Source organism: Bubalus kerabau, chromosome 19, assembly GCF_029407905.1.
Source record: "Bubalus kerabau isolate K-KA32 ecotype Philippines breed swamp buffalo chromosome 19, PCC_UOA_SB_1v2, whole genome shotgun sequence".
NCBI lineage: Eukaryota > Metazoa > Chordata > Mammalia > Artiodactyla > Bovidae > Bubalus > Bubalus kerabau.
In genome coordinates, this window is record NC_073642.1 from 28,262,714 (window position 1) to 28,326,733 (window position 64,020).

The 64,020-nt window shown below is 53.7% G+C and overlaps 1 protein-coding gene across 1 annotated transcript; it reads left to right on the top strand.

Moving 5' to 3' along the window:
- The first annotated feature begins 357 nt into the window (after positions 1 to 357).
- On the top strand, positions 358 to 43,298 carry KLF13 (KLF transcription factor 13). Its single transcript, XM_055556782.1, has 2 exons — positions 358 to 1,464; positions 37,571 to 43,298. Exons 1-2 carry the CDS (start codon positions 864 to 866, stop codon positions 37,858 to 37,860), a joined length of 891 nt encoding a protein of 296 aa, XP_055412757.1. The 5' UTR covers positions 358 to 863; the 3' UTR covers positions 37,861 to 43,298.
- Positions 43,299 to 64,020: the final 20,722 nt, after the last annotated feature.

Genomic DNA, 64,020 nt, shown 5'->3' on the forward strand with positions numbered 1-64,020 from the left:
CCGGGGTTCAAGGCTGTCACCGTACAAAAGCTCCAGCAGGAAAATACCCCACGGGGTCCCAGCCGCTGAGGGGTGGGGGAGCGACCGCGCGGCCACGCCCCGGCCTGCCGCCCTCGGACGTGGTGCGTCAGCGTGCCCGGCTCACAGCTCTAATTTCCGCCCCTCCTCCCGCCGCCAAGGGGGCACGCCCATTGGCACGCGCAGGCCCCTAGGCCGAGTGGGAGTCTCTCACTGTGAGGATTGGCCGGGTCGTGTACCCACGAACCAATGGCGCCAGTCCTTTTCCTCAGCCACGCCCCTTCCCCAGAGGCGGGCGCGCGACCGCTCCATCCTGCCGGTGCGCGCTCCGGGATCCCCGCCCCCTCCGCGTGCGCGGCTCCCCGCCGCCGCCGCCGCCTGTAACCTGCGCCGCCAGGATGTGGCTGGGGGCTGACGTCGGGTCCAGATGTGGCCCCGGCCCCGCCCACCCCCGGGGCCGGGCCGCCCACACCGAGCCGCGGCGCGCACGGCTGCTGTCCCGCCTGCCACAATGCGCGGCGAGGCTGCGGCCGCGACTTGGCGCGGTCGTCCCTAACGTCGCCGCTCGGCATCCTTAGGACAGGCCGCCCCTGACGTCGCGCGGGGATCCCACTCGCCCGCGCCCCCCATGCGTTCACTCTTCGGAGCCCAACCGGGCGGGCGCCTAGCAGACGCGGAGCCGCGCGGGTGACGGCAGAGGCGGCTGCGCGCCTAGCCCAGCCCGCGGAGAGGGCGCGCCTCGCCCCCGCCCCCCGCCCGCTCTCCGGAGGCCGTGGGTGCGGATGCGCCGCTGACGACTCGCAGCAACCAGCAGTGCCGCCCGTCCGCCGGCTGGATCCCGCAGCATGGCAGCCGCCGCCTATGTGGACCACTTCGCCGCCGAGTGCCTCGTGTCCATGTCGAACCGCGCGGTCGTGCACGGGCCGCGGGAGGGGCCAGAGCCCGGACCCGAGGGCGCGGCCACTGTCGCCGCCACGCTGCCCCGCGTCGAAGAACGCCGCGACGGCAAGGACAGTGCCTCGCTCTTCGTAGTGGCGCGGATCCTAGCGGACCTTAACCAGCAAGCGCCGGCGCCCGCCCCGGCGGAGCGCAGAGAAGGCGCCGCGGCCCGGAAGGCGAGGACCCCCTGCCGCCTGCCGCCCGCGCCGCCACCCGCCCCCGAGCCCGCCTCCCCCGGCGCCAGTGGCGCGGCGGCCGCGCCCCTCAGCCCGGCGTGGAGCGAGCCCGAGCCCGAGCCCGAGCCCGAACCCGAGGCGGGGCTGGAGCCCGAGCGAGAGCCGGGGCCCGCGGGGAGCGGCGAGCCCGGCTTCAGACAAAGGGGCCGGCGGGGCCGAAGTCGCACCGACCTCGAGTCCCCGCAGAGAAAGCACAAGTGCCACTACGCGGGCTGCGAGAAAGTTTACGGGAAATCCTCGCACCTCAAGGCGCACCTGAGAACTCACACAGGTCAGTGGGGCGGCCCGGGAGCCCCGAGCAAGCGACCCGGGGGCAGTACTAGTGGCCCGGCCACGCCCCCGGAGCCACCAGCTGGGTGCGAGGGCGATCGGGCCGGGAACGGTCGGGGCCTCGCCTCTTTCCCCGTGGCTCCGGGCTGCGGGCAACCCTGCGCGCCGCGCGAGGCGGGTCCGTGCGCTGGGAGCCGGCACCCGCCCGGCGACCGCGCCCCCGCCGGGCACGCCCCCTCCTCCGGCGCGCCCGGGCGGGGCCGCGGGGGCGAGTGTCGTCATCGGGCCCGGGGGCGGGTACCCCGCCCAGGCCCGGGGGCGCGCGGGCAGGTGCGGGCGAGCTGGATGGGGGTCGCTGGTGGCACCCGGGGAGACTAGCGGCCCGGACGCCCGGGAGCCGCGGGGAGCGGGCGTCCTCTCCTGGCCCCTCCCCCGTCGGTCAGGCGCGCGCTCAGTAGGGGCGGGCCCGGCTCGGGCGCGCGGCGGGCGAAGTTCACGCGGGGACAGGGCTTTCTCCAGCCACTCGGCACATTCTTCGCTCTCCTCTTCCTGTAATTTTTCCAGCGCTCTAAGGTTTAATTTGTCGAAACCGAAGCCAGAGGCTGCCGACGCGGGGGGCGGTCCCGGGTCCTCGTCCGGGGCTCTTTGTGGGAGCCCCGCCCATCCGGCCGGCGGGGGCGCGCCAGACCCGAGGGGCTCCTTGAGGCCGCGGCGCTGTCTCCCGAAAGGAGCGCTCTGCCTTCTGGCCGCGGATCTGTGCCGCCTTCCTCGCGGCCTCGCTCTCACCTGCGGGGGCCGGATGCGGGCGGGCAGCACCTGCACGGGGGCGGGTGGCGGGAGCCGACATTCTAGGAGCCCCGGACCGCCGCCCGCCCCCACACTAGGGCAGCGTTTTCCTCTCACGGGCCAAGGACTTTGTCGTAGATTCCTCTGTGGTGGATTTTTGTCTTTAAACACAAAAGTGGAAACAACCTTTCAATGGATGGCATGCTTTCTCTCCCAGTTTGGTTTAAAGAATTGTGTATTTCCTCTGAGCCCACGCGAACTCTTCTGGACACAAGTCTTCCACTTTGGGGACCGGTTCAAAACTCTCATACGGTTAACCTTGTTTCAAAAGTTGAGGCGTCTCATTTGTCAAACAGTTCACAAGCTGATTAAATGACTGATTTAAAAGCTGCAGTTTTCAAGAATCTAGAGCTGAAAAGCTTTTTCTCCCGATAAATTTGCAGATGAACCGCCCCACGGTCTGCAGGTGTTAGGAACCGCGTATCTCACGAACTGCACCCCCCACGCCGGCCCCGCATTTCTGGTCCCGCGCTATGACCGCTCAAACCGCTTGGCAGGTGGTGGGGTCGCGGGTGAAGGTGGGGCCATTTGTAGGCTGAGTCAGAATTCGGGCTGTGTGGACTCCGGGGTGGGGACGTTGTTGCAAGAGTGGGTGTGGTCGTGGGGGAGGGGCCACGCTGGATTCTGAGCCAGGTGGACCCCGTCCCCTAGTAGCGGGGCCGCGTTTCGTTTGTGGCTGGAATTGAGCACTCGGTTGAGAGCCAGGCCAGTACCGAGCAGGGGACTGTATTGGAAAAGCTTTCTGAATCCTGTGTTACTGTGGCCTCCCAACCCGGTAAAGAGTCTGCCTGCAGTGCGGGAGAGCCGGGTTCGATCCCTGGATCGGGAAGATCCTCTGGAGAAGGAAATGGCAACCCACTCCAGTATTCTTGTCTGGAAAATCCCATGGACGGAGGAGCCTGGTCAGCTACAGTCCATGGGGTCGCCAACAGTCGGATACGACTGAGCGACTTCTCTTTCTTTCTTTCCCAACCCGGCAGCACCCGGTAGCCAGATTCGCGAATTTCGGAGGGATCGGCCCCGGGGCGGGGCTCGCCCGGGCCTCCGGCTGGGGCTGCCTTCCGGGTTACCTCAGCCCCCTGGTCCAGGCTGCCTGTGCCCTACGCGGCACGGGGCAAGATGGCTAGATTTTTAGGGCAGGGGCGCTGGGAACCCGCGCCTTCGCAGTGGGCGGAAGCCAGCCTCTCCGGGGTGCCTGGAAGCCAGAACAGGATGAATCCATTCTTTGGCTTGCAGTGTGCTAGTCTGTTCATTCTTAGAGCAGGGAGCCGGCCCCGCCTTCCAGGTGTGCAGAAACTCGAATCTCTGCCTCCAGAGCAGATCTCCAAGTCAGGAGTGCACAGGGTCCCCTGGGGCCTTTGGAAATGTAGGTTCCTAGGTCCCAGATGCTGACTGCAGTTTAAGGGATCCCTCCAGATGCATCTGCTTATGAACTAGGGACCTACCTGTGGCCCAGGGCACCTTCAGGAAGCCTGAGCCCAGGTGTGCAGAGCATAAGTAACTGGTGATCATAGAGAGCATAGGGGCAGCCCACAGAAGGGAGAGGCTAGGCAAGCTGGCTGCAGGGGCTGACTCAGAGGCGATTTGCGAAGACCCAGGAGGCAGACCCTGGTTTGTGGGCTCCCAGAGTGTTCTGGTGGGGAGGGTCTCTGCAGGCAGTGACTCAGGTCATGCTAGGCCTTTCAAACTGCTAGGGACCCCCTAACAATAGTGATTGTATGGTGGGGGGCGTGAATACCAATATGACTTTAGCCAAGGAGGCAATTAGAAGCTTGCTTTGCCTAGGGACTGATTCCCATGCCTCCCTTGACCACCTGGAAGGTCTGCAGGAAACGGGTGTGCATATGTGAAAATCCTTTGGGAGGTCCTAAGGTCAGCTTTGACTTCGATTTCCCACCACCACCCTGACCAACTGCATGCAAAGAGCCGCCTGTCCTGGTTAGGCTGTGTGGCAGTGTGGTCCCGTTACATTCCCCACTGGTCATCCTCAGCACTGATGACCCGCTGTCACCTTTAGGCAACTGGTGTTAGAGCATGTGCATGCTAGAACAAAACACACGATCATCTTTGCAACTGAATCCCCTTACTGTTGATCGTAACTTCCCAGCCCAGACCTGGGAAGCTTGCTTAACCTCACTCTGGGGACTCCCTAAACCAGGAGCAGATTTTCTTGGAGTCTGAAGGGCTTTAATTTGAAAATTCAAGGACTTGGAGAAGGGAAGCACTGGATCCCTCTGAGGACACCCCCAAGCCCCCCTACCTGGCAAAGTCCCACATATAAGGGTTCCTGCCTGCTGGGCTTGGTGGAGCTCAGGCAGAGTGGGCCCAGGCTTTCTTGGCAGACACATCCTGGATCCATTCTTCCCTGTGGGTTCTCACAAACAATTGTTTTCAGATAACCTTTGTACCCTATTCGCCCTCCAGCGCCAGCAGCCAGAACCTCTCCTTGCACCCTGGGCTGGGCCGTTTCAGCAGGTCTGGGGGGCCTGGCTAGAAAGGTGGATCCAGCCCCGCCTCCTGTGGTCCCAGAGTTAGTTGCTCCTGCTCACCTGGCCTGTGTGGGATGGAAAGTAGAGAAGGTTGCATTGTCTCAGCCATTTCCTGTGATCACTTGGGGCAGGGTTTGTTTAAAATTTATCTTGACCCCCTGAACAAGGGATTTGATCCCCAGGGCTGTAACAGGGGCCAGGATTTATTCCTAATTCTCCCCTGACTTGAGCTCTGGCGTTAGAACATGGTATTCCAAGCACACTGCCTGCCTAGACCCCTGGCAGGTGCTCCCCAGGCAGCTGTGTTGGGAAGGCAGCCTGTCAGCGTGGAGGGTGGCTGCCAGGATCTCCTTCACCCAGAGCAAGCCACGCTGGCAGAGGGCCAGCACTTTGTCTGGGCCACAGCCAGGCCAGTATCTCCCGCCCCTGCTCCCCCACAGTCCTAGCCTGCCAGTCAGCCTGGTTGTGAAACTCTTCAAACAATGCAGAAGTGTGCAGGCAGAATTCATGAGCCCTCCCCTCCCCCAACTAGCCACTGTTAACTCTTGTTATAGATACGTCTCTTTCCAGACTCTTTTAATGCATTTTTGTGTATATACACATGCATGTTTATCCACGGAGTAGGTGATTTAAAAACACACATGTAGGATCCACAGAATACATCCAGTCAAGGCTTCTGTCCTGTGTGTTTGCTTAGGGAGGCAGCTTCATTCTTTTTCCTGGCTGCCTCATACTCCAGTGTGCAGCTATGTGGCGGTACTGTCAGTCACCCAGCCTCTTACCTGCTGCAGGCACAGCTGTGCTGCTTTTCTCATTTGTTTGCTGTTGGAAAACATGTAGCAGGGGACTCTAGTGTGTGTCTTTGTGTCCACCTGGCATTTGTGGGGGATCAAGACCTAGCGGTATTAGTGACAGCATAGGTGGTGCGTGTGTGGTGGAACTACTCTGTTACTTAAAGGACAGGTTATGTTTTGAAAGGAAACAGACCAAAAGATATTGGTCTCCCCAGGGCTAAGGGTCCTACTATATTGCTGGCTGCCCTTTCTTTTTTTCTAAAAAACAAAACTTCTTCCAGTTCTCCTTTTGTACATGTGAAAGCATCACATCAAGAGCATTTTTTGAAGCAACCTCAACAAAGCTATGTTAGCCATGCCTCACGACCAGCCGTCCTGCTATCCTGACATGGCTTACCGGCTGGTACTCAGCCCCCGCTGCAGTGAGGTATGCCCCATGGGCCGCCCAGCACAGCCTGCACTGGTGGGAGAGTGTCATGTGAGCTATTTGCTCCCCACTCCCCTGCCTGAAAGCAGACTGGAACCCCCCCCACCCCACCCCCACACACATACCTGCTTCCATGTGAGCGGCTGGTAGAACCAGGTTTTACTTAATCAGAGGCCCTGTCTGTGTGTGGCCTCTGGAACCAACAGGGTTAGGGGAGTCCCCCCTTCAGAGCAGTTGCTGCTGCCAAGTCCACTCATTGAAGGGGGCTCGTGGGGACCCCTGGCTCTCAGGGCCTGTCTGCCCCAACATGACTTCGAATGCCGGTGGCTGTCTAACTCCTGGATGTAGTGCATCAGAAGGGCGAGGCTGAGACGCACTGCTGGTGGCTAAAAGCCTGGGAGAAAGGAACAAAGGCTTATTCACATATAGTAGTAATGTGTTTAAATGCATAACTTGAGAAACCCCACAAACCCCACAGCACTAGAGCAGACAGTCCCGGGGTGTCTGCAGAAGCCATGCCATCCCAAGGGTCTGTGCCCCGTGACACCTGATCTTCCCAACAGAGGTCTGGAGCTTTCAGGGCATAGTTAAGGTGTGTCTGGTTTGGGCTGAAAGAAGGCAGTGAAAAGAGTTTTCAAAATAAAAAACCTGTAGAATGACACACTCAGCTCTCAGGTTGTGTCCAGCATATCTACACTGCTCGCCAGGGGCCAGGCCTTCCATTTGCAATAGGACCCTATGGAACAGGCATTGCCATCGCTATTGCTTTTTAAAGGACAGCCAGGCTCAGACTGGTTAAGAAATATGCCGGAGGTTGCAGAGCAGGTGAGGGTGGAGCTGGGACCTATCCCAGGCAGCCCCGCTCCAGAGTCTGTGTGCGTGTGTGACAGCTGTGCCCATGTGAACCTGGGGATGGCGGGTGAGCAGGGCCTCAGGGTGTCAGAAGCCCATGTGCCCCTTGCATACTGCTTCCCCCGCAAGTCCTTATTACTTCTGAAACATTAAGAGATGGTACAGTGTACTTTCATATATTCTCCTGCTGCTGCTACTGCTAAGTCGCTTCAGTCGTGTCCGACTCTGTGCGACCCCATAGATGGAAGCCCACTAGGCTCCCCCGTCCCTGGGATTCTCCAGGCAAGAACACTGGAGTGGGTTGCCATTTACTTCTCCAATGCATGAAAGTGAAAAGTGAAAATAAAGTCGCTCAGTCCTGCCCGACTCTTAGCGACCCCATGGACTGCAGCCTACCAGGCTCCTCCGTCCATGGGATTTTCCAGGCAAGAGTACTGGAGTGGGGTGCCATTGCCTTCTCCATATATTCTCCTAGTCGGTAGTTAATATTCTCTCCCAGTTTAAAAAAGTCTTTCTTCCCTCCTTCCCGCCTCCTCTCTCTAAATATTATATTTTCTACCTTCTTTGCCTCTCAAAATACTATTTACTATGTAACATACAGTCCATATTCAGTTTCCCCGATAACCAACCCCTCCCCAGGTGGCCCACACAAGAGCCAGGATGTGGTTAATCACACATTACATTTGGTTGTCCTCATTCTTCAGCATCCCTCAGTCTGAAAGCACCCCACCTCTCTGCATCATTGGGTCTTTGGTTCATTGGCATTTTAGGACCCAGGCCAGTTGCCTTGCAGAAAAATCCCTCCATCTGCACTTGTTTCATTGTTTTTCTCATGATCCGATACCATGTAAACCATCTTTGGTCAGAACTATAGCACAGGCAGTGCTGGTGCCCCAGGGGGACATGCGGTGCTGTATCGCGAGTGAAGGGGTGTTTGCCAGGCCCCCAGTCTACAGGAATGTCCTGCTCTCAACAATAAGTACCACTCTGAGACCGTGGCTTGTCAGAGGGTCCCGCTGGTCGTGCGTGGAGCCAGGTGCCATGCTGGGGCGCCGTCTGCTCACCTGCACTCAGCCCCTGCTGCCTGGTCCACCTGCCTGGCTTCTGTGCATCCCCCAGCCTCCTTGCCTGGACCAGTGCTGGTCTTTCAGGTGTGTTGTTGGAAGTCTTTTTTAAAGTCAGAGGACAACTCGAGAGTCCCCTAATGTTAGGTTGAATCAGATGTTTCTGGATGGTCTTCGTCACGGTTTAGGAGGTGGTCATGGGTGTGTTCTTCACGGTCAGCACACCCACACCCGGCTCTGTGACCAAAGTGACCCGTCTCCCAGACCTGGGTGGGCGGGTCCTGTAGCCCATGGCACCCTTAATATCCTAGTAGGTCTTAACATACTTTCCGGAAAAAACCCAAATCTGGATCTAAGTCCACACTCCTGAGCCTGCTTTCCGTTCCTTTTACAGCCCCAAGTTGGAAGTCAGTGTCCTGTCAAGATGGGAATAAACTTGTTAGTTAAGTCAGGAGCATCTGCTCTGTGTGACTGGAAGCGGGTGGAGAGGACAGAGTCCCCTGGAGCCGAGCACTGGGCTCAGAGGACTCGGTCCCTGCCCTGGGCCAAGACAATGGAGGCTGTACCTCTTGAGTTTTTATTCTGAGGGCAGTGATCTAACATGAGGCACTTAGTGTAGGACAGGAGAACCCCTCACCCAACCCCAAGTTCTGCCATTTACAAGGTATTCTGTCCCTTGTAGCTGGCCTGAGTATCCCAGCCTGCAGCGTGTTTCCATGGAACCTGTTTCTATGGAACCCATGACTTCTGGTCCCGGTTGTCTGTTTTACACGTCGGGGCCCACACCCGCCCCCAGCCTTTTTCCAGCAAGGAGGCTCTGCAGGGGGTGAGTGGGCCCTGGAGGGGAGACAGCACTCCTTGGTCCTCTGGTGGCCTGGCTGTCCCGTGTCCTCCACCTGCTCCCTGTCCCCACTGAGTCAGGTGGGTCAGGGCATCCTCCCCATTCACCGTGGGCCTTGTGTGTGCAGTGGGGGTGGGGGGGGAGCCTGGCCCAGTGCAGCGGATGGGGTGGGTGTCCTCCCTGTTCACCATGGGCCTTATGTGTACAGTGAGGGCAGCCTGGCCCAGTGTGGCATCTGCATGACATTCTGAACCTGCAGCATGGATTGAGGAGCCACACTCCAGGTTTTTACTGTATGCAGAGGGGGTGGGGGTGGGAGTGATCTGTTGATTGTTCTCCTTTTCTCAAGTTCATCACGCAAAAACACTTGCTAACCAGGAACTTGGCCGCCCTCCGTGGCCATCAGCCAGTCTGTCCCAAGGTGACCTTTTTGGAAAAGTGCTGAGACTTGAGGCCTTGGATTAAGTGTCCCTGTGCTGTGGCCTGTCCCGCACAGGTGGGTGGCCTGTGGTCCCTGAGCACAGGCCTGCCTCCTGGAGCCGGAGAAAGAGGTTTGCAAGAAATAGTTTGGGGCCCAAATTGGCGGTCACTCACTGGGGGGTATGAGGCTTGGCCTGTGCTGGGTCCTGTCTCGGAAGGAGCTTCTGGCAAGGCCCGTGTCCTGCAGATGCTGCCAGCTGGAAGGAAGCACAGGTGTGGGAGAGGGAGGGGGCTTAGGAGCTGGGGGGCTTCCTGGCCCCCACCTGGGGCCCCAGCAGGGTGACAGCTAGGCAGCCTGGCAGGGGGTCTGGGGCCCCATGGACAGATGAGCCTGGTGGGCTACAGTTCATGGAATCGCAGAGTCGGACACAACTGAGCAACTAACACACTTTCACTAAATAAAAAAGATAAAGTGTTCTTCTAGCCGAGGAAGAAGCTAAAGTTAATGGCAGATCAAGAGTGGAGGTTTTTGCAAGAAAGGGTTGGGAAACAGAGAGGAACCATAAAAGGTACACACAAACCTCAGCACTCAGCCGCCACAAGGGGCCGACCAGGGCCTGGGAGGCCCAGGCATGTCCTTGGCGGACAGTGGTGTTTTGCCTGGGCCTCTGGCCGGCTGAGCTGTTCGTCTGAGATGGGGGGGAGGGTCTGGGAGCTGGGGGGTTAGCATCTTATAGTAACAAACCTTACAGGTTTTCACTAGGGGGAGAGATAGTAAGTGTGGATTCATTACACAGTTGCCACTGATACTAATCTAAGCTGTATGGTGAGTGATAGGCAGTCTGGCCACTTAGGGGCCCTGCCTGCTTCCCTGACTTCTGCCCTTTGTCCTCCTTCCCCCTTCGGGCCACTCTGGTTTGCCCACTGGTCGTGGGTGATCCTCTCCCACTGGGAGTGAGCACTGTGGGGCAGGCAAGCGGGGCTCAGGCAGATCTCCATCCATCACTGAGGTCTCGCCCAGTTCCCATTCTGGAAGGACTTCCCCATGTTTGTTCATCAGTTGTCATTTTTGTCCCCAAGGACAGGGAGTGTAGGGTCAGGAGGACCTCTCGAGACTCCCGCTTCTGCAGCCCTGGGTGCTCAGGGCCGTTACTCAGGTTTCCTTGTCTTTTCTAGAGAACCCCTTTGGGCCGCTTAACTGCAAATCCTGTGGCCTTTGGAACTCCCTGGCAGCCCAGTGGTTATGGCTGTGCACTTCCACTGTAGGGGTTGCAGGTTCAATCCCAGATCAGGGAACTAAGATCTCACAAGCCTCACGGAGCAGCTAAAATATAAAAAATAATAACGTTGCCTTGTTGTTTGGCCTAAGGCACCAGGGTATTCCCTGGGATAGTCTGAAGGACTTTGCAGGATGCCATCTTTTATGATCATGAAATATCATTCAATGTTTTCTCTGAGCCGTCTTCCGGGTGGGGCCTGAGCATTCACTGCACAGGCGTGGTGCTGTTGTGTTGGTGATAGCTGTTGTGTTGGTGATCGAGGTGGTTGCCCTGAGTTACCATCAGGCCTCTGGGGTTTGCTGGAAATTCAGCCTTGTCTTCTTTGTTGTTGTTCAGTTGCTAAGTTGTGTTTTACTCTTTGCGACCCCATGGACTGCAGCATGCCAGGCTTCCCTGTCCTTCACCATCTCCCAGAGTTTGCTTAAACTCATGTTCATTGAATCGATGATTCCATCCAGCCATCTTATCCTCTCGTTCCCTTCTCCTTCTGCCTTCAGTCTTTCCCCGCATCAGGGTCGACTCTTCACATCAGGTGGCCGAAGTATTGGAGCTTCAGCTCAGCATCAGTCCTTCCAGTGAATATTCAGGGTTGATTTCTTTGATAGGCTCTCCTTCCTGAACACTGGACTGGGTGTTACCTGCTCACATCCTGCTTTGGACAGGTGGCATCAGCCTTCAGTTCACTCACTTGAGCCTTTGAGAAACGTCAGTATTGATCTCCCTTCCCTTAATCGTCTCCCTAACTTGTGACCCAGTGTTTTAACTTCTTCCATGTTCAGCTCCTCCCATCATGTGTTCAGCTCTGCACGGGGCCTTGGGAGATAGACACTGACATGCATGTGTGCATGTGCTGTGCATGCTTATGTGTGTGAATGTGGTCAGCCTCCCGCCAAAGTTCAGGGCAGTTGTTTCTTTGGAAGGAGGCCTGTCTGGAGGCCTCTGGCCAGGTGGCTCTGGCTGCAACAGGTGTGTCGTCACGCCCAGCGTCACCCTGAAGGAGCCTGGGGAAGGCACAATGTGTCCAGAGTGGCTGCAGGGCCAGCAGGGATCCTGGAGCCATGCTGGAGGGTGTGACTCCCTGGGTGCCAGTAGGTCACTTGTTCTGGGCTGTTCTGCCCTGATCTGGGCTGACAGCCTGGTATGAGGGTCTGGTTGTGGCTGACCTGAGCTAAGCAGCAAGTCCAGCCTGGTCCTCATGTTTCCTCCTCCTTTATCTCCTCCCTTTCCTTCACCTCCTCCTTCCCTTCCTCTCCCCCAACCTGGGAACTACGCACACTGCCAAGCTGTCCTCAAGGGTTTCCAGTCCTGGGCAGAGGCGGGTGGGTGCGCTGGGGAGCAGGCCCAGGATGCTGGAGAAGCCCTTCCTTTGTGCTGTGGCCTGGCTCAGCCTGGGAGGGTGGTAGAGGGCTGGGGTGGGGCTGTAGCTTCCTCCTCAGTCTTCTGGGCCCTTGGGGACACCCAGGCGGCCTTTCCTGTGAGGTGTTGGAGGTGGCAGTCGAGCTGTTCCCAGTCAATGGTCAGCATCCTCCTACACAGCGGAGGGAGAGGTAAACACTGGGTTGCCTTGGCAACTGGCTGAGCCAGGGCTCAGAGTGCTTGTGGTGAGAGAAGCTCTCATTGTCTCAAGTTTCTGGGATGAGCTTCTATTTTGATTTTTTTTTTTCCTTTAATTAGCTAGAGTGACTAAGATACCAAGATGCCTGACCTGGTTCCTAGAATTTCTTAATAAACATTTATATTCCTTTTATAGGAGGCATGTTTACTCCCATGATTCATAGGCTTTTTGTTTTAAACTGTGGAGAGGCCCTGGCATGGCTTGGGAAGGGGCGGGGGTTGTGATGGCAGGGTCCTGGCCCGCGAGTGCTTACTTCAGCACCACCCAAGGACTGTGTTGACTTTGAGGTTGATGAAGCTCCCTGGAGAGATTTGGGGAGATACCTCTCTCATCTCAGGGTGTTCAGAGCCCCATAACATGCATCCAGAAGTCTGTCTAAGCCCAAACAGTGCCTTTCCCCCACCCCCCAGACTCTCCTGGGAGGTCAAGATAGGAGCTCGTGTACACCTTGATACAAGGTGTACTTTGGTGTTTGCTCTTAAACCTTGCTGCTCTCAGAGGTGGCTGGGCTGGGTATCCCTGGGCTCGAGAGGGTCTAACCAGGCGGGGGCACCTCGCTGGGTGACACTCAGTGACAGGCTGTCCTACAGGCCTCTCCCTTTACCTGGCACTGCCCTGCTCCATCTGCCCCCACTGAGAAGGTGCCAGGTGAGTCTGCAAGGAAGCTGACCTTGTTGGTTTTATCACGCATAGAGCAGACCCACATGGCCATCTACAGAGTCGGGCCAGGCCTGTGTCCAGGGCCAGTCTTTATAGTGGGTATGCAGGCCTCTTGGCTCCTTTCCCTCAGCACAAGACAGGGCTGCCTCGTGGGCCCCCCACCCCTGGCTTTCCTGCATGAGGAGCAGCTCCCTGAGGAGGCAGCTGTTGGGGTTGCAGGGACAGTGTGTTGGGGGTCCTGCCATCTGTAAGTCCTGACCATCTGGGCTGTGGACTTGGAGCCATGTTGTTGCTGTATCTCTGGTCCCGGCCCCACAGAAGCTTGACTGCACATGTGCTGTGTCTTAGTAACCTCGGTCAAGAGCCTCTCAATGCTTTGTTTTCATCAGAGGAAGGGCTTTTTGTCTGATTGTGTGCTGTCGTTTTAACAGACGCAAAGTACGGTACGGTGTTGGCCTGGGAGAGAGAACAGATGGAGCCTGGCTCCACGTTCTCAACTGGGCAGCAGGTTGGGCCGTGCTGACCACTGACCCCTGAGAGCGTGCACAAGGCACATGGTGTGTGTGTGAGGGGGGTGTGTATGTGAGTGTGTGTGTCTGCAAGTGTGTGTGTCTGCAAGTGTGTGTCTACGAGTGTCTACTAGTGTGTGTGTGGTGTGTCTACAAGTGTGTATGTGTCCATGAGTACATGTGTCTATAAGTGTGTGTGTGTGTGTGTGTGTGTGTGTGTGTGTGTGTGTGTGTCTACCCCATGAGAGCAAGATTCCCCCCACTGCTGCATTGCTCTTGGGCATCTGAATTAACAGACATTTTTGGTGACCTCTTTTGGGGAGAAACAGATGACTTAGAATGACTTTTTGAAGTAGGTTCCAACTCGTGCATCAGGGCCTCACAGAACCACCCTGGGGCTCGTTGTGTGGGTGAGCTGTGTCCCAACCTCAGCTCTGGTCTGTCAAGGGCCCCTCCATCCATTCTGGGCCACAGAAAGGCGGTGGAGATCCTGTTGCTATGGAGATGTGCTGCCCAGAGTCTGTGCTCAGGCTGGGGAGTGGCACCCTCGCAGGTGAGCCTCACTGGTTACTGGTTACCAGGCACTCAGCCCTGACCACAAACTGTAAAACAGGAGCCGCCGAACTGGAGCCTTGAGGTAGAAGCCCAGGTCCCTGTCCCCAGAGCAGCTCTGAACATGCCTGGGCCAGGGGTAGGAGCAGGGGTGGCATCCTCCACCTCCCCACCACTGGGTATCCCTGGTCTTGACCATCTCATGGTGATGAGCAGCAGTGCCAGTCCTGCCAGGGCACTCCACCTGGATGGATGGGCCCTCTGGGTGGGGCTTCCAGAAGCCAGCCGTGTTGGGAGAGGGGCTCACCTCTGGGGGGCCCCTTTGTAAACCGCAGCCTCTTCAGTCGGAAGGACAGAGACGTTGGCAGTGGCCATGGCCCCTTCAGGTGAAGGGCTCTGTCCCCATGGCCAGGGGAGCCCCCTCAGGACCATGGGCTTCCTGAGCCCTGGGTCTGAGCAGCACCCGGGGTGTTTTCCAGGGTGACCGTTCTCATGGACTCCAGGCCATCTGGGGATTTTCTCCACTTTCTTCTCTCTCTTTTGGGGCTGCAGTTCTCTGTTTGCAGATTCGAGAGTTGTGTCCTAGAGGGAAGTGTGGGAGCCTTGTTGAGGCCAGCTCATCAGCTGCAGAACCACAGTTCTGTCCTTCTCCTTGAGGCTCTCACCCTCGCATCAGTGCATTTGGCATCGAGGTGCTTCCTGTGCAGTCTGAGGGGCCACGTGGAAGGAGCACCTCTGTGCTGAGTGACACCTGGGCACCTGTGTGGCCGTCCTTCCTCTGTCCGGCATCTGGTTGTTTCAGAGGACATTTGTGGGCATCCAGGTGGGGCAGGGGCTGTTCCATGGGGTTGCTAGACAGAGGACGACGCTGAGTGACCAGGCTGTTGATGTGTGAGGTCCCCGAGTCAGATGCCTCCAGCAGCCCTGTACCTGCGCGGCTCCGCCCCTGCCTCCGCCCTCGGGATGCTCACCTGCTTGGAGATGGTGAGGAGGCCAATGGGGTCCAGCCTTCTGCGGGGCCCACAGCGGGAAGCTCCTTGTGTCACCAGCACCCTGGGCCACAGTGATGCCAACCAGGTTTCTTGTGTTAGGGTACGATTTCTCAGCACAGGAAATGACTGGGAACTGTTTACTGCTCACACAGTCCAGAGCTTCTGGAGCTGGCCAGCCGGGTCCTGGGACACACTCTGGTTTGCAGGCTCAGATGGTGGCCCTGTGAACCCTATGGAGGATGGAGTCTTGCAAACCCTGGGTCAGGTGGCCAGAGGGCGTCTTGGCTCCCAGGCCGGGCCTGCTGTCTCCTGGTCCCAGTTCCTGAATCACTTGGTGAGGGGGGAGGTGTCTGCTTCTCCATCTCCCTGGAGTCTGGAGTCATCCATCCCTTGGATGATGACATAGTGGCCCCCACCCACTATGCTTGGAGCCTATCACTTCTGTCCGGAGGCTGGCCTCACTCCCTCCCTCCTCTGCATACGGGCCTAGTCTGTGCTGACCTCTGGTTCCCCCTCTCACACCTGCAGTAGGGCTGGGGGGTCAGCAGAATGGTCTCCTGAGTGTCTTCATCACCACCCTTGCCCCTGTTATCAGGCCAGGGTCAAAACATGTCCCTGAGTCCAGCCAGGGGTGCTGGGAATTGGCAACAGCCAGGTGCTCGGCTGTTGGGGTGGCCTAGCCCTGCCCCACCGACGTAGGCCTAGCTTGTGGGGAGTCACCCCGCACTCGGGGGCCTAGGCTGGGGGGCCTGTTTCCAGAGGTCAGCAGGGAGAGCTCAGGGAGGCCTGGGCTGTCCTTCCACCCCTCCCTGGGGCCAAACCCGGTCATCACAGGATCTGTCCTAAGAATGTGGAGAATGAATTCTGGTTCAGAGGTTTATGGATTTTTTTTCCCTAAAAGCAGTAGAACCTTTCTGTCAACAATATCTCAGTGGATTCCAGGACAGAAAAGAGCCTGAAGGACGGCTGGCAGGGCAGGGGTGGGGGTGGTGAGGACGCTGCGGCCAGGAGCACTCTGCGCCCCTGGAGGACAGTGCCAGCCTCCCCAAGGCTGGGCAGGCTCCTGCCCCCACATGGTGGGCACCAGATGACAAGCTTCAACGCCCGAGGCCATGAGTGGGGTGCACCGATCCTTAGGGCCAGCCTGGGGACTGGGGCCTGTGGTCTTGGGAAGATGCTTCTGGGCTGGGGATCTGTGTCCTCCCAGGCCTTCACAGACTTGGCTAGGGCGATGGGTCTGGAGGAGGCAGCGCTGAGAACCCAACCACACCGAAGGGCAGGGTGGGCCGGCCAGGAGTCACGTGAGGCCCCACGTCCTCGGGCAGTGGGGTCCCGGCCACACTGTAGCCAAGGTCAAGGCAACAGGGCTGAAGCTAGGGGCTGGCCTGGCCCACGGACCCGAGTGTAAAGCCACATGTGTGGGGTGTGCCCCACAAGACGGTGCCAGGGCAGGGGTTACTTTGCTGTCCTGAGTGCCATGAAGGCCCTGGCTCCCGCTGGTGAGGGAGGCCTGCACCCCCTCAACTTCCTCCCTCCCCAACCGTGGGGCCCTGTGCAGGTGTGTGGTGGCAGGTGTGTGGTGACGGGACCCTTGCGGGTGAAAGGAGGCACTGGGGATGGGGAGGAGCGGATGGAGTCTAGAAAGTGGGGAAGCTGAGCGGGGCTGATGTCCTTGCTGGGCAGCACCTGCCTGGCTGGGGGTGTCACCGCCACGAGGCCACACTAAGACCCCGGGCGGGAATGGGTTGGTGCCTCTCGTCACAGACACCACTGACCTGGGGCCTTGTGACAGGCACCATGCTCAGTAGATATGATAACTTGGAGGCTGAGAAACCGGCCAGGGAGGCATGGAGCTGGGGTTTGGTGTCCCCCTTCCCCAGCATCCCAGGCACCCCCCCTGGAGCTCCACTGGTGGCACCAAGGCTCCTGAGGAGAAGGCTCCTGTGGCCCACCCTGGACCACCTGGGAGGCCAAGGTCATAGGCACTGGCCCCTGTGCCTAGACCTTGCTAGGCTGACTGCCGTTTGGGAAGTGCACTTCCTGGCGCTTGTGGGTGGGGAGAGGGGAAAGGCAGGTCTTTCCAAAGCCGTGAACCAGTCTCCAGTAAGGCCGGGGCAGGGGGATTGAGTTTGGACTGTGGGGTTGTGGGAGCAGAGAGACACTGCCCCGTCTCTGGGGGGTAGTCCAGAGGCAAGTCTGGGCCAGAGGGGCGTTGCCTTGGTGATGAGAGCCAGGCTTAGGGTGTGGGCATCCAGGAGCCAAGAAGGGGTGGTGGGAAGGTGGAGTCTTGTGGGGGTCTTCAGCAGAGTGGACGGGGGCCCTGAGGGAAGGGGTGGGTGACTCTGGAGGCCAGGGAAGAAGAAAGGAAAAGTGGGTGTCACCGATGCCCTTCATGTCCCCCAGGGCAGGGCCCCAGGGCTGCATGCATACCCCTCCCCTCCAAGGGTATCTTTGAAAGAATGCACAGGAGGAGGGAAGGCTCTGGCAGCTTCTTTCTACTCTTTCTGGGTGCCCCTTGTCTATTTCTGAAGACAGGACCCGAACCCTAGGTTTTCTGCTGATGAAGGAAAGTGGAAAATGCACAGGACATGGCGGGATGTCAGGCTACCCAAGGAAGGGTCCAGTCTAGAAAAGAGACAAGGACACGATGGACATATATGGGAGCAGCCGGCAGCCCCTTCTATCACCTCTGACTTGGCTTTGTGCTCAAGTGACAGCAGAGCCCAAGGTCTGGCTGTGTCAGCCCAGCCTGGTGCTCTCTGAGAAGAGGAGGGCCACGTGTGGCATGCATGTGCAGACACACGTTTTTATTAAAAATGATATATTAACTGCAAACAATTTTGGAAAATTTGGAAAAACTCAAAAAAGGGATTATGTGATACCCTATTTTACCTCTTCAGAGCAATTGTCTGGCTCTGTCCTCACCTTTAGGTCTCTTCTCCAAAACTGGGGATGGTAGACAGCCAAGTGGAGAACTCCACAGCATCTCCCGGAAAGATGTGTCTTTTCAGATGACCCAGATCCACCATCCGTGGACCCGGGGGCAGCTTCTGAGTTGGGTCCCATCGACAGTTGGAGAATGTGTGCTCCACCCATTTATGACTTGCTGGTAGTGCTCTGGGACCGGGTCAGATATGTTCCTGTTTCTTGTAAGAAGTAGCTTTACTGGAAACTATGATTTTAGCGCATTGCACTTGTTTTTATTTCTGATTATAAAAGCCAAGTGTGTTCATGAAAGAGGATTTGGGAAATGGAAAAGCATTAAAAGAAAAAGAGGAAAAGCAGTAACTTTAATCCCACCTCCCATGAGACACTGTGTTAACACGTCTGCCTGTATCTATTTTAACATGAAATGTGGGATCATCCCACACAGTCATTTTCCGTTTGGCCCTTTCTCACTGTGACATTCTGTGGTGGTCACGTCTCCAAAGTGCCAGCAGGCCCCTGGACCTGGCTTCTCATGGTTGCCCTGCGCATCCTCGTCTGTTCATCCCTGGTGTCCTTACTAGGCCCTGGGTCGGGGGCTCTGATACCTCCAGTGACTTGCTTTGCTGGAAAGCCTGTGACTGACTGTCACCCATGGTGGGCTTATCCTTGTTATCATCCTGGGAGCAAGCACAGGAATGCGCACTTAGGGGCAGATTGCCTTCTAGAAAGGAAGAATGAGTGACACTCAGTGATGCATGAGAGCACCCAGCCCAGTACCCTGGCAGAAAGAAGGGTGCTCTTAGATGTCCAAGGGCTTTGCAGTGAGCTGAGCTGGCTGGTAGGGAAGGCCCCGGACTTGCTCTTTACCCCAGGCCCCTTAGACTGCTCTGCTGTACCTCTGGGCCCTCAGGGCTGGAGGGCATGAGACCTCGGATGCTGAGATCTCCTGGCCCTGGGAAGCGGCCATGGAAGCTGTTTTCATCATTGGCTCAGGCCTCACCCACAGCTCTCCATCTCTTCTCAACACTGGTCTCCACAGGAGACCCTCCACCTGGACTCCAGTTCCACTCTTCAAATTACCCGGGCTGCCTGCTCTGTACACATGGACCTGGTGGCCCGGGTGGCGACCAGCCGAGCCCTGGTCAGAGTTTCTGGAGATGTAAATGGCACTGAGGTCAGTGCTGGGTGAGTGTGGGTCTAGGCCAGCTTGGCTGGGTGTGGGCCAGCGCTCGCCCTGTGGTGGCTTTGAGGACTGAAATGTGCACACGTGTGGTGGTGGAGTCACTTGTGGTGCCTCAAGCTCATGGCCCTGGGCTGGTCCCGGGGAAGGGCCTCCAGCAGATGCTCTAACTTAGGAATGGGCGCCCCATCCTTGGGGCCACAGCTAGCCCATGGCCTCTGTGTTCCAGGCCAAGCCAAGCACCCTTAGGAGCAAAGAGGGGCTTTGCTTCCGCCTTCCCGGGAGCACTGGGTATGACCTCTAGGGGAGCAGAGCTCCCTGACCGCCAAGCGGCAACAAGACCGGGCCCCCTCCCTTGTCTGTCTGCAGCCACTGTGCAGCCGGCCCCTCTCAGGGCAGTCAGGAGTCACAGCGCCCACTTCCCAGCCATGCCTGTGTGCTCAGGGCCTCTGCCCGCCCAACCGTGTGACCCAGCATGTCACAGACCCTTGGGCCTGGTTTCCTGGTGTGTCACCGGCACTCCCTATGGAACCAGGGCAGGGGCTTGTAGGCCTGGCTTCAGGGCACAGTCATGGGGGTTTATACCAGCCCTCCCTGGAGCAGAAGTCAGCCAGGCTAGTGCCAGGGAGGCCGTCCCTGCGGCCGTGGGAGAGAAAGCCAGCTCGCAGGGCAGAAGCAGCAGGAAGTCCCCGTGGGCGGGAGGAGGGGAGCCCCAGGAGGGGCCAGGATGGGACCTGCCATCTGGCCACCCACCCCCGGGTGCCCCCTGTCTGGCTGGTCCCAGCAGGGCTTGGGTGGCGTCCAGATTTATTTTCATTTTCAATTCCCTTTATTGCTCAAACCACTTCAGGGCCACAGAAAACAAACTGTTATCCTCAGCCGACCTCAGTTCCCTGGCCTCAATTGTTTGCCATTTGCTAATTTTAGCTTCTGATCATTTCCACCCTCATCCTCCCCCCAAAGGGAGACACACACCAAGAATAGTGCCTGGAAGGGGGGCGGTGTCTGCGGCCAGAGTTCCCACAGCCATCTGGCCGCAAGCGGGGGTGGCCAGGGCCTGCAGCAGGACCCCCAGGTCCTCTTGGTGGGGATCCTGCACCCACAGGGCTTGGATGTGAGGACTCCTCTGAGTCTGTTTCTCCTTTTAAACAGAAACCAGGCTCTTTCTGGGAAGTCCCCCTCCCCCATGGCCCGACCTGGCTCTTGGACCCCTGGAGACAGTAACTCCATAGCACTGCCCACTTCCGGGCTGAGGGGACTCACACAATCCAGGGGCCCATGTGGCGCTTGGCAGGGAAGGCTCAACCCCCGCCCCAGCGCCAGGGCTCCCGCCCAGCCTACAGGGCACCACCCTGGCCTCCGTAGGGCGGACCTGGAGCCGCTAACCAAAGCCCAAGCCTAGGGTGCGGCAAGTGGGCCTCAGGCACTGGAGGAGGGACAAGGTCCAGTGAGCAGGTTGGCCTCTGAGCCAGGCCTGCTGGAGGAGAGAGCAGAGCCTTCAGCCCTTGATTATCTGCAGGGTCTCCAGGCGCCCCTAACATGTCAGGGCCCCGATTTGGAGACCAGAGTCTGGCGTGTCTTGGCCTAGAGTAGCGCTCAGTAAGATGGAATAAAGACACAGAAGCCCAAAGCCCCCCATCCTCCAGTGACCACAGAGCTGGGGAGTGGGGAGTCCCCAACCCCGCACCCACTGACAGAGCTGCATGAGGGGAGCAAGCAGCTCCAAGACAAGCACACTGTCAGAGCTGCTCTGGACACAGAGTTTTACAGAAATCAGGAGCAATGACTGAAACAGCTGAGAGCTCGTGGGGTGATGCAGGCTGATGGGGATATTCTATGGTGGGGTGGGGCAGGCACCACATCCACCCACCTGGTGTCCTCCATGGTTTTTGCAGACGGGTGATGAGGCTAGCACAGCAACTCTCCGAGGAAAGGCTGGGCTGCCAAGAACGCTGGACCTGTCCCTCCAGTATTATCAGAGTCACTCAGGGTTGGGGGCGGGCAGGACCTGAGGCCCGCATCCATGTTCTGGCTGTGACCCGTCCAGAGGCAGCCGTGTGGCCTCTTTGGTGGTGACCACCTTGCCCCCCTTCCCAGTCTCAGTTTGGGGTGTTATCCCACTCACCTTCAGAGGTGCTCAGGACTAAGAGATGCTGCAGGCATCCCAGGTGTTGCTCACGTTTCTTTTCCTGAGAACTAAAGTTGCCCTTCTGCCTGGTTTTCTCAGCGCTGCTATTACTGCCTCATCCCCTCGCCCCCGGCCACGTGGCTCTCCCCACAGGGTGGGACATGCAGCCTGTCCTCTAGGGGACTCCTCTCCAGCTCCTTGAGGCCCTGGACTGGTGGTGCTGCTGTCCCGGGACCTGCCGCCATCTAGGCCCTGTTTCTTGGAGCCTCTGCTCCTCAGTGGAGCCTAGAAAGGCGCAGGAGGCTCTTTCTGGAGACTCGTGTATCTGCAGTGTTTTGCTCCTGGCCTCGTGCCTGAGTCCTCTGGACTGGATGTCTGGTCCTGCGTCTCCTAGTCAGCTTGGGGTTCAGGGGGCCTTGCTTTGCAGTCTTGGGCCTTTGCTGTGGTTGCTGGCAAATCCGTAGCCACTCGACTCCTGGCACCTGACACGCTCCCCTGTCCTTGGAACTGTGGGTGTGGTTTCTGTCAGGAGTCTCTGGGGGTGGGGAGGGTGGTTTTCTGGTTCTCAACTGGTTCACCCTCCTCCCCACCCCCCTCAATAGGCTCTGTTCCTGAACTTGGCCTCGCTCTTGCCCACCCTGGGTGACAACCCCCCGTGTCCTCCGGCTCTCTGGGCTCCATACTTGGATCCTTTCATTTTCTTACCTTTGCCCTCTTATCATCCATTTTCTCATCTTTTGCTCTTTGTCTGTGGTGCTGTCTCCATGTTCTCTGACAACTCTGAGATTGGATTTTAATCTCTGCCATATCCCCGTATTGTGTGTCTTTGCTTTCAGACTCAGTTTCTGGGTCTCTTCTCTTTAAGGAGCATCCTGTTTTTGCTTCACACATGGCGTATCTTACCTCTGAGCACCAGTGACAGCTCTGGGAGTTGCTTCTCCTCACCTCTGCATCCCCCAGGCTGCCTTTTTCTTCTGGCCTGCCTGCCCACGCATGTCAGAGGCTCTTCTTATGTGTCTGGTGGCCAGTGGTGATTCTGCCCAGAGGCTGGGAGCTGCCTGGTGGTGTACCTGCCGCACCATTGGGCAGGCCAACCCCTTCCCCTCACAGGCGCCACTGCTGCCTTGGGCCACAATGTCCAGCCGGTCAGCTAGGGCCCTCCTTTTACTCTTGTCCAGAGATGTTATCCAGGAAGGACAGCTAGAGCCCCAGCCAGAAGTCTTCTCAGGGTACACAAGGAGGCAGCCATTCAGGAGAGTGCCGTCCCTGAGGCCGGTGATGGTGTGACCCTGGTGGTCCTGCAGTGTTGGAACCCACATTGTGGGTGGGGAGGACTCGGTCCATGTGGGGAGGATGTGGTCCAGGCAAGTATGAAAGGCAGAGTGCATATTGCCCCCTCTATCATGAAAATGCACCCAGTGGTTTATCTAGAACTCAGTCACCAGAAATCAGCCCTGAATATTCATTGGAAGGACTGATGCTGAAGCTGAAGCTCCAATACTTTGGCCTCCTGATGCGAAGAGCCAAATCACTGGAAAAGACCCTGATGCTGGGAAAGATTGAAGGCAGGAGGAGAAGGGGGTGACAGACAATGAGATGGTTGGATGGCATGACTAACTCAATGGACATGGAGTTTGAGCAAACTCGGGAGATGGTGAAGGACAGGGAAGCCTGGCCTGCTGTAGTGGATGGGGTCGCAAAGAGTTGGACATGACTTAGTGACTGAACAACTACAATAAACTGGGCAGAATCAATTCCCAAAGCCCACTGTAGCTGCAAGGGAGTTGGGCAGGAAGCATTTTCCCCTGGTGCATTGTGACTGCAGAGGCTAAAGTCATGTCATCTAGAGATAAGAAGATCCAGATAGCAGGTGCTGGGATAATGGGCACTTGGCTGTTTCTGCCACAGTCACCACTGAGCAGTTCCTGCACATTCATCCTTGGAATGGGCAAGCATTCAGCAGGGAAGTATCTGGCTGGCAAAGGTAGCCACTGTGTGATCCAGTCCTCCTAACACATCTGAGGAACCTTGGAAATCTCTTTCACCAGCATTTACTTTTTCCCCCAACAAGTGGGGCTGTATTAGCCCTTTGCACTATCTAAGAAGTACTGACTGACTTCTCAGAAATAAGCCAGGTAGCCTGGATGAGAGGGGAGTTTGGGTGAGAATGGATACCTGTATATGTATGGCTGAGTCCCTTTGCTGTCCACCTGAAACTGTCATAACGTTGTTAATCAGCCATAGTCTAACAGAATAAAAAGTTAGAAAGAAGCCACGTGCTCACTGCTGTCATGATCCCACAATGTGACTGCAGACTTCTCCGAAATTCACTGTCTGACTACTAGAGTAGTCAGGTCTCTTGGGCTTCTCTCAACTGGGACAGGTTCCTAGACTTTCCTTGTTCCCCTTGACCTTGACCATTGTGAGGGGTGGTGGCCAGGGATTGTGTAGAAGGTCCCTCAGTTTGCATATGTCTGATGTTTTTCTTGGAGTGAGACTGGGTTTATGGCTTTGGGGGAAAAACACCATAGAGGAGAAGTGCTCTTCTGTCCTCAGTCACTCGTGTCTGACTCGTTGCAACCCCATGGACTGTAGCCCATCAGGCTCAGACTCTGTCCATGGGATTTCCCAGGCAAGAATACCAGAGTGGGCTGCTGTTTCCTAGAAGGGTTCTTCTAATCACTTTATATCGGTAGGAGAGCAACAGCTGGTATGTACTTTGTTACTCAAACATTCCAGCCTTGGCCAGGGCCAGGTCAGGTTGGCTTCTGGGTCCCTTGCCCCTGTCATGCTGACTTCTGTCCACTTCTTCACTGTCTGGCATTACAAGCTGCTTCTGGCTCATCTTGTATGTTTACCACTCCAGTCCCAGAGTGAGCCGTGTCTCCAAGGATCCCCATTTATGTTTGTTGTAAAGTGGTATTTAGAGACCAAGATCTAGGTGCCACGGGTGTTCCTCATTCCTGGGGGTGTCACTGCTTCTTGCTCTTCCTGGTGGACAGAGCCAGGATGTGTCCTTGCCCACAGTCTTCACTCACTTAGCTCTCTGTGTGAACACAGGACTGAGCATGAGTTCACACCATCTCAGATTTGGGGGCATCCCTCCCCTACCCCCCAGGAAGGACTCACTGCCTCCCCTGGTCCAGAGGCTGTTGCCTCTCTGAAAGCAAGACCCAGGCTCCTTCCCCTTGCCTTGCATCCACCTGTTTGTTCAGCCCTGGAGCACATGTGAAGCACTTTGGGATGGTCTGCCCTGGATTCTCCTCTAAGAGGCTGGAGCTCTGTTGAAGTGCAGGCTCCTTCCTTGTCCCTGTCTCCCCACCCACCCAGACACCATGTCATGTGTTTGTAATATGGCTGGTGTCTATTGTCCCAGCCAGCCCCCATCCTGGGATCTCCAGCCTTCTCTCCAGGCTAAACATTTACAAACATTACAGTATTCTTGTTGAAGTCCAGTCTATAGGTTTTGGCAAAGCAGAGAGTGTGTAGCCACCCTCCCAGTACCAGGCAGAAGAGTTCTATCGCCCTAAAAATTCCGCTCTGTGGTCGACCACAGCCCTCCAACCCCTGGTGCATTTTCTGTCCTTACAGTTTTGCCTTTGGCGGAATGTCATATGAGTAATCATACAATGTATAGACTTAGGGGTTTAGCTTCTTCTTCGTAGCAAGATGCATTTCAGATGCATCCACCTAACCACTAGTTCCTTCTGTTTTGTGACTGAATTGTGCACCACTGTGAGGACGCAGCTCATGTTAAACCCCTCACCCACAGAAAGTGCTGACTGCCAGTGTTGGCTGATGGTGAAGTCCCTTGATGAATGCCTAGGAGTGGGACTGCTGCTTTGTCTAGTGAGTCTGTGTTTAATTTCTTAAGAAACTTCCCAGCCATCTTGTAAAATGACCATCCCACGTTGCATTGTCACTAGCAGCAAACAAGTTTCAGCTGCTCCACCAGCAGGGTCAGTTTTTTTGGATTTTAGCTGCTCTCATTTGTGTATGGGCTTCCCAGGTGGGGCTAGTGGTAAAGAACCTACCTGCCAATGCAGGAGACATAAGAGATGCGGGAAGATGCCCCGGAGAAGGGCATGGAAACCCACTCCAGTATTCTTGCCTGGAGAATTGCCATGGACAGAGGAGCCTGGAGGGCTACAGTCCATGGGGGTTGCAAAGAGTAGGACACAACTGAACACACACACACACTTGTGTAGGATGTCATCCTCTTGTTTTACTTTGGTTTCCTTGATGACAAATGATACTGAGCACTTTTCACATAGCATTTGCCATTTGTGCATCTTTGATAGTTAAGTTTGGCTCTCTCATCAGTATTACTATGCAATCAAGTGTTCGCTTATTGTTGAGATTTTAAAATTCTTTGTATATGTTGGATATGAGTTCCCTTTATTTACTTTTTATTTACTTTCAGGGGGTACACTGGGTCTTCATTGCTGCGAGTGGGTTTTCTCTAGTTGCGGCAAGCGGAGGCTTCTTTTGTTGTGGAACACAGGCTCTAGGCACACGGGCTCAGTAGTAGCGACTCACGGGCTTAGTTGCGCCACAGCGTGTGGGATCTTCCTGGACCCGGGATTGAACACGTGTCCCCTGTATTGGCAGGCAGACTCTTAACCACTGGACTACCAGGGAAGCCCCAGTCCCACTTTACTTTTGATTAGCCTTACATGAAGAATATTTTTATCAAGTGAGTAAAGCTGGGTCTTTACTTGTGGATCCTAAATGCGTGTCCTCACTTTTCTGGGGTGTTTGAGAAGATCTCCAATGAAACTGACTGAAATGTGAATCCTGGGCTGTCCGGGCTGGGGTGCCACCAATCACAGACTCCCAGACAGGCTGTTGACGGCACAGTGCTCCTAAGGTGGGAGGATTCTCCTTCTGAGACGGCAGGGAGAGGGCTGGGCCTTGACGGAGCTGCTCCCCTCAGCTCAGGGAAGACACTGGTGGGTTCCCTTTGGAGGCAGTTAGTGACATGACCACCAGAACAGAGAGGAGAGAGATGGAATCATCTATTCTTGGGGTTCAGCTCACATGAGTTGCTCATGGCATTAAGTCCCCTGGAGGAGATCCCCTGTGTGGAGCAGTCTGGGGTCTGGAAGCATTGAGGGAGCGGGGGAGGCGACACACCTCACCCCAATGCCCCTTCAGGAAAAGTACGGGGATGTGAGTCGAGTGTGCGTGTGTGACACACAGAGATGGACTCAGGCCCTTGTCTGGGTGGCTGCTGGCCGCCTGCTGGCAGAAACCATTGGTGTTTTATTCTCGCTGTTAGAAAGGGGACCTTGGGTACAGAAATTTTCAAATGTGTTTTGTAACCCTTAGCAAAAGCAGGAAAAAGACCTTTCTGAAATGCCTGGTGTGTAGTCCTTCTGACCTTCACAGGCATGTGCACCCATGCGTGTCGGTGAGCACTGCTCCCTCGGCAGAGGCCTGGGTGCTGGCTTCCACGGATACAGGCCCAAGTCTGAAATACCTGTTAAGTTTGTTGATCCCCCGTGGTTCAGTGGGTTAAGAATCTGCCTGCAATACAGGAAATGCAGAAGACCTGGGTTGGATCCCTGGGTCAGGAAGATCCCCTGGAGGAGGAAATGGCAACCCACTCCAGTATTCTAGCCTGGAGAATTTCATGGACAGAGGAGCCTGGCTGGCTACAGTCCATAGCGTGGCAAAGAGTCAGACACGACTGAGCGGCTGAGCGCACACACACGTGTAGATAAGTGTAAATGTGTGTGTACATCACCATTGTGTTGCGTTCTGACTGTAGAAAGCAGTGCAGCTGAAAACCATAGTGATGGCAGGATGAGGTCATCCCAGATAGCTGTGAGTCCTCCGCGCAGTGACAGCTCTGGGGCACGTACATCTCCCCCATGCACGGGACGGTGGGGCTGACTGCTTAGGGGTCTGTGTTCCTGGTTAGCCGGTGGAGACAGAAGTGTGAAGTGGACCCCTGTCTGGTTTGTGAGAGCGTCAGAGAGATAGCTGGGCTGGCTCCACACCCACCCGCCCCACCCAACACATGAATCCTGGCTGTGGTGACCTTGGGGGGTGATTCCAAGGAGTGCCACCTTGGGGCAGCTTTCACTGGCCATCCTCAGCATCAGTCCCTTGCCAAGCCATAGAGGAAGGGGGCACCCCAGCCCAAGGCTTCTGGGGACACTGCCGGGAGTGGGGGCTGCAGAGTGGCTTCTGCTCTCCTTCCTGGCCCAGGTCCCCTGGAAACCTGCTCCAGGCTGGGCCAGAGAAAGGCAGAGGGCCAGGCAGGGTGTGCGGAGAAGGGCCAGCCTTTGTCCCTGGATCTGGAAGGCTCCCAGGAGGGCACTTCTCCCCAGACAGCATGTATATCTTCAGGGAGGGAGAAGGCCAGGAGAGTGGGGGGAGGGGCGGGCAATGGGTGGCCTCCCCCTCCGTGTGTGCAGCCTGATGTGCTGACTAGCACCCAGGCTTGCAGCAGGGCAATGCCCCTGAATTCCTGCTATGGCGTCTGCTCCAGCAAACAGAATCGGGTGTAACTACCCATGTGACCGAGGCTGGCCAGACATTGGCGAGTCTGGTGACCTGGGCTCCTTCCTGAGCATCTCGGGTAGGTCCTCTGAGTCTCCCAACTGTTGTAGCAGAAGTAGGTCAGTGACAGGATTTTTTTTTTTTTTTTTGCATCTGCTCGCTCAAAAACCAAAAGCATTTTCAGATGATAGTAAAATGGCTTACTTGTTTTTATTCTGATTTACTTGTTTTATGAAGTCAGCTCTGCAAAGTCCACCGTTTGGCTCTGTTTTGTTCGAGCCTCGTGACTTTTTTTCTCTAAGGGAAACGGCCTACTTATTGTCCCTGGAATAGCCTGGCTGTAGGCACCAGGCCTGGAGGCATAGCCCAGGCTCAGGTTTTCAGGGTGCAGCCTCTGGGTGCTCAGGCCTTGCAGACAGACAGGCCAGCCCCTCAGGGAAGAGAGCTGCCTGGCTCCTTCCACATGGTGGCTGCCTACAGGGATGCCCTTGTCGGGGTTGGGGGTCTGCCAGCCCTACCCTGAGGAACTAAAGGGGGGCCTTGTGGCTCTGTGGGAAAGGTGGTCGCACTGGGGCAGGTGTGGCTCCCCAGGCTGTCTGGATGATGGGCGGTGGCTTCCAGGGTGCTTTTCCTGGTGTCACCCCTGATGTTAGTGGCCAAGGTCAGCATAGGCGGCTAGCCATAGCCGAGCGTGGTCCATGGTGGGGAGGGAGGCAGTCCTGACATGCCATCCCCTCCTGTGAGCTGGGTGAGGCCATTCTGACATTTGACCTCAGGCCCCATCTTACAGATGGTTCATCCTGACCCCCCACCTGCCTCTTGGGGTGGGTGCAGTCCTGAATGGCGCACCCACGCCCATGCACCTTAGGGACTGGTTCCCTGCCTGCAAGGCCCACCCAGGAGGCACAGGGGGAGGAACCTGAGGGCTGGGGGAGGGGACACAGGAAGAGGAAGTAGGGCCAGAGTGCTTGCATAGCCTCTGCCTGAGAGCAGGGGGTGGTGTGCCCCGCCCCCTGGGCCAGGCCCTCTCCTTGGGGCCCTGGTGGCCCTGCTGACCACACAGAGCTGGCTTTTTTGGGGCAGGGGTAGTGTGGGGCCCCAGGTTGGCCAAGGGCTCATCTGTATCAAGGAGCAGTCTGGTCCCCGTGGTAGTCTCCGAGGACTTCTGTGCAGCTACTGGTGACTATTGTCACCCCAAGGTCTCCCCCACCTCAGAGGCTTTTCCATGCCATTCCTGCTCCCCCATCCTGCACACGCCCTGCCCTCATCCTTTCTTTTTTGGTCCAGGAGGAAAACCTTTCCCAGGAGCCTGCACAGGACACCCAGTCCCTCCCTCTTTCCTGGCCCTGGCAAAGGACTCCCATTCTCCTGCCTTGAACTTGGGGTATTCATCCTGGCAGTGGGATGAACTCTCCTGGGTTGCAAGAGGAGGTTGGGTGGCAACCAGTGTCTGCCCCATCCACCCAGGCTGGTGCTAAATGGTCAGTTGTGGGAGAGTGGACAGAGCGACTTTTATGGCAGGAACCTGGGGGGCCTCCAGGCATGATTACAACCCCAGGTCTGCTGCTGTTGGAATGCGTCTCTGCTGTCTTTTAAGCCATACCAGGTCTGTCACACTGTTTATCAGAGAGAGTCCTCCATCCAGCCGTCTGCAGTGTGAGCAGGGCTGTGGAGTCTGGGTGGAGTCCCAGTCCTGCCCTAGGAACTTGTAGAAAGGTAGAATTTGTGGCTGCCATTTCTGAGTTTGCTACGGATTTCTGTTTTTAATTTTAGGTAAAGACACTGTATGTTTCAAAATCCAGGGCATTTAAGTCCCTTTCCAAGGAAAGTTTTCTGAGTCCTTGCCCTCCAGGCGCCCAGCTCTCTGGCCCCCCAGACTGCTGGTCCTGCGTCCTCAGGTGCCCACCCGGAGCATCTGAGATCCAGGCAGACCTGCACGCACGTGAAACTTGGCCTCCAGACTGAGTGTCCTGCTTGGGAGCTTGCTTTTCTCACTCAGTGCCATCCCCTAGAGATCTTTCCATCTCAGTTCAGAAAGAACCCGTAGGCGTCTGTGGTGTGAGGGTCTGTTAAATGTATGTAACAAAGCCTAGAAGAGCATGAGTTGTTTTGAGGCGTTCGCCACACTGCGTGAGCAAGCTCACATCCCATTTTGTAGGTGTGCGGGTGTAGTCTGCAGGATAGCTCCCCCAAGTTGCACTGTGAGTTCAAAGGATACATAGGTCTGTCATTTGAGTAGTCATTGCCAGGCTGTCCTCTGCAGAGCTGGTGGCAGTATGTACTTCTATCAATAAAGAGTGGGCGTGCCAGCTCCCACCATCTCAGCACCTTGATAGGTAAGAAGGGGAGTGTCTGTGGGGTTTTGCTTGTATCTGTCTCCTGATGGGTAGTATTGAGCATCTTTTTGGATGTTCAAGAGTCATTGTACCTCCTGTTTATGAACTGTCAGTGCCCTCGCCCATTTTTCTATTGGGTGTTATTTTTTTTTCTTTTAATTTCTGTCATCTCTTCCAGTATTGGAAATTAGTCCTTTGTAACAAGAGCTGCAGATACATTTTTCTCAGTTTGTTACTTATTTTTTGCCTTTCCTTGTGACTTTGTTTATGGAGATGTATTTTTATACTTTTGTAGTCAAATTTATCAGGGTTTTCAGTCTTTATGGCATCTAAATTTTGATTCATAGAAAGAACTTCTAGCATATAAAAGGAATGTTCTCTCATGTTTTCCCCTAAAACATCTGTGGTTTTACTTTTCCCATTTAAATCTTTGACCCTTTCAGAGTTTATTCTGGTTTAAGGTATGCAGCAAGAGGCAATTGTTACTTAGTTTCCTGAGTAAGATGTTTTTGGACCCTATCCCTTGAACCCTGCCTTAGATGTCATTTTCTGCTCCATAATTTCCATGGTCCTAGAATCTGGTCCAGGCATTTCTGCTGTGCTATACTGCCAGTCAGCAGCCTGTGCAGCGAACGGCATGGTAAATCTGGTGGTCATTGCCCCCACTTCAATATTATTTTTCAGAGGGGTTTTTTTTTTTGCTATTTCTATTTATTTTTCTACATGAATTTTAGGACCAAGTTATCCTATTCCAAAACAAAGCAAGGCAAAGCAACAACCCAGAATGCCTACTTTAAAAATACACCTGCATCGGGAGTTCCTTGGGAGTCTAGTGGTTAAGAATCCACTGTCCAATGCAGGGGACACAGGTTTGATTCCTGGTCAGGGAACTAAGATCCCACATGCCAAGCCCTCAAGCTGCAGCTAAGACCCAACACAGCCAAATACATATTTTTTAAAAATACACCTGCACCCACTGTACAAACGTGGAGACACACGGGTCTGCAGAAGGCAGATTTGCTTGTTTAACTCGAGCCCCCAGGCTGTGTGTAGCAGTCTCCAGCCAGGTACCAACTCCCTTCATGTCCTGCCAGCCCTGGCATGTGCAAGAGTGCATAGGAGCGTGTGATGAGACACATGCATGCACCACAGCACTGCTGAAGGAGAGCAGCACCCCAGGCAGGACCAGGCAGTTTTGACAGAAATGAGCACCGGCTGGTTGTCTAGCCAGGGACGCTCCCAGGAGCTCCGCCTGTGATAAACCGCCTATCTCCTCAGAACACACGTGTGTTCTCACACTAAACCTTCACAGTTACTGTGAGATGCAGCCAAGACAAATGAGCAGGAGTGCAGGTGCGGGAGAGGGGCAGGCGCTGACCTCTGCAGGGTTGGCTTTCAGGCAGATATCACTGCTTCTGCCCGCTGAGTCCCAGGGCAAGGGGGATCCCACCAGGTGGCAGTTCTGTCTCCTGGGCCTCACCTCCCTCACCTGTACAGTGGTGGGTAAGAGCTTCCAGCCTGGACTCCCCAGGACACAGGCATCCAAGTGTCAGCTCCATGTGGGTTTGTAAGTCACCAGCAGAGGAGCCGAATGGTCTCCTAAAGAAAATAGAAGTCAGCTTCCCCCTCAGAGAACAGGCCTTTCTGTTGACCCTGAGGCTGCCGGTCTGGCTTTCTTCGGAGGCTGGCAATTGATCGGCCCCAGTGGTCAGCCATCTGCCGAGATGCCCGAGTGGGAGGGAAAGCAGGCCTCCCAGGAGTGAAGAACGTGGCCGTTTTGAGGTTAGGAACTGGAAGCGGACACATGCCGGAGACCACAGATTGGAGCGATCTATTGATGAATGGCAGGCCGCTTGCTGGCAGCCAGTAACTGGAGCCTGGGAGCAGCTGTTTCTCTATGGAGGCCTCCGCCCGTGCCTCCCTCTGACTGGACCAGCCTTGCCCCTCCCCCATCATCCTCCACATACCCGCACGGATGCCGTGTGCTCACCGAGGTGTGCTCTTGTGGATCTGGGCACCCCTGGACCACCTGCTTTTCTGTCCCGGGGCCCCGGGTCAGACTTCTCCTCCCCTCTCCCTTCCCCAGGTTTCCCGAAGCTGGGGCCGGTAGAGCCCAGCACTCACTGCCCAGAAGGGGCCCTGGTCTGCAGGCGCGGCGCTGGTCCTGGCACCACCACTGCCTCGACTGCCCACCAGGGGCCCACACACAGAAAAGAACCACGACGCAGTTGCTCTTGGAGCCAGCACCTCCCTCACTCTGTGGAGGCTGGCAAGTTTGGCCTAGGCTGGATGAGCCGAGTGAGGTCACGGGGCGCACACGCCCTTGACGGAGGGCAAACGGGAGGCGGTCTCTGGACCGGTCCGAGCAAGCGGAGCCTGCGCACTAGTGAGCGCGGTTGCACCTGCGCAAGACGGGCCCCGGGGCGGGGCGCCGTTGCGGGGGTTGGGCGAGGAGAGCCCTGGGCTCCCGCCCGGCCTCTTGTGGCTTCTCAGAAAGAACACGCTGTCCCCGCCCAGGCCTGTGGCTTGGGCAAGAGTGTGGGACGCCCTGTTCCCTGATAAGATGAGGCAACCGCTTTCGGCTGCCTTGCAGGGCGCCAGGGAACATTTATGTAACCCCCGCCCTGCGTGCCCCTACCCCACCCCCACGACCCGCTCCCTGCGGGACCACGTTCCCCGCAACTGTACAACACCGCCAGGCCTGGCCCCCTACCTCGTCCCCACGCTACATCCCCAAGGATCAGCACCCGCAGATCCTCAACCTGCCTCCACTGTTACCCTCGTCCCTCAGTCCTGGCTCCTTGGGGCCTAGCATTCACTGGCGGGTACCCACCCCTCCAGCATGGCAGGCCCCTACCCCAGTCCGTGGATCTCCAAGGCCCGTCACTGTGACCCTGACCCTCCTCCAGTTTACCTCTCTCCTCCCCGAGCATCCAGTCCCTTTGCTGTCACCCTGCCTCTCTTCACAAGGTCTCTCTTCATCCTGTCCTATGGCCCCCTCAGCCCACACACCTGCCGCCCTCCTGGCTTCTGAAGTTGGGGGTGGTGGGCAGGGAGGCTGCAGGAGACATGGACTCGCTTCAGGGGTCTGGGGTCTGAGTCCTTTCTGCGCTGGGCCGAGCGCCCTCCGGTGGTAGCTCGTAGTACCGCTCCTGTGTCCTGATTACATCCTAGGAAGAGGCAGGTGCAGAACTTGAGCTTGGTTTCCTTTCGGCTTTACTTAGAGCATGGGTGGACCCCCCAACCCCTGGGCCTGCTGGCCTCCCGCCCGACTCTGGGTACACCCCGCACATACACACACACACTCAGCTCAGCCACCATGCCACCTGGGGCCAGTCTCCAGAGCCCCACCCTCCAGAGGTTTTCAAAGTGAGGTCCAGAGACACCTGCAGGTACTGCAGACCCTTCCGGGGAGCTGTAAGGTCAGAACTATTTTCATAACAGTAACATTATTTGTGGAATATCCCAGAGGCTGTGTGATGTATGGTGACATCACCCCTCTGACAGCTACTGGAATGTGTGCTTGAGTTTAAATATTTTGTTTTGATTTCTTTGATAAATCTCGATGGACATAACCCAGGTGAACAAAAGCTCCCTCCCTGGGAGGGAAGCTCCCTCTCACCCTTCCTAAAAGGGTGAGCAGTGCTGTTGGGGAGGACAGCACTGTTGGGGAGGACTCCCGTCCACGCTGCCTTTGCCCCACGCTTCTGGTCCACCTCCTGGGTGCTGCTTGAATGCCACCACTCAGAGGCCAGCTGAGCCAGACCCAGTGCCACTCGATGCCAGCATGAATCATAACTTCTGAATGGTTTATCCGTCTGTCTATGGACCGGCTTATTGTCCGCTGGGAACAGGCTGCTGGAGGAATAGAGAAGGGAGCAGGGAAAGCTCTGTCTGCAGGCATCACACCCACGTCCCTAGGGCCAGGCATTATGTTTGTACTCCATCGTGCTTCTGATGCCTGGGCAGGCTGAGGGCTGCTGGCTGGCTGAGTGGTGATGCTGGACCCTCCCACCTGCTGCCACCAGGCTGCCAGGCACCAGCACTCTGTCCTGTTGAATGTTGCCCCTCCCTGCTGCCCTGGGATCATGCAACCCTCTCTAATTATATCCACCTAAGGAGCCTCCCAGAGTTGCAAGCAGAAGGACCCTGAAAAGGACAAGCTCCCAACGAGGACACAGGGGCTTATTAGGAAGCAAGGCTGAGTGTGACTTTGGGTTGGTTCTGTGCCCCCCACCCCTGGCTCCTCCAAGCAGGCCCAAATCTGAGAAGACTAGTTGATAAGAGTAATAGATGAAAGTGACAATAGCATCTCAGGAGTCATCACTGGGCATGTACCAGGCCCAGTGCCAAGGGCTGCTTGAGTGCAGTCCTGTAGAATCACCACCTCACTATGAAGATGGAGCACTGTGTTCATTTCCTGTGGCTGTTGTAACCAGTTACCACAAGCTGGGTGGCTTAAACACCCACAACAGAAGTGTGCTCTCTCACTGTGGAGGGTAGCAGTCTGAAATCAAGGTGTAGGCAGTGTCAGTTCTCTCCCCGTGTCTGGTGCCCACCCCAGATACCGAGTCCCTTGGCTTATGGGCCCATCATTCTCTGGAGCCCTTTTCCTTCTTTTCTGGTCTTTGTGATCTTGTCCCATGATCTGTACCTTATCGTATCTGGAAAGACATTTTTCCCAAATAAGGTCACATTGCCATCTTCCACGGGTAAGGACTTGGATATATCTTTGGTGGGGCCACTCTTTACCCCATGGCAGGCAGTGAGGCACTTGTCTGAGGCCTTAAGTCAGTACATAGTGGAGAGAGGGGCCGAGCCTCACTTTGAGGTTCAGCACTGGTCATGTGAAGGACACCACCATATCCTGTGCTGGACCTTTCCAAGTACTTTATAACAACTGTGTGGTGTCATTCTGCTAGGATGGAGTTCGAACTTTTTTTTTTTTTTTTTAAGTTAAAAATGTTTTTGCCATGTGTCATGTGGGATTTTAGTTCCCTGACCAAGGATCGAACCTGCGTCCCCTGCAGTGGAAGCACTGAGTCTTAACCACTAGACTACCAGGGAAGTCCTCTCATTTGGCATTTTAGTTTACTTCTAATTTAGACAATTTTCTTGTATGCCTTCTGTTTTTCCTGGGGTTTCTAATTGCCTCTTTTTTCTTTTAAGCAAAGAATATTATGTGCTTTCACTGCATCCTGACTATATGCATTCAGCCTCTTGACTATACTCTCTGGTGTGTGGAACTCCTTTTCTTGTAAACCTCCCTGTGTGATTCCTGGCCCACAGCTCCAGTGCCCCATCAGGTCTCTTCCCTTACTCCTGTCCCAAGATGACCCTTCATTGTTCACTCACTTCCCTGGCTTCTCCTTTTCTTCTTATTTTTGCTAGTGTGTGAGAGGTACTCTTGGGAGGATCTGTTGCTCTGTCATCTAGTGTGGCTTATAAGACGACTGCTGTCTGTCCCAGCCTCTTTCCCTCTCAGATGACCTGCTTCTCCCCTTTCTCTCAAGTGAGTTCTGTGGTCTCTTCTAGTGTTCTAACATTGCAGATACTCTTGGCAGGAGCCTTTATTCACTACTCCGCCCACCTCTATGCTAACCCTTTCCATGTTAGTTTCCTGTCTCCTTTTTTTACTGTAACATTGCTGTGGTTGTTCAGTCGCTCATTAGTGTCCAACTCTACAACCCCATGAACTGGAGCACAGTAGGCTTCCCTGTCCTTCACCATCTCCCAGAGTTTGCTCAAACTCATGTCCGTTGAGTTGATGATGCCATCCAACCATCTCATCCTCTGTTGCCCCGTTTTCCTCCTGCCCTCAGTCTTTCCCAGCATCAGGGTCTTTTCCAGTGAGCTGGCTCTTCGCATCAGCTGACAGATTCTATTCCATTGTTTCTTTGGTAATTTCCTCTCCTCCATTCTTGTCTGTTCTTTTACTCAGTAGTGTCTTCTGTTAGATGTTGCACCCACAGGATCAATTCCCTGTGACTCTGAACTGTGACCTCCTGCTGTTTGTAACTATCAGATGGGAAGTGGTTTGCTTGCCTGCTTGATTATGAACCCCCCTGCCCACACACCCTTCTACCCAAAACAAAGTCAGTAAGGAGAGCATACAGAGCTCTTAGCTTCAGCACTGCTAGAAGAAGAGAACACCGCAACATTCCCATGTTTTCTAGAGCTGTTTCTGTTTGTTAGTTTTTTCTATTTTTCTGGGATAGTTCCTTGAGTATGTTTCTAGTTTTTCTGTGGAATTTTTGTTTGGGCAACAATACTCTCAGTTTTTAAACACTTATTCTCTGTACTCTGAACTTCCTTTTTATGGTATCCTGTTTACACATAAAATTTTGTCTGAAATATCTTGAGAATGCTAGTCAGAATTTTTAGGTTAATATTCTCTTCTGTTTCCTGACTTCACTCTTTTCCCTCTGGAGTGAGTAGTTTTGTTGCTCTTGGCCTTGCCCTTTCATGCCACTGTTTTCCTTGGCTGCCTGGCCACCTTTGGGTGTCTGTTTGTATTTAAGGTTGATGGCCTCATTGGGGGTGGGCAGTGTCAATTTCCTCTGTTGGGCCCTGATGTATGGGCTTCAAAGACCAGCTCTCAGCTTGAGGGCCAGAGTCTGGGAGGGAGGGGGAGAAATACAGCAGGAAGGGGTACTCTGTGGCCGCCCCCAGTGCCAGAGGCTGTCCTCTAGGGTGCAGGAACCCCCTGCTGGTTCTCCCCGTGCAACTAATGCCTTTTTTGTGTGTGGTTCAGAGTTTGCCTGGGTGAAGGCTGACCTGCCTCTTGCTCTAAGCTGTCTTCACCTTCCTCTCTTGGGTGTCACTCCCAGTCTCCTCTGCTGACTGTTAGCCAGGTTGGAACTTCTCAGAGAGGAACAGCAGCAGACTCTAGTTGGAGCTGCAGTCAGTCTCTTGGCCAGTGTCTGCGTGCTCAGCCATGTCCAACTCTTTGCAACCTCATGGACTGTAGCCCACCAGGCTCCTCTGTCCATGGAATGTTCCAGGCAAGAATACTGGAGTGGGTTGTCATTTCCTCCTTCAAGGGATCTTCCTGACCCAGGGATCTAACCTGCATCTCTTGCATCCCCTGCATTGGCAGGCAGACTCTTTTTACCACTGTACCACCTGCTGCTGCTGCTGCTGCTAAGCCGCTTCCTGGGAAGCCCATAAACAGACTCTTAGTCCCAGAAAATTGTCTGTCCTGACCTGTTCATAATACAGATGAGGAGATTGCAGAGGGTCTGAATGGCTGGGTGCTGGGGTCGGCAAACTGTCTGCAGATCCTGCAGGATTTGAGGCTCTGGGGTTAGGGCTTCCGTGGGGTTAGGGTGATCTGTGGGGTCAGGGTGATATGGCCAGACTTGCAGGCTTACAGCTCTCCCGTAGCCTTCCCTGATCCCAGCTCCCATTCTTAGAGCCCAGGGACCAGCCTGTGCTTCCCGCCGCTCAGGCACAGCTGACCCAACACAGGCTGCTGGATGGCACGCACTTGAGGGGGCCGCAGCACCTGGGATCCTGTCATTTACTCCCGGGAGGGGTCGGATGGAAGCAGATGGGACGGGACAGGAGGGTGCTGGCGCCCACACGGAGGTTGGCGGAGATGGGGCACCAAGGAAGGGGTGCAGGGATGGCGGGGCAGCCTAGGGTGTGCGCTGAGACTGATCCTAAGCCCTCTCACCCGCAGGAGAGCGCCCCTTCGCCTGCAGCTGGCAGGACTGCAACAAGAAGTTCGCGCGCTCCGACGAGCTGGCACGGCACTACCGCACACACACGGGGGAAAAGAAGTTCAGCTGCCCCATCTGCGACAAGCGCTTCATGCGCAGCGACCACCTGACCAAGCACGCGCGCCGCCACGCCAACTTCCACCCGGGGATGCTGCAGCGGCGCGGCGGGGGCTCGCGAACCGGCTCGCTTAGCGACTACAGCCGCTCGGACGCCAGCAGCCCCACCATCAGCCCAGCCAGCTCGCCCTGAGCGCCTGCGCGCGGGGCGGGGCCCGTGGCAAGCCACGCCCCCACCCAGGCCATGCCACGCCCTGAGGCCCCGCCTCCTTACCACAGCCATGAGCAGATGCTCTCACTTCTCGTGATTCCGTGTCTTTTCATTTTGTAATAAGAAGAGAGGGGAAAAAAAAGAGAGAACTTTATGAAGTCGACGACGACAACAACAACAACAACAACAAAAAACAATTTTCTTCACCTCAGGTGTCAAATTTGTAAAAAACAAAAAAACAAAAAAAAACAATGAAAAAAATTCCAAAAAAATTCCAAAAAACACCATCCACAATTGCACAAGAGATATACCCATGCAGGTGAGATTCAGCGGTGTTGAGCCCGCCACCGCCCTCCCCCCCCCTTTCTCAGGGATGGACATGTTCCAAGAGGTCAGTGAGGACACCCCCTTCCTGCCGCCTTATTCTGTACATAGATTTCCACTCTGGAGTTTCCTTTAAGGTTTGGGCACACACTGGGGGCGGAGCAGTGCAGATGGAGCTCCCCGCGGGCGGCAGATGGAGCGGTGGTCACCAGCCTTGTGCTTTCAGGGCAGACCCTTGAGCAGAGCCCACGGCTCCCTCTTCCTGCCGCCTGCCCAACCTCAGGCTTGTCCCAGCGGCAGTGGGCTAAGAATGCAGAGCGCTCCGAGGGACACCTCAAGCCGTGATGGGCAACGGGAGCAGTCCTCCTCGTGGACCCTGCCCAAGTCCCTCTCAAGCGCTGGAAGCAGAGATGCAATCCTGGGTTGGGCAGACCAATGCACCGTCTGATGTCCACACAGCTGTGCAATGCTGTGTCCCCGCAGAAGGCACCAGGACCTTCCACTATTATACCACGTCCTCTGACTGGCCTCCTACAAGGATGTCCAAAGGTGTCACCGGTGCATCCAGTTCCTACATTTTCCCCGACTGACCCTGCTCGTGAGACGCCTTTGTTTGACACAGTGGGTAAAGCAGGGCTCCTTGCGTGTGGCCTGTGGTGGCCTTGCGTAGCACTCCACGGAGACTGTTCGGTAGCAAGAGACCGGAACATTGTGACTTGGAAACTTTGGGGGGTAGCAAGGTGGATGCTATGGGACATGCAGTCAGAGAACATACATTCTCTTTCCTCCCCGGGGAGCACCGGACAGAAGTTGTGGGAAGTGCTTTTTTTTCAGACCCACCATGTCCCCAGCTGAGACTCAGCGAACACTCACCTTCTCCATGAGCTGTGTCCCCTGGACTCCTCCCTCCCTGGTCTCCCCCTCCCACCTGGGAGGCCCCAGCCCACCCCCAGCCTTGGGGCACTGGGGTGTAGGGTCCCCATTGCCAGCCTTCCCGAGCAGAGAGCTGGGGACATCTCTCCGGGAGCCCCGACCCGGGCAGGTGGGTCAGGCAGGCTCCAGCATGCTCCCCTGTGGAGGGCTGGGGCAGCCCCCGCCCAGGCACCTCCCTGGCCTTCCTCCAGGGAGTCAGGGCCTGTAAATACAAGTCCCCAGGACAGTGTGTGTATGTGTGTGTGTGTGTATGTGTGTGTGTGTTGGGGCAGGGGTGTGGGTTTGGGAAGGACTTGGGGTATCTTGCAGAGACCTCTGCTCATTTCGATGAGGAGGAATGACCCTTGGGACCTCAGAGGGCCGTAGCAGGGCTTCCCTGAGCCCAGAGTGCCTTGGTTGTGGCCATCTTGCTTCTGCCCCCACCCGATCACAATGAGGGGTACAGCACGGAGGAGCCCCGGAGACCCAGCCCCAGCTGGTGCTCATGGGCCCTGGGCAGCTCCAGAGCACATGGGCGCCCCATGTCCTAGCAGCTGCCCTCCTCTGCACTCCAGGTGCCCATTTCTAACTCTGCTGTGTCAGCTGGGGTCAGCCAGTGGTGTGATAGGGGCTTCTGAGAGCATGGCAGGTACGAGGTGGGCAGGTGTATCGTTCTTGCTGTGCATGGGAACCAGGCAGAAGCGGCATGGGGGTGAGGCCTCACCCTGGCCTCTGTTGGGCCTGGGTGACAGCCCTGCTCGCATTTGGTCCAGGACAGAGAACAGAATGTGCTGGACACGTGGACAGAGCAGTGCCCTGAGCTTTTCACGCCCAGTCCCCAAGTGAGGCCGGCAGGGCCCTTGGAGTTCCCTCCCAAAGCCGTTTCTGTGTGGGGCCGAGAAAGCCACACTCCGAATACATTTCATGTCTCAGGAACTCACATTCCAGGTTCAGGAATTTTATTCCAAAGTCCTTTGGTGCGCTCACTGCCCACACGCGGTCCCCAAAGTCAGGGACGGGGGCCACGTGCCCTGTGGGAGCCTGGTGTCTCCTCGCGACCTGGCTGTGGCATTGCCGAGGAAAGAGGGTTTCAGAGCCCACGTCTCTCTGCACATAGGAAGAGGGGAAAGGACTCTAAACCCAGTCATCTTGGAATAAAAGAAGAGCTGGTTTGTTTTGGAGGGGGGAGGGGGGTGGGGGAGGGAGGGAAAGCGGGCGTTTGCTGTTCCCAAAGAGAGCACTTAATTTAATTTTTCCTCTAAGTGACCCAGGGCTGTTCCGTCTGCTAGATGGAAGGGTAACATTGCCTTAAAACAGAAATATGCAGGCGCGGGCTATTTTTGGCAGATGAGTGTGTCCTCGTTCCCAAAGCAGTTTTGGTCTAATGGCAGGGTGCGGACCTTCCGAAGTGGGCCTGGCTCAGGACACGGGCTGCTGCTTCTCTGCCTTTGGGCATCTGGAGAGAACTGGCTGGCACCTGGAACTCTTGGCCTAGAGCTCCAGCCAGCAGGCCATCCTGGCTCATCTGAGGCTAAAATTCATCTCACTTGAAGGGTGGGGAAAATCCATGCATCTCAGGCTAGGTTCGAATGGGCTTTTGCTAGCATCTCATCATCACATGTGGAAGGAGGGAGTACAGGGCCTCCCTCCCTCAGACCTCCGTGGGAAGTGGTTGCACGGTGGTAGGGGTGGGTGAAGGACACTGCTGAACAGCCTGCATTTTTTTTCTAAGAAGTAGAATGTCTTCCCGGCCCAGGTCTGTTTCAGGGTCTTTCATTTTTCTGGTTTATGGCCATGCTTGCTGGCTTCAGTGTGACAACTCCTAGAAACAGTAGTGAAAACTCCAGCCTTTGTGTGCTGACTCTAGTTCTTGTAGGCCAAGGGGGCAGAGATCTCAAAATGAAGGTTGCCGAAGGTTCCCCTCCAAGAAGGCCTACAAGCGACCCTGGATCCTAAACAAGGAAGCCCTCAGCATCAGCCATATTAGGGTTGTCAGCACCCCAAACGCCTACCGTGTTCTGTAGCCATGAGGAAAGATGAGCCCCTTCCACAGCGGGCCATGGGGTGCTGTGTGGGGATGGGCAGTGGTGCCCTTAATGGGAATGTGATCCTGCAGGTGCCTGCCTTGCACCCTGCTGCAGCCCATGCACCGCACTTGAGGTGCAGGGCGACCCCTTTACTCTGAGGCTAGGCATCCAGGCAGGTGCAGGATTCGCCAGGGTGCGGCCTCCAGGTGCACACTTCAGCAGCAGCACTGGGGTCCCCAGACCTCCCCACGCTCTTGGTCACAGCTTAGACCGGGGTGGTGGGGTGGGAGGCAACTTAGAGGCAGGGACAGTCAGCAGGCCACCAGTGGCCCCTAGCCTGTTTGTTGGGACATATGGACAGGGCTGGTGGCTTTCTGGGGTCCAAGTGAAGTGCAGCAGAAGTGGGGTCTCCATGCAAGTCTCCTGCCCCCCAGCCCACTGTCCCCAGAAGATCCGGCCACTTTTCTTGCCAGAAGCAGGGCTAAGATGGCTGCCGGGTCAGAGCGCCCCAAGGGACTTGCTCCTTGAGTTCAGCGAGCGAAGGACCACCCAGCAGGGAAGCATGACCTGAGCAATAGCGTCCCTTTGATGCTCAGCTCCTGGTTTTGGCTGTGTTTACAAGGCTACCTGATTTTTTTTTACTTCTAACAGCTGTCACATTCTTTTTTTTTTTTATTTTCTTAACCCTTTTACAGAGTCATTCAAAGACTCAGTGCTGAAGGGTTTGAAGATTGATGGGTTGGTCACACTGCAGCCAGTAAGAAATGCTCTGCAGGTCACCCACATCTTTGCTGTCCAAAGATCCCACATTCAATTCTGGTGACCGTATATCTTCCAAAGCTAAAACCAAGGGTGTGGGCCGAGACTTTTCTTGAATTCAGGATTGCCCTGGGGAAAGCCAGGTCCTGTAACTGATTTTCCTGACTCCAAGACTTGAGCTTCAAAGGTTTGTCCCAGACACATTCCAGAGAATTTTGTAGCAGAACTCAGATGCACCGTCCAGCTTACTACTGATAAATGCCTGAACACCGTTCAGGGAGAAGCCCTTCCTCCTGCCCACTACTCTGTCTCATCAGTTAGAAGAGTTGGATGTGGTGGGAGGCAGGAGCCCAGGGCCATACTTGGTTTCTACTGAATCCTTCTTGCCATATGGGACTTGCAGTGTGCCCCCTGGCCCCGCCCAGCCTCTCCCCTTCTCATGCAGCTTTAAAACCTTACTACTTTTATTTAAAGAAGGACGGATGAGAGCAAGTTGCTTCCCCTACCCTGAACACCTTGCATTCCCTGTGGGGGACACAGGAGACATGGGGGGTTGGGGAGGGGTGCATGAGCAGCCTTCTCCCAGGGCTCCAGGATGTCTTCCTGGTGATATGATGACAGGCTGCTGCACATATTTGTTTGGCAACCAAGCCGAATACCTGCCAGTAAACCAGAGGTCTGGGTGAAGGCTGTCTCCCCTACTCAGCCCACGAGCGCCTGTCCCAGGCCAGCTTGCCATCCCTGGAGCAGGGGCCACCTCCCAGGGTCCATTCCTGGGTCAGGGTGCCTGTCTCTGGACGTGTGGGCAGGAGGCTTACCTTGGAGAGTCCCTGTGCCAAGCACCGAGGACCCTGAGGGCTGGAGGGTAGCTGAGCAGCTGTGCATTGTTGGGGGCAGAGCCTTTATGGCTCCCACAGGCCAGGAATCTGCCGGGGAGTCTCTGTGTGCTGGGTGCACTAGGGGTCTCAGCAACCCTAGACTTAACAGACGACCCCTCCTCGTCCCAAAGCCATTGATGGAGCTTCTCTGGGATTGTTTGCCAAACCCCACGGTAGACTCCAAGGGTCCAAGACCATTTCCATCGAGCACACTTTTCTGTAGGAACTTTTGGGTTTTTTTTTGTTTTTTTTTTTTTTAACCAGCACCACACCATGCTTCCGAAGGCCACGTCTCGTCTTTCCCAGATCACTACAGTGAAGTATTACAGTTGTACAGTTCCCAATCTGGCCTTGGCTTGCTCGGATAAAACTTTGTATGTATTTTGTAAGGCATAGATTCTATATTGTAATGATGTCCTATGCAAAAAGAAAAAATTAACGAAACTGTAAATTTTATTGTTTTCACGTGTATGCATGTTTAGTGACGTTTACATTTTGAAATAAAATTTATGATTCATTATTTGCCAGAACTGCTTCTCTGATGGGCGAGGCCCTGGAAGGGGAGGGAACCAAAATGGCCCAGTTTAAGAAGTTGGATATAACTGGCCCAAGGGGTAGACAGCTCAGAACTGGCAGGCCTTACATGGGAGGTGGGGAGAAGGCTTTGCAAGGGACAAGTACTTTGGCTACCTGGTGCAAAGAGCTGACTCATTGGGAAAGACTAACGCTGGGAAGGATTGAAGCCAAGAGGAGAAGGGGGCAACAGGATGAGATGGATGGATGGCATCACCAACTCAATGGACATTAATTTGAGCAAACTCTGGGAGATGGTCAAAGACAGGGAAGCCTGGTGTGCTGCAATCCATGGCGTCACGGTCAGACATGACAGTGACTGAACAACATGGTGGCCCACTACCCTGGTGCCCTTGGCTCATCAGCTTCCCCACACCCCAGAAAGCTCAGCCTCACCAATCCAGTCCCCAGGAGCCCTGAGAAGGTAGGTTCCCGTGCAGGGTGCAGTGCTTGTTCCAGAAAATGCTCTGTATGCAGCCAGCTCGGCCCGTAGGTCAGCCTGGAAGCCGACCCTGAAGTACACCGAGGGGGCCAGCCTAGGACCATGGGGACAGGGATAGGGATTCCGGAATATGGGGTGCAGGGTGATGTCTGTTGATGCCAGTGAAAGTCGCTTAGTCGTGTCCAACTTGGCGACCCCATGGAATTCTCCATGCCAGTATACTGGAGGGGGTAGCCTATCCCTTCTCCAGGGGATCTTCCTGACCCAGGAATTGAACCAGGGTCTCCTGCATTGTAGGCGAGTTCTTTAGTAACTGAGCTATCAGGGAAGCCCTGATGTCCAGTTGATGCCAGAGCCCACTTGAATCTGCAGTCATGAACTGCCCAGCTGCTCCCTGCAGCAAGGCTGGTCTGCGCCAGGCAGGGGTGGGGGAGGGTCCTGGACTGCAGTTGTGCTTCCAACCCACGGTCACAGCCCACCAGGTGCAGACCCAGAACTGGGGTTTTTCCGTGATCACCTCTTGTTCTCCATAGGCTACATGCAAACCGTGAACAAACGTAAAGTAGCAATAACAAAGGAAGGCCTTGCAGGTGACCAAAGATGCCTTTTCCTAAAGCTCCATCCACACTCGCCAGGCGTTTCCTGATGAGAGCTTGTTTTCTGTGTCATAGAGGAGGAGGAGGGGTGGGGAGGGAAGCCCCTTGCATACACTGAACTGTCAGGAAAACATGCACACCGTTTTCAAACAAAAGTCTTTCTTTCTGGAGCCCAGTCTCGGTGGGAGGGAACGTGTTCCCTAGACGACTGTGGTTGTTGTGCCTTACAGAGATAGTTCCTGGTTGCTCACAGCTCCCCAGACAGCAGCAAGCAAGATGGAGCCGCTTCCGTAAATAATGGTGTGCTAAGAGCCTGAAAGCTTCAAAAATATCAATGGGAAAAAAGCAGCCATAGATTATGACATCGGTCCTTTCCAAGGAGGGCCTGGCATTCAGATAGCCCCCATCTCAGGAACCTGGGATCCCTGGAGACCCCCAAGAGGTCTCCAGTGGTGAAGAAGGGGGCAAAAAAAAACCAATAGGTTTTCCCAATTGCTTGAAAAGCAAACGTACTAGCCTGTGTCCACAAACACAGCACATCAACCATGGGGGGAGGGGCTGTACAAATGGGACCTCAGCACTGGGTCCCGCTCCCTCTGCATTTTTATCAGGTGAAAAGATCAAACTGAAGGCAGTCAGGTGCAGTGCTGAGGGTGTGGGGGAAGTGTGCACATAGGTGTGCACTGGGCAATGACTTGGTTACCAGAGTGAGAATTCTAGCACCAGCAGGCCAACAGAATGTCAGCGAGAATGTGACTGCAGCTGAGCCACCAGCATGTGCCACTCCGGACTGGGACAGACCCATCTTACCCAACCAAATAATGGGAGGATACAGCCTGGCCAGCCTGGCCTGCAGTGAATCTCTGGTGCAGGGGTTGACCAGAGAGCTGTCTTTGAGTGGGTGGGGGAGTGTGTCTGGTGGAGGGAGTGTTGACTGGGAGGACAGAGGCTGGCCAAGCATTTCCCATCTCCTGGCACTGGCCTGCCAGTGGCCCACTGTCGGGGGGAGGGGTTCCCAGCACAGGCAGAGCATGCCAGGACTGCCAGGTAGGGATCTGCATTCTGCAGGGGAGGCTGGTCGGGAGGCAAAATGAGGACACTGTATTTCAGAGAAAATCCAAAACTATCTCCTCGTGCCCTTGGCAATCCTGATGGGATGTGGACTGGCCTTTGCTGAGCTGGGCTCAAGGCAGCGGGCCTTGAGGTGCAGGCTAGACTGTGCAACTTATTCCAGGCACATGGGTGGCTCAAGCAGCCCCCAAGTCAAGCCTCTTCTGTCCTCTGGGGAACTTTCTGCCATTAGCACCACTCCTCGGGCCTTCCAGGAGGAAAGCATATTGACCTGGTGACAGCCAGGATTGGAGATCCTGCAGTAGCGACCCCCGGAACAGCAGGTGTTGACCGAGAAGCATGGGGACCATTGTAGTTTCACATCATGGTACCCTCATTTAGGAACACAGCTCCACAGGAGTGAGTGGCCCCTTGGGTGAGTCCTCTACCCCTGCCCCCCTCAGGGTGTCTTCCATTCCCAGCACCTATTAATACAACGGGGCAACGAGCTATCTTGAATTCCACAGGAGTCCTGCATGAGTACCAGCAATAATTATCAACATAGTTTACACAGTCAATAGGCTTCTCCTTGGACCTCCCAGGAAGAGTCATCAGCACACACACCAGACACACAAGGGCTGCTGCTTGGTGATCCATTATTGCTCTGGGAAAATGAGTATCAAACTCTGGCCCTGATGAATATAAGCTACTCCCCTCTCTGTCTCCTGCTCTTCCTTTCTTTCCTTTTTATTAATTTTTTATTGGTGTATAGTTATTTTACAACATTGTTAGTTTCTGCTGTACAGCAAAGTGATTCAGTTATACATATATCCACCCTTTTTTAGATTCTTTTCCATATAGGTCATTACAGAGTATTGAGTATAGTTCCCTGTGCTAAGCAGTGTGTCCTTGTTGGTTATCTGTTTTATATATAATGTGTGGGTCCTCAGTCATGTCCGACTCTGCAACCCCATGGACTGTAGTCCTCCAGGCTCTTCTGTCCATGGAATTCTCCAGGCAAGAATAGTGGAGTGGGTTGTCATTTCCTATTCCAGGGGATCTTCCCGACCCAGGGATCGAACCCAAGTGTCCTGCATCTTCTGCATTGGCAGGCATATTCTTTACATGCTGAACCACCTGGGAAGCCTCATTTTATGTATAGTACTGTATATATGTCAATCCCAATCTCCTAATTTATCCCTCCCCCCTTTGATAACCATGTTTGTTTTTTACATCTGTGACTCTATTTCTATTTTATAAATAAGTTCATTTGATCTACGTTTTAAGATTCTACATACAAATGATAGCATATATTTGTCTTTCTCTGTCTGACTTACTTAACATTTGATGAGAATCTCTAGGTCCATCCATGATGCTGCAAATGGCATTATTTAATTATTTTTTATGGCTGAGTAATAGTCCATTGCATATGTACCACATCTTCTTTATCCATTCCTCTGTTGATGGACATTTAGGTTGCTTCCATGTCCTGGGCTATTGTAGACAGTGCTGCAATAAACTCTGGGGTATGTGTATCTTTTTGAATTATGGTTTTCTCCAGTTATATACCCACAAGTGGGATTCCTGGGACATATGGGCTCTATTTCTAGTTTTTTGAGGAACCTCCATACTTCTCTACATAGTGGCTATACCAATTTACATTCCCACCAACAGTGTAGGAGGGTTCCCTTTCCTCCACACAGCCTCCAGCATTTATTATTTGTAGATTTTTTATGTTGGCCATTCATCTCCTGCTCTTTGCAACCGTAAGCACATTCCAGAGGGTTAACTGCCTGGACCCAGAGCTGGGAGGGTGGCTCATCCAGGACTCCGCCGCTCTCTCCCAGCCATGGTCTGGGGGATTTCTTCTCTGAACTTTCCATTCGGAAACACAGCTGCTAGTGTTCCACTTTGACCGCAGTGGAAGCACATACCCCAAATCCTCTGTGGCGGGGGACACAGGGTAGGGAGGCGCACACAGCAAGTGTCAGAGATGAGATCTCGCTGGGGTGGGGGGTCAAAACTTCCACTATATATATATATTCCTTTTTTTTTTTTTTTTGGCTGTGATAAATCTTCATTGCTACATGGGCTTTCTCTAGTTGTGGTGAGCAGGAGCTACTCTCTAGCTGTGGTGCTCAGGCTTCTCATTGCCGTGGCTTCTCTTCTCTTGTTGTGGAGGACGGGCTCTAGAGCACAGGCTCAGTAGTTGTGGTGCACAGGTTTAGTTGCTCCAAGACGTGTGGGATCTTCCCAGACTAGGGATCAAACTGATATCCCCTGCATTGGTGGGCAGATTCTTAACTACTGGACTGCCAGAAAAGTCCCCTCTACTACACATACTCATATGAATGCAGCAAATGTTAAATAATAAAAAAGTTAAAGTTATTTGTTAACATTACCAAAATGTTTTAAATAGCATAAATAGGAATAGGGAGTAAACAAACCATGTAACATCCAGTATGTTCCATATCCACTATATTATTAAGTGAAAATGCAGGTTATAAAGCAACATGCAAACTATAATCACATTTTTCTTTTTGGCCATGCCATGTAGCTTGTGGGATCTTAGTTCCCCAACCAGGGACTGAACCTAGACCCCAGCAGTGAAAGTAGAGTCTTAGCTACTGGACCATCAGGGAGGTCCCCACATTTTATTTTTTAAAAATGTTCTCTATAGCTATGTAATTGTGATTACATATTTATAATCACAGAAAAAAATACTGGTAAAAGAAAAAGCTCAAGCATTTGCTGTCTGTAAGTAGTGAAAAGCATAGGTTACTTTTGCTCACTTATTTTGGCTAATTCTCTAAATTTCAAAACTACTCAGGTATAATGTTTGGAGAGATCTCTGCTGCTGCTGCTGCTGCTGCTGCTGCTGCTAAGTCGCTCAGTCCTGTCCAACTCTTAGCGACCGCATGGACTGTAGCCTACCAGGCTCCTCCGTCCATGGGATTTTCCAGTCAAGAGTACTGCAGTGGGGTGCCATTGCCTTATAACACAATTATCCTCCAATTAAAACCATAATTAAAAATATTTCAATAGCAGTTTTGTGAGGCTAAAAACTTGCCCAAGCTAACTTGGGGACACCTACCCCACCTCCAGGGGATGTCCACCAGCTTTCATAGCAGTGCCTTCCAGGAGAGCAAAACCTGGACATACCCAAAGGCCCCCTCATGCATCCACATAAGGAGGGACACATCCACTGGCTGTCTGCGCAACTGTGCAGTGACCAATGCAGAATCGAGGACATTAACCTTACTATATCCAAAAACACTGCTGCACAAAGAAGGCGAGCTGCAAACAGTAAGACTGCTGTAGCGGCCAGCTTGTGAAATCTGGAAAGCACCTGAAGCCATGACAATGTTCCTCGAGCATCAACATTGGTACCCATATCCTGGAGTCCAGAGGAAGTGGGGAGGGCAGGCTCAGGTGGCTTAGAAGGGCCCAAGGGCTTTCACAGGTACCTTCAACACAGTATTTATTTAGGAGTTGAGCTGGGTGGTGGGAGCTCTGGGGTTGTCTCCTTCTCCATATTTGCTTCAGGTGTGAAATGTTGGACAATTTTACATTGTCCACGGATGGGGCCCATGTATGTTATTTGGGCTACTCCAGCAGGTCAGCAGGCTGTGCCTGTTCCAGGAGGAGCTCTGCTCCTGAAATATGGGTGCTACCAGGGGGTCTGGCACTTGAAGCACAGCCACTGGCTGGGACACAAGCCATATGCAGTGACCAAAAATAAAAATAGAACTGTGAGAAGAGGAGGCAGGCACTGGGATCCTCAGAAACAAGAGAAAGATTCATTGATATGAAACTATGGAGGATGCGGCCCTGAGGTCAGGAAGGGGTCCTGTTACCTGCTCTGGTACCTTGAAGTATCCACCTGGGGGATGGGGGGAGCTGCTATACCTATCATTATTCTTCTTCTTCACCCATCCCACCCCCAGCCGCTCTGGCACTGTGCTGTTAGGTAAATATTTGAAACTGGTCTTTTTTCCCCTTCTCGTATACAATAGGGTATACAGGATGCATACTCCTCACATATGGGCTGTAAAACTAATTGTGAAAGTGTCAGTGAAAATGCTTTACAAAGTAAAACAGCAAACTGTATTTACTCTGTGGATCATGGCATGGTGAACTTTGGGAGTCATGTGATCATATCTTTCCTGTTTAACAGTTATGAATTTTAATCAAAGTAATACATATGAACAAGATTCAACAACCAAATGTGCGTGTGTGTGTGCGCGCGTGTGTGCATGCATGCTGTCATAACTGACACTTTGTGAGCCCATGAACTCTACCCCTTCAGGTTCCTCTGTCCATGTGATTCCCCAGGCAAGAATGCTGGAGTGGGTTGCCATTCCCTGTTCCAGGGGATCTTCTCAACCAATCAAATCTAACATCTCCTGTGTCTCTTGCACTGGCCGGCAGATTCTTTACCACTAAGCCACCTAAACAACCAAAGAATACCCTCCCAAAACATAGTGATAAAATGTTTCTCTCTTCCCCACTCACCCCTGACCCTCCCCTGGAAAGTTCCACCACTCCAGGGATAAGCCTTTTATATCATTTCTATTTTTAAATATCTTTTTGGTTATTCCCTAAAGCCTCAGGGGAACACTTATCTGTCCTCGGGTTTTGTGATTAATGGGCCTCCTGATATGAAGGCAGAGTCTTCTCTGTGAACCTCCAGTCATCCTCATCTTGGACCATTCCAGGAAGATATTTTTAGCATCCAGGGCAAATTGGGTGAGCACATTTTACACACCAACAGTAGTTAAAAATCATACCTCATTTTAGTTTGCCTTGTATCTGGAACTTAATTTTGTAGTATACCTGTTTTTCTCTGTAGTTTTTTTTTTTTTTAATTAACTTATTTACTTCATTTTTGGCTGTGCCGGGTCTTTGTTGCTCATGCAGTCTCACTCTCTGAGAGTGGGGGCTACTGTTTGTGGCAGAGCTCAGACTCTAGAGCGTGGGCTCAGTAGTTATGGTGCACAGGCTTAGTTGCTCTGTGGCTTGTGGAATCTTCCTGAACCAGGAATCAAACCCGTATCCCCTGCATTGGCAGGCAGATTCTTAACCACTGGACCACCAGGGTAGTCCCTGTCTGTAGTGTTAATGCCTTTCTTCCTTCTTGTTAGCAAACCAATAAGGTGCCTCGGCCTGAGCCTCAGTTTCTCTGTTTTAAGACCTCCTCCCCACCCCTTTCCCTACTCTCGCCCCTACCTGGCTTTGCTGAGCTGTCAACTCCGGGACTTTCTTTCCTGCCCCAGGACAGTAATTTTGGAGTCCAAATACCATGTTTTTCTGCTTTCTTTATCGCTTTGCTGAAAAACATCCTCTAGTAACTGTCCAATAAAGGATGTGTGGGAGGCTTGTATGTTTTTGAATCCTCGAAGGTGTGACAATACTGACGTTCTGCCGCATACGTGACTGGTAAGCAAGCAGACCTCGTTTTATTGCATCTCAAAGATATTTTGATTTTCACAAATTGAAGGTCTGTGGCAATGCTGCATTGTCAGATGACAGCATTTTTTTTTTAGCAATAACGTATTTTTAATTATGGAAGAGGACATGTCAACCCACTGCAGTATTCTTACTAGGAAAATCCCATGGACAGAGGATCCTGGCTAGAGTCTGTCCATAGGGTTGCACAGAGTTGGACACAATTGAGCAACTAAACAACAAACAAATTTTAATTATGTGTGTACAATGTTAGACAATGCTACTGCACACTTCCTAAAGTATAAACATAAATTTTATATACACTGGGAAATCCCCAAATTCGTGTGACTCGCTTTATTGCAGTATTTACTGTGGTGGTGGGGTCTGAACACTCAGTCTTTCCGAGGTCTGCCTTTATGGAAAACCGGGTTCAAAATACTTACTATCTTCTTACACCCAGTGCTTTTGATGGGAAGTCTGGTCCCACTGTGATTCTTGCTCCTTTGCAGCCAACATTTTACTTTTACCCTCTGGAATCCCACTCAAATCATGTTCATTATGTCCCAGACACTGTTCTACACCCCTGACCTGTGCCAACAAGCTTGATTTCCACAATAGCCAGTTTACAGATGAGAAGATAGAGTTGTCTTTGGACAGTCAAACACCATCTGCGTGGCTGAAAGGAGAGCAAGCCTCTTCCGTGGCCACAGTGGGGAGAGTGCAGTCTCAGATCAGGGCACCTTCCCTGGGGAAACAAGCCACAGGCAAGCCTGGGTGTTCACCCCCACCAGGGAGTATGTGCACTCATCAAAGAGCAGGGCACAGGGACTTGCCCAGTGGTCCAGTGGTTAAGATGCTGCCTTCCAATGCAGGGGGGCGAAGGTTCAATCCCTGGTCAGGGAACTAAGATCCCATATGCCTTGCAGTGTGGCCAAAAAAATAAACAATTAAAAAAAAAAAAAAAAGGCAGGGCACAGATGGGAACAGCCAGCATTAGAGGGTCTAAGTTTTGTGTGTGTGTGTGTGTGTGTGTGTGTGTGTGTGTGTTTTAAGGTAAAATGTCAAATAGTACCTATAAGATACTACCACTTGTGCAAGAAAGTAGAGAATATTAAAAATTTTTTGCATATCAGATTTTTGCAAAAAGAAGTCATGTGGCTGTGGGCAGAGGGGATTCGAGTGGTAGCAAGATTTCTCTAGGTGTACTTTTTTTCCTATAACAACTTTATTGAGATATAATCTATATATCATACAATTCACCTATTTGATGTACACAGTTCACTGGATTTTAGTATATTGCCAGACACATGCAACCATCACTACAAGGTTAGATCATTTTCATCCAGTCTGAAGGTGCCCCCTGCATCTACTTTTCCTTCTCTCCTCACTGCCATCGCCCTTCTCTTTTCTCTCTTTGATGTTCCCTGCCTCCCCCACTGGGCTTCCCTGGTAGCTCAGATGGTAGAGAATCCGCCTGCAATGCAAGAGACCCTGGTTCGGTTCATGGGTCGGGAAGATCCCCTGGAGAAGGCATAGGCTACCCACTCCAGTATTCTTGGGCTTCCCTCAGGCTCAGACAGTAAAGAATCCTCCCACAATCTAGGAGACCTGGGTGTGATCTCTGGGTTGGGAATATCCCCTGAAGGAGGGCATGGCAACCCACTCCAGTATTCTTGCCTGGAAACCCCCCATGGACAGAGGAGCCTGGTGTGCTACAGTCCATGGGGCCTCAAAGACAAGATGGAGTGACTAAGCGCGGCCCAGCCTCCTGCCGAGTGTCTGCAGATGGCTTCTGGGTGCCTGGGGCAGCGTCTGATACAGGAGTAAGTTGTTGTTATTGTTGCTCAGTAGCCAAGTCGAGTCTGACTCTTTGCAACCCCATGGATTGCAGAACGCCAGGCTTCCCTGTCCTCCACTATCTCCCAGAGTTTGCTGATACTGTGGGAGTAAGTGCCTAATAATAATTCACCCAAGTTCACCGAGTGCACGTATGAATAAAGGACCGTGTTGGAAGCATTGCTCGGCAGGTGAGAAAACAAGCTCCTGAGCTCACTTGGCCAGTGTCATCCTCTCCCCAACTCCCACCCCTACCTTGTGAACCCACTGGGCCTCCTCCTTCCTCCAGTCCATGTCTTGCCTTTGACTCTGCCGCCCAGACAGCCCGGGGTCATTTCCCACGGAGTCGAAATTGAGAAGTTGCCTGGGGTGGGGGAGGGTGTTGAGGGAGGCCAGGGCCTGGAGGTCAGGTTAGGGCAGTGGTGTGCTTGGCGGACAGGTAGGTCACCTGGCGCTGGGCTCAGGCCACGCCCGGCGTAATTACCTAATTACCGTAATTACCAGACAGGAGCCAAGCTTGCTGCTGGACCGCGCCCACGGGGACTCGATGAGCAAGGCCTGGGGCGCGGAGCCTCCGCTCCCCGAGGGACGCCGCGTTGGCTTCGGGGCTGAGAAGTCCAGCAGGCTGGAAGCCTGGGGGCCCGGCCCTCCAGGGAGGGGCACTGGGGCGGCTCTGAGGCCAGATCCCACATCCCACTCGCTTGTCTGTTCTGGTTCTGGCAGATTCTTGGGCCTGGCTCCCCTTCCCGGCAGGCGCTGCTTCTGGGTTCCCGGCTCTGACAGCTAGCTAGGCAGTCACTCGACCTCGCCAGGCCTCGGACTCCTCATCTTTATGGGTTCGTTGCCAGGATTAAATGAACTGATCTGTGTACAGCTGGAAGCCAGTTTTCTTAATAACATTATTAGGGACCAAACCCGGTTCTTGGCACCTCATACACGCAGAGGGATGAACTTGACAGATGAGGAAGAGGGGGCAGAATTTGGGGACCAGTGTGGGGTCTGCAGACCCCTCCTGGGGTCCCCACTCCCTCTTCCGTCTGTCTCCCTCCTGCCTTTGGCAAGACTCCTCCCAAGGCAAACACCACCTTAGATCTGCCATCCTGGCTACCGCTGAGATTGTCTTTGTTTCATTCCGTATAATTAGCCTAATAAGGAGCCTGCTGCACGCACGTCTGCGCTCGGGCTCCGCTCCGACAGCTACCCGGTAATTTGCCAGACCGCTCGACTAAGGCCTTTGCCTGGACAGGTCCCACCACTAACCAGGCCAGGTTCGGGCGGGGCGGTAATGATGTTATTTTTCAGGCTTCCCGCCCCCACTTGTGTGAGAGCCCAGCCCCAGGGTCAGGGCCGTTTCCACTAGGGAATAAGCTTCAGGGCACCGGGCTGCGAGGACCTATGACAATCGGAGGGGAGAAACCGACCCCCTAATGCGGAGCCAGCTTCTGGCTCTGGTCTGCTCAGATGGGGAAGTAGGATGGATAGTGGGGAGCCTCCCGGTGTGGGGGCCAGCCCTTCAGCCAGCACCTGGACTCCCATCCAGTGCCTGTTCTGGGCACGTGTTCAGGGTGGCTTCCCCTCTTCCCACAATGGTGCAGGAATGGCCTTGGAGGAAGTGGCCAGTGCCCTTGGGCTGTGCAGCAAGTGGCCAGTGCCTCTGGGGGCTGCTCACATCCCCAGGGCCCACCCAGGACGCTCTGAGCCACCTTTGTCCTGGGGTCACAGTGTCAGGTATGTTGCCCAAAGTCTCCAGACACTGGAGAGACCAAGCAGAAAGCCCAAGTTTTAGAAGCCACGAGTCAGGAGGTAGAGACCTCACCATGATGCCCATCTCCCCGCCTGCCCAGGGCAGCCACATATGCCCCCGTGGGCAGAAGGGCCCTGTAGCCAGGCCTGGGAAGCACAGGGCCAGCCCAGATGCCTACAAAACGCTCACTCACTGGGCTCTTTGATCCGCCCCACTGGGCGGGCCTGCATCAGCAAAGAGGTTTCCATGGAGACAGTGCTGAGGGAGACAGCCCCACCCCCAGTCCTACCCTGAGCATCTTGTGTGTCCTGGGCAGAGCCCTGCTCGCTCCCCTTCCCAGCCTTCCCGAGGAGGTGGCGCCAACCTCCCCCCTCCACCCTCCGCCACCCCCACTGCCTGGTTTACCCATTCCCCCTCCGACAGAGCAGGGCTCCCTTTGGAAATGGAAGGGGTCCCTCAGCCCAGCCCCTTCTGAAAAGGAAAGCTCACCAGGCTAGGTATCTGCTCCCCTGCATTTTCTAGAGTCCATGTGCCAAACCATCAGAGAAACGGGCCCAGGAGGTCCTGGACACCCGCTGCTCCGGGTCCAGGCCCAGGCCTGCTGCCTTTATACCCAGACCTGGCCCAACGTGCTGAAGACTAACTGCCATCCATGGGCTGGGTGCCAGACAGGGGTGGGCTGAGTCAGAGTGGCTCGCCTGTGTGCAAGTGCGGGGTGTGCCTGCTGCACACCCCACGGGCGCTGGCCACTGGAAGGGAGGGTCCTGTGGCCCAGGCAATCGTCGGGCCTCAGGCCTGGCCTGTCCAGGCACACCAGGCAGGGAGGAGCTGAGAGCCTGGCTCTGAGCCCCATACCTCCCTGCCTGGTTCTCTCAAGGGGCCTTTTCCTGAAAGACCTTCATAGCTTTCATGATCCCTTTGTTCTACTGTGCTACCATGGAGAGGGTGGTTCAGACCACTGAGCATCCATCAGTGTGGCCTGGACCTACAGGCCGCTCAAGTGGTTCTCAGTACTTACCAGGGGTGGTCCTACTCCCAGGCCACCCTCCCCTCCCTCTGCCTGGGGTTTCTCACTGGGAAAGGGATGTCTTCACAGTTATTCTCTCCCAGCATCGCTGGAGTGAGGGCCACCTTCACTTTTTTTTTTTTTAATTGCTCCCATTACTTTTTTTTAATTTTAAGATTAAAAAAAATATGAACCATTTTTAAAGGTTTTATTGAATTCATTACAGTATTGCTTCTGTTTTATGGGGTTTTTTTTATTTTTTGGTCACAAGGCATGTAGGATCTTAGCTCCCTCCAGGGATTGAAACCCCACCCCCTGCCTTGGAAGGTAAAAAGTCTTAACCACTAGACCACTGGGAAAGTCCCCCACCTCCACTTTCATGCTTGTATTTTAATTGGGGAAGGGGCAGAAAAACCTCTAAGCCCACGTGTCAGGTGGTGATTAGGATGAAAAGGAAACAATAATGAAGAGAAGGGGACCTGAGTGGGGGGTGCTCAGCAGCCATAAAGGGGTTGATCAGGAAGGCCTCCCTCAACAGGTGATGTTTAAATAAGGACCTGGACCAGGTGAGCTAAGGAGCCTAGCAGATACCTGGGCAGAGTTTCCAAATAGAGAAGGGCAAAGGCAAGCTGCAGAGGTTAATGAGGCTGGTGAGAGGAGGGCAGAGGGTGATGAGGCCCATGGGCTAAGAAGAAATGTCTTCTATCTGGTCTTAGGGTTCAGTTCAGTTCAGTTCAGTTGTTCAGTTTTGTCTGACTCTTTGCAACCCCATGAATCACAGCACGCCAGGCTTCCCTGTCCATCACCAACTCCCGGAGTTCACTCAAACTCATGTCCATTGAGTCGATGATGCCATCCAGCCATCTCAACCTCTGTCGCTCCTTCTCCTCCTGCCCCCAATCCCTCCCAGCATCAGAGTCTTTTCCAATGAGTCAACTCTTTGCATGAGGTGGGCAAAGTATTGGAGTTTCAGCTTCAGCATCAGTCCTTCCAATGAACACCCAGGACTGATCTCCTTTAGAATGGACTGGTTGGATCTCCTTGCAGTCCGAGGAACTCTCAAGAGTCTTCTCCAACACCACCATTCAAAAGCATCAATTCTTCAGCGCTCAGCCTTCTTCACAGTCCAACTCTCACATCCATACATGACCACTGGAAAAACCATAGCCTTGACTAGACGAACCTTTGTTGGCAAAGTAATGTCTCTGCTTTTGAATATGCTATCTAGGTTGGTCATAACTTTCCTTCCAAGGAATAAGTGTCTTTTAATTTCATGGCTGCAGTCACCATCTGCAGTGATTTTGGAGCCCCCCAAAAATAAAGTCTGTCACTGTTTCCACTGTTTCCCCATCTATTTGCCATGAAGTGATGGGACCAGATGCCATGATCTTAGTTTTCTGAATGTTGAGCTTTAAGCCAACTTTTTCACTCTCCTCTTTCACTTTCATCAAGAAGCTTTTTAGTTCCTCTTCACTTTCTGCTATAAGGGTGGTGTCATCTGCATATCTGAGGTTATTGATATTTCTCCCGGCAATCTTGATTCCAGCTTGTGGTTCTTCCAGCCCAGAGTTTCTCATGATGTACTCTGCATATAAGTTAAATAAGCAGGGTGACAATATACAGCCTTGACGTACTCCTTTTCCTATTTGGAACCAGTCTGTTGTTCCATGTCCAGTTCTAACTGTTGCTTCCTGACCTGCATACAGGTTTCTCAAGAGGCAGGTCAGGTGATCTGGTATTCCCATCTCTTTCAGAATTTTCCACAGTTTAAGATGTGGTGCATACATACAATGGACTATTACTTAACCATAAAAAAGGATCAAAACTGGGTCATTTATAGAGATTCGTGACTTAGTCTCTGTGGATGGACCTAGAGACTATCATACGGAGGGAAGTTAAGTCAGAAAGAGAAAAAGAAATAGTGTATATTTAACCCATATATGTGGAATCTAGAAAAATGGTACTGATGAACCTATTTGTAAAACAGAAATAGAGATGCAGACATAGAAAATGGACATGTGAACATGGGCAGGGAGGGGACTGTTGGATCAACTGGGAGAATCGCATTGACATATATAAGCCACCATGTGTAAAATAAGTAGTGGCAAGCTGCTGTATAACACAGAGAGCTCAGCTCGGTGCTCTCTAATGACCTCGAGGGGTGGGATGATGGGGTGTAGGGAGTGGGAAGAAGAAGGTTGAAAACAGCATTATTATCTATGTGTGTTGTTGTTATTTAGTTACTAAGTCCTACCCGACTCTTTTGTGATCCCATTGACAAAGGCATGCCAGGCTCCTCTGTCCATGGGATTTCCCAGGTAAGAATACTGGAGTGGGTTGCCATTTCCTTCTCCAGGGGATCTTCCCGACTCAGGGATCGAACCCACGTCGGGGGTCTCCTGCATTGGCAGGCGGATACTTTACCACTGGGCTACCAGAGGAGTGGGAGGGAGGCTCAAGAGGGAGGGCATGTATGTATACATATAGCTGACTCATGTTGTTGTACAGCAGAAACCAACACCACATGGTAAAGCAGTTTTACTCCAATGATAATAATCATAAGAATAATGAAAAAAGGAGAAGACATGTATGTAATCTCACCCTGGGCCCTGCAGAGCTCCTAAACCTTTGGAATGTCCTGAGTGGTGAGTGTCTTCTGTTCTTCATCAGGAGCCCTTGGAGCCAGCTGAATTTATGCCAATGGGGTGACTGAGGATGGGGTCAGCATCAAAACCAAGAATAACCTCTTGGTTACTTGGAACTTGCAGCCCCACCTGCTGACCCCTGGGAAGGGGTTTAGTAAAAGTTATTCAGTCATGTCCAACTCTTTGCGACCCCATGGACTATACAGTCCATGGAATTGTCCAGGCCAGACAGAATACTGGAGTGGGTAGCCGTTCCCTTCTCCAGGGGATCTTCCCAACCCAGAGATCGAACCCAGGTCTCCCTCACTGCGTGCGGATTCTTTACGAGCTGAGCTGCAAGGGAAGCCCAAGAATACTGGAGTGGGTAGCCTGTTCCTACTCCAGGGGATCTTCCCAACCCAGGAATTGAATCGAGGTCTCCTGCATTGCAGGTGGATTCTTTACCAACTGAGCTATCAGGAAAGCCTGGGAAGGGGGTTGGGGCTACAGATTAAGCTCTATAAAAACTCTTTAACAAGGAGATGGGATGAGCTTCAGGGTGAGTGAGCATGTCCACCTGTCGGGGTATGATGCAGCCCAGCTTCACAGGGACAGAAACACTGGCTCTTGGACCCCTCCAGACCTCCCCCAATGTACCTCCTCACCTGTGTCCTTTAAACGCCATTTACATTAAACTGGTGCTTGTAAGTCAGTGTTCCTCTGAATTCTGTGAGCAGCTGTAGCAAATTAATTGAACCTGAAAAGCAGGTTTCGAGACCCTCCAATTTATAGCTAGTTGGTCAGAAGCACAGGTGACAACCTGGGCTTGGGACTGTCTGAAGTAGGGGCTGTCTTGCAGGACTGAACCCCTAACCTGTGGCATCTGGTGCTCTCTCCTGGTAGATGATGTCAGGAGGGAATTAAATTTGTTGCAGGAAGGGGGACCCCTTCCAGGGCCCAAGAGTAGGCTGTTGTCTAACACTCGGAAATGAATTGTCCGAGGAGATACACATGCTGACAAAGCAAGAGACTTTATTGGAAAGAGGCTCCTGGGCAGAAAGAAGGAGGTTAAGAGAACCCAGGAAGACTGCTCTGCCATGTGCCTCCCAGCCTTAAGTTTTATGGTGATAGGGTCTGGGATTGGGGTCTGGGTTGTCTCTGGCCAATCATCTTGCTTGGCCCGTGGGAAGGGACCTTGGGCTTGGGACTGAGTCTTCTGAAGAGCTGACTGCCTCACATGCCTCTGGGATAGTCCTGTGCATGCGTGCTAAGTCGTTTCAGTCATGTCCGACTGTGTGTGACCCCATGAACTGTAGCCCTTCAGGCTCCCCTGTTCACGGGATTCTCTAGGCGAGAATACTGGAGTGGGTTGTCATTTCCTTCCCCAGGGGATCGTCCCAAGCCAGGAATCAAACCTGGGTCTCCTGCATTGCAGGTGGATTCTTTACTGTCTGAGCCGCCAGGGAAATGGTACAGAGATGCTGGGCAGACAATGTGGGCCCAGGTTCCCCTAGGTAGCCACAGATGACAAAGGCCCTGGAAAGGCAGCTTCAGTCAGGGAAGGCGGAAAAGCTCAATGGGGGGTGGGGGGTAGTGAGGGGTGGAGGAGGCTGAGCGCAAAGCCAGCAGGACCCAGTGCTTCCCTCCCCCAGCCAACAAGCACATGTTCCAGACAACCAGCCTGGGATGGGAGCTGTACCCCCCACAGCAGGAAGCCCAGGGTGGAGCTGGGGAAGCAGACACCAGACAGCTTGTTATCTGGAATTCTCTGCAGGGCAGGCCTCCCAGGGAAGGAAGAAATGCTCTGGCCCAGCCCACAGCATTGACAGGGCCTCATCCAAACAGGGGACAGGAAATGTGGGGAAGCTGCTATGGAAAAAGCTTGCACTGAGGGGTCGGGCCAGCATCCCCATGATCCATCCTTTCTTTCCTGGGGACCCTTGCAAGCCCAGCTCCTTCCACCAGAACTGAGGCACAGGGCCCAGGCCCCAAGGAAGGGAGTAAGGGTGGCTGTGGGTGGTTTTCCGTTTACTTTCTCTGCACAGCACTGTCGTCAACTCCAGCAGACGGCCTCCCCTGGCCTCCTGACGTCTGGGGACACAGAAGTCCCTGATTCTCTGAGGGCTTCTTCTGCTGGGAACCACCCTGAGGGAGAGCCTCTGCTCCGGGCTTGGTAATGTCTTCAAAGCTTCAAAGACTGCAGTGAAACCTGGTGCCTGGCAAGTGATGGCTCATTAACTCTGGCCCCATAATAATTATTATTTTTTAATTAATTTATTTATTTTGGTTGGGTTGGGTTTTCATTGCTGTGCAGGCTTTTCCCTAATTGCTGAGACCTAGGGCTACTCTCTGGTTGTGGTGGGTGGGCTTCTCATTGCGGTGGCTTCTCTTGTTGCAGAGCATGGGTTTTAGGTCACACGGGCCTTAGCAGTTGTGGTTCCTGGGCTCTAGAGCACAGGCTCAGTAGTTGTGGCACCTGGGCTTACTCTGCATTGTGTGTGATCTTCCTGGATCCAGGATTGAACACACCCATGTCTCCTGCATTGGCAGGTGGATTCTTTACCACTGAGCCACCAGGGAAGACCCTGGCCCCAGAATTCTTGTCTCCAGACAGAGAATGACAGGCCCAGAAAATGTGTCATCATGCTTTCCAGCTGCTGCAACAAAGCAGCACAGACTGGGTGGTTTATGAACAATAGAAATACACTTTTCACTGTCTGGAGGCTGGAAGTCTGAGATTGAAGTACCTATAGGGTTGGGTGAGGGACCTCTTCTGGGTGGCAGACTTCTCACTATGTCCTCACAAAGGCGGAAGGGACAGTCTAAGGAGCTCCACGTCTCTTATAATCTCTAATGAATAATCGCTAAACCCATTGATGAGGTCTTCATGACCTAAGCACCCACCAATAAACCATCACACTGAGTGTACAGATTCCAACATGTGAATTTGGGGGGGACATGATGCTCAGACCATAGCAAAGGAGGTAGAGAGAGACCGGGCCACCTGAGCTACAGACAGTGGACTGGCTGTCTTCCCAAGTGCCCGGGGCATGCAGGCCACTGGGAGAGTAAACTCAGGGTGCTGATGTGTCGCCTGCCTGGGCTCCCTCAGTGGGCCCCACTATATCTACTCTTTCCTTAATAACGGAACCCTTAATTTTGAGAGTGGCACATGGCTATCTGAACCAATTCTGACCAATGGGGTATGAGTGGCATCACCAAGAATAACTTCCATTTCAGGAATTAGGTGTTTTTTCTTTTTAATTGAATTCAATTTTATTTTCCAGGAAGTAGTTTTAAAAGGATAGGGCAAGTCCTTCCTCCCTTTTTATCCTTCTGCTGCTAGAATGTCAATATGATGGCTGGAGCTGAAGCAGTCATCTTGGGCGATGAGATAATCTTAGGAATGGAAGCTGCACATAGGTGAGCCTGGGAGGGGTGGAGCCAGAGCCTCAATATGCTGCAGCCTCCTTAACAGACCTTCCTCCTCACACATGGAGAAACTGGTGTCTTGTTTAAGTCACTGCTGCTTTAGGATATCTTTCACTCACAGCTGAAGACAGTCATAGCTGCTATACCACTCAGAGGTTTTAGAGTGAATTACATTTCTCATGAAAAAAGTCAGCCAGTGATTACAAGTGATCTCACTGCACAGGAGCACCATAGCTAAGCTCAGGCAATTTACTTAGGGATGACCCTGGTCTTGTCAGGGACGAGGCCTCCTACACGTGGCCATGTTACCATGACTGTGGTGACAATTGTGTGTGTCTGTGACTTGTTCAGTCACTCAGTCGTGTCCAACTCTTTGTGACCCCATGGACGGCAGCACCCCAGGCTTCCCTGTCCTTCACCATCTCCCAGAATTTGCTCAAACTCTTGTCTATGGAGTCAATGATGCCATACAATTATCTTGTCCTCTGTCATCTGCTTCTCCTCCTGCCCTCACTCTTTGTCAGCATCAGGGTCTTTTCCAATGATTTGGCTCTTCGCATCAGGTGGCCAAAGTATTGGAGCTTCAGTTTCAGCATCAGTCCTTCCAATGAATATTCAGGACTGATTTCCTTTAGGATGGACTGGTTGGATCTCCTTGCAGTCCAAGGGACTCTCAAGAGTCTTCTCCAGCACCACAGTTCAAAAGCATCAATTCTTTCGCGCTCAGCCTTCTTTATGGTCCACCTCTGGAACTTACATGCACGCAAAAGAAGGAAACCAGCTCAGGTGTCCAGGGGCAGACGGAGCACCCTTTTACTCTCCTCCCCTCTCCAACCCCCCTGGAAATGGCAACTGAGCACCATCCCAAGCAGACCTGAGGGATGGGCGAGGGGCACAGGTGAGTTAACGGTGGGCTCCTGCCTGACATACTTTCAGAAAATAAAAACAGGCATGACTATAGATTTGTAAGCCAAGGTAGAGGAGACTGCAGCTCAGCCCGTGTGCAGGAGGCAGCCCAGGTAGAGGTGCTAGGCTCCCCAGCACCTGGGGAGGCTGTGAGCTCAGTCTGCAATTGAGGAACAGGACTGGCTGGGGGCTTTCCTGCAGGAAAGGGGAGTGATGGTGGAGGGACTGTCCACAGAGCCTCAGGGTGAGCACTCTGCTTGCTTGGAAGCTCCACCAGAAGGCTGGCATTGTCGGGTTTGGGCTTGGAAGTGACCCTGAGGGTATCACTGGCCAGGTCTCTGGGGTGAAGAGGCCCAGCCCCCTCCACTGAAGGCTATGGATAATATATTACTGATGAGTCACTCTTTGGACGGAGCCGGAGCCAGCCTTCTCAGGAAGGGGAGAGGCCTGCTGAGGAAACAGCCCTAGACCACAGAGGGAGCCTTGCTGGCTGTCCAATCACCTCAGTCTCAGATGTGCAAACTGGCAACTGAGAGAGATAGTCACCACAAGAGAGAAGGACCCGGATTAACCAAGTAAGAGCCGTCCCGGGAAGACAGATAATAAAGGCGATGAGCAGAACTTAGAAATCACAGTTAATATCTCAGAGATGTTTGAGGAGGTACTGCATTCACAAAACAAGAACAGTTAGCCAGAAAAAGGAAAAGTCAGGGAACAAGAAAAAGTTCAGAGAGATTAAAAATGTGATTGTTATACAAAAAATCAGGAAAAGGACTGGAAAACAGAGTCAAGGAAACTTCCCAGAGTAGGGCAAAAAGATGAAAAATATGAAAGACAGTTAAGAGTTGTGTGGTGTCAGTCCAGGATGTCCAAAATATGTCTAATATCAGTTCAGAAACTAATTAGATTCAGCTTAAGCAGTGCTTAGGGAGACATTTATAGCTTTAAATGTCTACATTAAGAAAGAAAGGGATTTCTCTGGTGGTACAGTGGTTAAGATTCTGTGCTTCCAATGCAGGAGGCACAGGTTCTATCCCTGGTTGGAGAATAGATCCCACAAGCCATGAGACCAAAAAAAAAAAAAAGAAAGAAAGAAAGAAAGAGGAAAAACCTCCAAATAAATAATCTAACATCTAATCTTCCAGCTAAAAACACTGGGGGAAGAAAGGAGCGAAATAAATCTTAACAAGGCAGAAGGAAAAAAATAATAAAGATTACAACAGAAATTAGTGAAACAGAGAATCTAAAAACAATAGAAAATTCAGTGAAACCAAAAGCTGGTTCTTTGAAAAGTTCAACAAAATTGACAAACCTTTAACTAGATTGACTAAAAAAAAGAGAGAAGATTCAAATTACTAGAATCAGAAAGGAAAGAGAGGACATTACTACCAACTTTATGGAAATAAAAAGGATCATAAAGGAATACTATGAACAGCTCTATGTCAGCAAGTTAGAAAACTTAGATGAAATCAACCAACTCCTAGAAAGATACCAGTTACCAAAACTGACTTAAAAAGAAATATATGGGGCTTCCCTTAGGGCTCAGTGGTTAAGAATCTACCTGCTAATGCAGGGTACACAGGTT

Excerpts from the sequence above, each read along its gene's own strand:
- KLF13 (XM_055556782.1), top strand. The coding sequence starts at position 864 with ATGGCAGCCGCCGCCTATGTGGACCACTTCGCCGCCGAGTGCCTCGTG. Across the intron at positions 1,465-37,570 it reads GCACCTGAGAACTCACACAG|GAGAGCGCCCCTTCGCCTGC; the intron begins GTCAGTGGGGCG and ends TCTCACCCGCAG.